Below are 72089 nucleotides of genomic sequence, written 5' to 3'. Positions count from 1 at the left end.
CAACTCTAAACTGTTCATTTTTCTACTGCCATCTCCAATTTCAAGCTTATAGTTCTACTCTTAAATAATGACATAACAGAGACACTTTTACTCAATGACCATTTTGCAATGCTACCTGTGTTCCAGACTTTCAGACTTAACGTGAATTGGATACTTCGGACTACCCTTGGGGCTTCTGCCTAGTAAACAAGATTTCTAATCAGGTCCCAAACTCTTTCCCAGAACATAAAGAGCAGAACTTCTTGGATACTTGGTCTAGGTCTCATGGTAGTATCTTCTCTCACTACTTGAGGCCATATCCCCATCCCATCAGGGCCTCTCTGATGTTAGCAATAGATTTTCTAATTGAATCATTCCAAAAGCATGTTCCCTGTATATAACAAAGACCATCAGCCTCAATTCCATCAATATGCTGTATGTTTATCATTATGCAAAAAAAAATAGATATAGGAAGGTTGAGAAGTATATGAAAAACTCTGAAAGTAAAGCATCAAACATTATCACTTAAATAAAAGCAACTTAGCATTTGGGTTTCAGCAGTTCAACAGCATTCACATGACTATAAATACATTTTTTTAAATTTTTCATTTCTTTTTCTCTCCTTTCTAATAATTGTATAATATATACTTAACTTTGGCCCTCAGAAACTCATCTTTGCAGTAATAAATTATTTTTCAATTCATAAAGTAAAAACTTTAATACTTTGGAAAATTCTGAGTTTGTTTCTTTAGCATTATATAAGGAGTATTTTCATGGTCCTGGCTTATTTGTAAAATTATTAAAATTTTTAATATTTTGGAAAATTTCGAGTTTGTTTTTTTCAAATTATATAAGTAATATTTTCATGGTCCTGGTTTATTTGTAAAGTTAATAATCCTATATACTGTTAAGAGGGACACTGAGTATCATGGAAAATTAAGAAACATACTTCAAATGTTCCATGTTCAGAAATTCAGAATGTGTGCTCATTGGAATAGTATTTTAACAACAAAAGTGTATTTTATGTTTTAAAATTTTCTATAATTTTTTGCACACATAGGTTCAGATATTTAAAGGAAAATAGGGCATATTCAAAAAGTAAAATTTTCATATTCAGACACTCTTATTAAACCAATCAACAGATTAACTTTATATTAAATGGCTGGAGATGTACAAAGCAGGTAACAAACATAGATTATTTTATTGTGGTTAATGTATATTTTTTAAAATTAGTATATCTTAATGATTAATTTATTGTTTTTTTTTACATGCCTTTTATGTTTCCTAATTCAAGAGATGTGATGTAAAGGTAGTCCTAACCACCTTAACAGTAAGAATTGTTTCTTATTTGCATTTTTGGACTTGGAAGAAGTGAAAAATAAAAAATGAAAGATCAAATATCTGCAAATGAGCTCATTCTTCTGGAATTAACAGAAGACCCAAAGCTAAATATTTTCATTTTTCTATTTCTATTTTTCATCTACATACTGAGCATTACTGGAAACTTATCACCCTCACTCTGATAGACTTGCCCCTAAAAACACCCATATATTTCTTCCTTAGGAATTTCTATTTCCTAGAAATCTCATTCATAACAGTTTCTATTCTTAGATACCTTGCCAGCATCATAACAGGAGATATTGTTTGGTGCAATAGAATTTTTCCTTTTGACTGCCATGTCCTATGACCATTATGTGGCTATCTGCAAGCCTCTGCACTACACAACAAAAATGAACATCAGCATCTGCACCCTGCTTGTCCTTGGTTCTTGGCTGGCTGGCTTTCTCATCATCTTTCCACCTGTGATCATGGGACTACAACTGGATTTCTATGACTCCCACATCATTGACTACTTCATCTGTGACTCCTCTCCTATGCACAGACACATCCTTCTAGCACAGACACATCCTTCCTAGAGCTTTTGGCGTTTATCCTGGCCATATTAACTCTCATTTCAATGTTAACATTAATGATAGTTCACTATGTGTACACCATTAAGAAAACTTTGAGGATCCCCTCTGCTGAGCAAAGGAAAAAGGCCTTTTCCACTTGCTCCTCACACATGATTTTTGTCTCCATTTTTTATGGAACCTGTATTTTTATATATGTCAAAACTTCAGCCAAAGAAGGAAAAGCATTGGCCAAGGGCATAGCTGTGTTCAATACCTCTGTTGCCCCAATGCTAAATCCTTTATTTACACCCTGAGAAATCAGCAGGTAAAACAATCCTTTAAGATCTTAATTAAGAAATGTTTTTCAATTTAGTTTCAACATACTTTATATATAATCAGAGATATGATAAATTATGATATAATGGTATATTAAGAATTGTAATGAAAAATAAATAAATAAATAAATATTTTTTTAAAAAAAAGAAATGTTTTTTTCAAATAAAATTTAATGGTAAAGAAATCCATTGCCTGAATATAAATAGAACCTCATATCTAATGCAGTATTTTTTAAAACTTTTATCTAGATTTGGTATCAGGGTGATATTAGCTTCACTTTTATTTTATATTTTACTAATTTGGGGTCTGATTTAATTATTTCTTCTTTTCTATTGGTTTTGAATTAGTATTTTTTATTTTAATTTCTCATATTTAATTTAATTTAATTATTATTATTAATATTTAATTTAATTTAATTTCTCATTCCTCATCCAATTGTTTTTTAATTTAAAACTTTTATCTAGATTTGGTATCAGGGTGATATTAGCTTCACTTTTATTTTATATTTTATTAATTCAGGGTCTGATTTAATTATTTCCTCTTTTCTATTGGTTTTGAATTAGTATTTTTTATTTTAATTTCTCATATTTAATTTAATTTAATTATTATTATTAATATTTAATTTAATTTAATTTCTCATTCCTCATCCAAATTGTATTATTCAATCTCCACACCTTAAAATGGTTTGTTTTTTATTTTGTTATCAATTTAAGATTTCACTTATTATGATAGGATAAGGTATTACCTCTACTTTTTTGTATTTTATAAGACTTGATTTGTGACCCAAAATATGTTCTATTTTGGACAAGTTTCCACATACAGCTAAGAAAATGTGAATTCATTTGTAGGGGGATGAAATAGTCTATAGATGTCTATTAGATCCATTTTTTAATAGTGTTGTTAATAGGTTTTTGTCTGAATAACCTATATATTAATTTGAGAGAAACAGTGACATTACCTAATATTATTGTATTTAGTATATCTGAGACTTTAAGTATTATTTCTTTTATGTAATTAGGTATTGGGCAGAAGTATTTACAATTGTTATATGCTTCTTGTTGGATAGTTTTCTTAACCAATATAAAGTGACCTTTCTTGTCTCTTCTAACTTTGTCTTGATGTCTGATTTTACAGCTATGATGGTAGTTACTCCTGCTTGCTTTCATTTTCCATTTCATGGCATATCTTTTTCTACTCCTCCAATTTCAACCTATGGCTACCTTTTCCTGTGATGTGAATTTATTATGGACACCTGATAATTGAGACTTGTTTTAATCCAATCTGCCAGTCTGTCTTTTAATTGAAGAGTTAAGACCATTGACATTCAATGTTTTAATAAAAATTATCATCATTTCCTGCCATTTTTAATTATTTATGAAAAAGTTAAACACTTTATGAAATTGCATGTCATACTTTCACAAGGGCTATACTAAACTTCTCTGTGTCATTGAATTTTAGTAAATGTGGTGTGGAGTGTACATCCTCCCATCTTTCTTTTATGACATATTGTTCTAAATAACTATTTTCAATGTTTTTTTTTACCTATAGATAACAACCATATATATATATATATATATGTGTGTGTGTGTGTGTGTGTGTACATATATATATGGCTATTTCATATATATATATATTATATATGTTATAGATATATAGAGACAACAAAGATTTTATTAAAACATCAAATTGGTCATTGCTAATTTAATCCAACATATATAATACCAACACAAAATTATAATTCTAGTATTATTTTGTCTATGAATTTCATATTGTAGCAAATGCTTCATAAATAAATGAAATAAGACATTCTATAAGATTATAATATTCGAGCAAAAACACAAAAGAGAAAATGAGAAATGTGAACAAAGCTTGTAAAATGTTAAATTAAATGATAAATGATAACCTTATACTATCATACATAAATTATATATATATATATATATATATATAGACATACATACATACATAGAGGGTAGTTGTAGACATTAAAAATAAATGAAGCAAAATTTTATAATCTTATTCAAAATTTATGTGAAAATGATTATTCTAAAAGTCAAAAAAAGGAAATAATTGGAAATCAATCTAAACCTTTCCAAAGTGAAATTATAAGAAAATACATTTATATATAAATGCTGCTGTATTGAAAACCAGAAATTGGGTTGCTCTAGACATCAGAATTTAATGTATCTCTTTGTAGTTTCTTTAGTTTATCCTAACTGAAGTTTATTGAACCTCTTGAATATGCAAATCCATGTCTTTTGTCAAATTGGGGAAACCTAACCATTATTACTCCAAATATTTTGTTATCCTTTCATTTCATCCTCTCTCTTCCCAAAAATGTATATTTATACACTATAAGTACTATAGACTCAGATACTTTTAATCTTTTTTTTTCTGTATCTCCTCTAACTATATAATATCATTTTTCCAATATTCAGGATTTTTCCTGCTTTCTCTTGGGCACTACTCTTGGGCACTAAAATCTGCTGGTGAGGTCCTTTAAAATTCTTTACTTTAGGGCTGAGATTGTGGCTCAGCGGTAGAGTGCTCACCTTGCACATGTGGAACCCTGGGTTCAATCCTCAACACCATATAAAAATAAAATAAAGATATGTGTCCACCTAAAACTAAAAAGTAAATATTAAAAATAAATAAATAATAAAATGAAGGCATTGTATCCAACTACAACTAAAAAATAAATATTTTTAAAAATTCTTTATTTTAGCTATTATGCTTTGCAAATTTAAATTTCTCCTTAACTTGCTGTCATATTCTTTGTCACTTTGTTGATATTTTTTATTTATTCAACATTCTTGTGGTTTTTTTATTTGTCCATAGTTACATTCAGCTCTTTAATAACAATGGATATGAAATCACCATCTAGTATGTCCAATGTCTGCACCTTCTGAGGATCTTTTCCTGACAATTTCTTTCTTGTATCTTCCTACTGCCAAACCCCAGTGACTAGTCCATACTTTCTTATTTTTGTGCAAGTCTTGTCACTCTTTTTATTAATTTTTAATTTTTTAAACTGGACATTTTGAATAATATAATGTGGCTAATCTGGGAATCAAATTCTTTTTCCTTGCCAATTCTACAGCTGTTGTTTGTTGAGGACTGTAGTCATACTGATTTAGAGACTTTACTAAAGTAATTTTTTTATGAGACTTTTTCCATTATTGTGCATAATCACAATGGTCTCTATTTTCCTATGTCAGTACTCAGACAGTGACTCATAAGAATGTTTTTAAACATCTGAAGCAAAAAAAAAAAAAAATTCATAGAACTCTTCTGGTCTTGTGACCTGAGTCAAAGATGGGGGACTCCTTAATGCTAAGTCAGGCTTCTTTCAATTCTGCCTTAACCTTCAACTACTGCTTTCATGGAGCTCACACAGTTGTCAGCTTTTCCAATGAATTCCTGACCCTAGGAAGGTGTATTTCACTCTGGCTTCCATGATTTATGAGATGGCCCTTGGGATCTATTTTTGCCCAAGAAAATTGTATAAACTTGAATCAACATATGTCAGAGAAGAGCTAAAAGGGTTAATTTATCATCATGGCACAAGAAGAAAGATTTCACTGAATTTCCCCCCAAAATAACATTTTTGTTTGATTTTTTTCTGTGAATGTAGAACAAAAAATCACTTTTTAAAAATTGACTTAAGGCTAAACACTATTTTCCAATGACAGATGTAGGATTTTTATTTTATGGTCACTAACTTTTCAAAATTTCTATTTGTTTTGACAACTTGTTTCATCTTTCTCAAGCACAATAAAGCCAAACTGTTATCATCATTACCGTTTTTATAACTATTATTTTAAAAAACTGCATTTCGTGTATTAACTAATTAACCAAAAACATATGAGAGAGAATTATTAAAACTGAGGTTAAAACATACTTTTATAGTAACTGGACACAAATTAATCCTATCCTTCCCTAACACATTCTGATATAAGCTTTCACTTCTGATGGACAGCTGTTTTACCATTTCCTGTTGAATATGTCTAGTGATGAACTTTATGCAGAATAAGAGCACCAAAAATGTATTTGGTGCTCTTATGTATGTATTATAAATTGACATTAATGTTTCTTTTTACCTGTAGATGTATCAGAATTCTGAGCATGGCCATGCCAGATAAAATATCAATTGGAAAATTTATTCTTCTGGACTTACAAATGACTCAAGAGTTATGAGTTATAAAATTCTCTTTTATCATAATGCACAATACCTGCTATATTACCTATACCCAAGAAAGCTGATTATCCTGCTAATAAATAGAATTCTTGGAGAGGGGGCAAAATTTAGGTGCCCATCAGATAGCTGCATTTATCTGGCCTTAGAGATGTGTTGATATTATCTCTTCAAAATAGGTATCACCCAACAAATTTTCAAAGTTGCAATCAGAGCTAGACCCCAACCATAGGAACTTCCCATTTAGAACTCTGTATCAACCCTACCCTGGGAGTACATGGATCTAGTCTTTCTAGAAAAAAAAAGTTTCAATAGATGCTACTTCCCATTCTATCTTACCTTTCACTGGTGAGCAGGGAAGCTAAAAGCCATTTCAACCAGCTTTGGTCCCAGACCACTTCAACCTTTGGTCCCAGGACACAAAACGAAGAAATGTTAAGTAACCCCCAGCTCTTGTCATCTCCAAAGGGTGCACAATCCAATAAAACATTGAAAAAAAAAAAAGAGCAGCATGGCATATATAATGAATATATCTTTGTGTCTATAATTTTGGCCACCTCAGGGTACACAGTTCTTTCACTTTTTATTAAGAATTTTTTATTTTTTAGTTATTATCATTGCATTTGCAGATTGGGTTTATGAAAATGTAAAAACATACATTTTCATTTCTTTTTTAGTTTCATCTTTTTCTTTTTGTTATCCTTTTGCTATTTTGTTTTGTTCCCTGTTGGCTGGTGAGTTTTCTGTTTTTCTTTTTCTTTTACTTTGGTTTGGTTTAGTTTGTTCTTTGTCTCCAATAGTCAAAATCTCTTTTCTCTCTCTCTCTCTCTCTCTCTCTCTCTCTCTCTCTCTCTCTCTCTCTCTCTCTCTCTCTCTCTTCTCTCTCTCTCACTGTCTGAATTATACACAAATATACTTTTTATTGCTATTTTACTTTTTCTTCTTCTCTATACTTTCAGGTAGGTGCTCCCTTTCTTGCTTTTTCTCATTTCAACTTTTCCATATTCTAATCTCTACCCCCATTTTCTTTTCTCTTAACTAATTGTATTTTTACCATCTCTTCAAACTATTTAGTTTATTAAATTTCTGACTCACTATTCATGTAGTTTTTGTTATTTATATTGTGGAGGTTGCTGAAAACTTGTTTACATTAGTGCTCTATTTAGTTCCAAAATATTTGTTGTTCTGCCTGCTATTAATTTCTGAATCTGCCATTCCTGTTTTTGTGATTATTAGTATAGGTCATAATAGGCAAGCAGTATTTGCTCTAATGCTATATATTGTTCATATATATTGTTCATTGCAATTGTTTATCTCCCTCTTTTATATGGGACTGGGGATGTGGTTTGATGATAAGTTTACATGGTACACACTCTGCTGAGGAGGTACACTTCAACCCAGTCCAGATACAGTGCCTCTTGCTATACACACAACATAACCATGTTCAAACTTCAGCAATACTTCAATACAAAGAATAAAGGTAACAAAACCCCCAAACCAATGGCAAGACCTCAGTAAGAATGGCTAAAGGGAGACATAGGTTCAACTCACGGAATTGTGTTCCTATCAACAACAAGAAATTACAGAAAGATTTTGGAATACATGGTATTTTTCTCTTGAAGTCTCAAGAGAAAAATACCATGTAACATTTACAGGCAACTCATACCTAGCAGGAGTTTCTATCTAACCCTTTTAGAGAATATAGACTTTTGCAGTCTAAAATTCCACAACAGAAGGTATATTCCATGTACATTGATTATATAGAATACAACTGCCAGCCATAATAGAGGAACCCCACTCTTGAGAGATTTAAAAAGTGGAATCCTCAAGCTGTGAAATAATACATATTAATAAACACCAAAAAAACTATCAGGGATACTAAACTATGTATATACTGGAAATATATTCACTATTCATAGCATAATAACCCAAGGTACTTTTCCAGGAGAAAGATGTGCCCTAAAAATGCTCTCACATAAAAATGAGAAAGAAAAAACATCCTAACAAATGTACAAGTCTTCAGAACCACAAAAAGAATGAAAAAACAAGGTAATTGGTACTTTCTAAAGTTCATACTTTCTTAGTAAGTAACTCCAAACATACTGATGATATACCATATAAATAAATCAAAAGAATGATTATTTAAAAAGCCAATGAATTTCAAGAGAACTGAAAAACAACTGAGGAAATTAGTGAAGTCAATACAGGATATAATGAGAATTCAATAAAGAGATAAACACTTCAAAAATAATCAAACTAAAATCTTGAAAATAAAAGGCAGAAAAAATCAATTAAATATTCTGGTGAAGCTTTTTCAATAGAGTGGATCAAGTAGAAGACAGAATCTTAGAACTAGAAGACAATATGGCATAAAATATTCAGACTTTATTAAGAAAATAAGCAACCATGAACAGAATATACAAGAGTTCACAGAAATCATTAACAGATCAAATTTAAGAACTATTGGAATCAAACAGGGATCTGAGATACAGGATCAGGTTATGGATAAACTATTTGGTTAATACATTTTTTTAAACTTTGGAATGAGATAGATGTCTAGATGAAAGATAAATTCAGAACCCCAGATACAGAAGGTCAAAATAATTTTTCCATGACACTTTGTCTTATAAAAATGTTTAACATGTAAAAAAAGAATTTTTGAAGTCTCAAGAGAAAAATACCATGTAACATTTACAGGCAACTCATTCAGAATTTTATTTCTCCCTCCCTCATCAATGAGGGGTTGAACTATGTGTTCCAAAACATAAAAGTTATTAAATAAAATAAGTACAAACAAGTAAACTAAATAAAATAACTATAAACCAAGATTCTCATATTGAGCAAAGATATACTTCAAAATCAAAAGAAACATTTTTCATTTCTTGAAAACCTTCCAAAATAAGCATAAACTAAAAGATTACATAAATATTAAGGTAGCAATACAGAAATATTTTAAAAATACACATAAAAGAAGTTAAAAACAAACTCCAGAGCTCAAGAATATATGAATCTTCTTAGAAGAATAGCTAAGCAATAGCTAAGGAATTTATAGACTTCTCTCTGTAATAACACTAAATATAAATTATCTCAACTCTCCAATTAAAATTTATAGATTGGCATAATTGATTAAAAAACAAGATCTAAATATATGTTTTTTTCAAAAGATTCATCTTGCAGGCAAAAATAGCCACAGACTGAAGGTGAAAAGAATACCAGGTGTTCCCAAAGGCTCGTGTGTGAGACACTGAAGAAGGTTTTAGATGTGAAAAGATTGGGTTATGAGAGCCTTAACCCAATCAGTTTATTAATACCCTGATAAATGTTAACTTGGTGGTAAGGGTAGGCAGGTATGGGGAAGACAGAGGAAGTAGTACCTGGGTTATAACTTTTGATCTTCTTGAGTGAATATCTCTCTCTCTCTCTCTCTCTCTCTCTCTCTCTCTCTCTCTCTCTCTCTCTCTCTCCTTACTGGTATGCTATCCTGAGCCACTTCTCCACCACACTCTTTTGTCCTTGTGCAGCAAGGAATGGAACTAGCTGTCTGTGGCCTCTGAAAACATGAGCCCCCAAATAAACTTTTCTTCTTAAAATTCTTTTTCAGGTCTTTTGGTCACAGCAGAGGAAAATCTGTCTAAAACAGAAAGAAACATTCCATGCAAATGAATAAAAAAATAAAACAGACATCAAACCCCCAATTAATCATAAGAGACAAAGATGGTCACTTTATAAAATGAAAAAATCCAACAAAAAGATATAACGATAGTAAATATTTATGATCAAAACATTTGTGTACCTAATTACATAAACAAACATGATTTGTTTAATAACAAGTGTAATAGCTCAGATAAAAGCCAATACAATAATACTGAGAGATTTTTAATGCCCCTTTCCTACTAATAAATAGGTCAACCAATCATAAAATCAATAACGAATTATTTGCTCCTGTCAATATTATTAATTAAATTAAAGTAATAGACATCTGCAGAGTACTTCATCCAACAGCACACACATTTACTTTATTCTCAGCTGTTCAGAAAAGCTTCTACAAAATAAATCATATTTTACACCACACAGCAAGTCTTAGAAAGTACAAAAAAGAAATCAATACAATTCCTTGCATTTTACCAGATAATAGTGGAATGAAATTATAAAAAAACAAGAAAAATGACAGAAAGTATATAAAAATGAGGAAATGAGGTGATAAATTTAAAAAGCTTAAGAATAAAAAGAGAACACATGCATGACATATCAAAATATCTGGGACACTATATAAAGGTGGTTCTACAAGGAAAGCTCGGTTGCAATGACTACCTATATAAAATATATAAGAAAGATCCCAAATAAAGAAAAGAATAAATAAATCAATAACCTAATGTTGCATATCAAGGTCTTAGAAAATCAAGGGAAAAAATTTCAAGAAAAGTAGAATAAGGAAAATAATCAGTATCAAAGCTGAAATTATTAAAATAGAGAATAAAAATAAATGCAAAAAATCAGTAAAATGAAGAGTTGGTTCTTTAAAAGACAAAGAAGATTGATAAACCCTTAAACAAACTAATAACCCACATTAATAAAAGTAGAGATGTAAAAGGATATACCACCATAGACATTATGGAAATTGAGAGACTAACTAGGGTCTGTATTGTAAATGTGTACTTCAATAAATCAGAAAACTGAAAGAAATGGATAAATTTCTATATGAATATGAATTACCAAGAAGATATAAACCAAAAAGGTATAAAAAACTAAAAAAGAACAAGCTCTGTGATTGAAGAAGAAATTAAAAAGCCTTCAACAAAGAAAAGCCTATAACCAAATAGATTCTCTGGTGAATTCTATCAAGCTTTTAAAGAATAATTAATGCCATTCCTCCTAAAATTGTTTCATGAAATATAAAGAAGGATGGAACACTTCAAAATTAATTTTAGTTATCATCCTTGTACATAAGCTAGATCAGGACACCTCAAGGAAAGAAAACTACAGACTAATATTTTTATGACTATAGATGCAAAAATTCTTAATAAACAACAAACTGTATTCAACAAATCATTAAGAATATTGAATATCACAATCAAGTTAATTTCATGCCATGGAAGAAAGAATGGTTCAATATATGCAAATCAATAAATGTAATCCACCACAGAAACAGAAGTAAATAAAAAGTGTCTTGATTACCTCAATAGATTTTTGCAAAAGCCTTCAACAAAATTCAGCACTTATTCATGACAACAAAATTGAAGAAGTTAGAGATAAGAGAAAATTACCTTAACATCATAAGGCTACAAAGACAAACTCAAAGCCAACATCATATTGAACAGGGTAAAATTAAAAAACTCTTTCGCTAAAATCAGGAATAAGTCGAATGTGTCCACTGTCATCACTCTTATTCTATATAGTATGTGAAATTTCAGCCAGATCAATTAAGCAGAAAAAGGAAATGAAAAGGATATAACTAGGAAAAGAAGAGGTCAAATTTCAGGGTTTGTAGATAATATGATCTGATACTTAGAAGGTACAAAAATCTCTATTAGAAGACTTCTAGAACTAATATACAAATTTAGCAAAGTAACATATTACAAATCAACATTCCAAAATCAATAATAAATTCACTAAAAATGTAATCAGAAAATACGTCCTTTCACAATAGCTTCAAATAATAAAAATAAAATGCCTATGATTAAGTGTAAGGAACTGAAAGATCTCTACAATGATAATTATAGAATGCTGATGAAAGATATTAAAGATAGTATTGGAAGATGAAAAGACTTACTGTGTTTATTTATAGACAGGCTTACTAATGCTAAAATGGCCACATTACTGAAAGTGATCTACAGATTCAATGCAATCCCCATCAAAATATAATAACATTTTCCCAGAATTACAAAACAACTGTCCTAAAATTTATATGAAAAAATAAAAGACCTACAATAGCCAAAACAATTGTAAGAAAAAGAGCAATGTTGGAGGCATCACATTCTCTGATTTTAAATTATAATTCAGAAGTGCAGTAACAAAAGCAGCATGGTATTTGCATTAAAACAGACACATAAACCAATGAAAAAGAAAACACAAAGACAACCCCACATAAATATAGCCATCTGATCCTTGATAAAGGCACCAAAAACCTAGGCTGGAGAAAGAGAACCATTTTAACAAATGGTGCCAGGCAAACTGGATATCCATATGCAGATAAATAAAAATCAACTCAAAATGGATCAAGTACCTGAAAGTTTGCAGTTTCTAGAAGAAAATAAGGAAAACACTCCAACATGAAAGCATGGGCTATAACTTCCTCATTATCTAAAGCTCAGGAAATAATAACAATAATGAAATAATGAAATGGCATCAAGTTAAAAAGCTTCTGCATAGCTAAGAAAATATGAGCATGGGACACCTACATAAAATATGTTCCATCTACTCTCTCACAGTGGAATATCTGTAATATATAAAGAACTCAAAAAACTTAACATCAAAAACAAACAAAAAAAAAACAAACAAAAAAAGAGCAGCAATCAACAAATGGCCAAATATTTTTTTTAAATCCCTTGGTGCATTTATTTTATTAATTTTTTTAATATTTATTTTTTAGTTCTCGGCGGATACAACATCTTTGTTTGTATGTGGTGCTGAGGATAGAACCCGGGCCGCACGCATGCCAGGCAAGTGCGCTACTGCTTGAACCACATCCCCAGCCCCAGCCAAATAAATTAAGTAACAAATTTCCCCACAAAAGAAACAAATGGTAAGAAATATATGGAAAAATTGCAACAGTTTTAGCAATAAGAGAGCAATTTGAGAACATTATGTTAAGTGAGATAAGCCAAATTCAGTCAAGTGTTGTTTTGGTTTGTTTGCTTATTTTCATATAGAAAAGGTAGGGAGAAAAAAATGGAAAGAAGAGTGGAAGCTCTCATGAAAATGAAAGAGAAACAAATAGAATAAAGAGAGGAGATCAGGGTGATGGATAAGGAAAGGGAGGTAGTGGAGACTAAAATTCATCAGATTATATCATGTGTATGTACAAATGTCACAATTATTTCCTTTATTATATAGTTATAGTGGTCCAGTAAGAAATTAAGACAATTTGAAATAGTGTTTTTTTAATTAACTAGCAAACATTCATGGAGCATCACTTTACCTAAATATACATTTTATCTGTAAACTATTAAAAATATAAATAGTTCAAAAAGCTATGTCATCTAAATACTTACAATATGTTTTTAATATTTTATTTTAGACATTTGATGCATAAACAATTTATTTAAAGAATAAATATGTTTAAAGTATTTGTAAAATATAAAATGATGAAAAAATTATTTCCTTAATGATATATCAAAATCTCCATAAGATATAAACATGTATAAATCCTACTGTAATGAGTCAGTAGTATTAAAAGATACTAGGACAAGAGGAGAAATACAAAGATATCTGATTATAAAGAAACTTTGAAATATAATGCATCATTTTATCTTTTAAATAGGCGAGATGAGAAAAAAACACCTAAAATACCTCAAAACATATACTATGTACTATAAGTAATCAATGAAAACTAGAAAAAAGTAACACATTTATGAAACTAGCTTTATCAAAACCAAAAAGAAAATACATATTAAATGAACAATTAAAATGTTACTCAAAGGTAAAACTAATATTCATGTAATGACAACAACAAAATGCCACTTCACCTTATATATGAACTGGTTCAGAGATTTTTTGCTTCAGTTATCATTAAGCAATGCAAAAACTTAAAAAACTGAAGCAAAACTTGCAAGTCAAAATGAGAAGACAGGAGAGATTCAAGATGGTGGGCCAGAGGGAGGCAGCATTCTGTGTCATTCTGTGACATGGGACTCAAGTAATGAGAATATTGCTTCTCTGATAGTGATATTCCTGCGCCCATGCAGGAATCATGGTCCTGTGCCCTTCCAGGGCTCTAGGCCTCAGCATCAAAGTAGGTCTCTCAACTACTCACCCACACAGGACTATAGGGTACCTGAGCGAGACCATCAGCACCAGCACCACCTGCGCAGCCACCCACCAGAGGAGAGGAGAAATCAGGACACCACTCCCACGCAAGACCTGGCAGCTTTGTATGAGTAGAATCTCAGGCTACCATTCCAATATGGATCCCCATCTACCAATGTGGGCTCCCACAGTCGCCACCATCTTGAGAGTCAGCAGTAGCAAAGATAGTCCCATACATGCAGTAGCCTGCCTGCACATGAGAACTTCACACAGGCTCTGAAGTCAACACACAGCCACACATTGCACACTCCAAGATCCTCTTTGAGGTTATCTTCCAACAACACTATTGCTTGGCTACCCCGCAACCTGATACTCCACCTCTGAAAGCATGCGCCTCCACCTTAGGTCACCTTTATCACCAACTTCAGTTTGGGCAACTCTCGGTTTGGAACTCTGGCTCTCAGGTACCCAGATTATAACTCTCCCCTTTCCCCAGCAGCCACTTCCACTGCACAGTGACAACCTGGTTACCTTCACCATCCTGAGGGTAGAGATACCAGCTAAGAACAGATGACCCTACCTATTGGATGAGAAAGGAAGCAGGAACGATACTGATCTCCAACCAAAACAATACCTGTTTCTTCCTTCAAGATTTTTTTCCCTCTCTCTCTCTAAACCAAAGGAATGGGCAATCTATTCAATGAGCAATCTATTCAATGAAATAATATCAGGAAAGTTTCCAAACATGAAGAATTAATTGAAAAATCAAATTCAGAAGGCTTGCAGGACACTAAATGTACAAAATCACAACAGATACACACTAAGGCATATTATAATGAAAATTTCTAACATACAGAATAAGGAGAGAATATTAAAAGCCAGAAGAGAAAGTATCAGATTACATATAGAGAAAAACCAATTAGATTATGTGCAGATTTTTCAACTCAGACTCTGAAAACTAGAAGATCCTGGAAAAACATATATGAAGCTCTGAAAGAAAATGGAACCCAACAGAGAATCTTTTTTTAATTTTAAATTTTTTAAATTATTTTAATTAGTTATACATGACAGTAGAATGCATTTATGCACTTTGATATACCATATGTAGTTGAATAAAATTTCTCATTTTTCTGAGTGTACATGTTTCAGAATCATATTGGTCATGTAATCACATATATACACACAGTAATAATATTTGTTTCATTCTACTGTCTTTCCTATCCCCACATCCCCTCCTCTCCTCTCCCATCATTTTCCTCTACCTAATCTAAGCTAATGCTATTCTTCCCTAATGCCCCCACCTTATTGTGAATTAGCATCCACATATTAGAGAAAACATTCAGCCTTTGGTTTTGTGGAATTGGCTTATTTTGCTTATAATGATATTCTCCAACTCCAACCATTTTCTGGAAAATATCATAATTTTACTTTTCTTTAAAGCCAGTAATATTCCATTGAGTTTGTATACTAAATATTTTAATCCATTTATCTATTGAGGGAACCTAGGTTGCTTCCATAGTCTGGCTATTGTAAATTGTGCTGCTATAAACATTGATATGGCTGCATCACTGTAGCATGCTTATTTTAAGAATCTTATATCCAGCAAAATTAAGCTTTAGATTTAATGACAAAATAAAAACTTTCCATGTTGATGAAGTTAAAAGAATTTACAACTCAAAGTATGCACTACAAATATCCTTGGCAAAATATTCCATGAAAAGGAATTGAAAAACAATGATGAAAATCAGCAAAGGGAGGTATTACACTAAAGGAAAAACTAATCAAAGGAGAAACCAAGGCAAGTTAAATACCAAAAATAAACAAAAATGACTGGGGATACAAATCATGTCTCAAAAATAACCCTGAATGTTAATAGCCTAACATCACTAATCAAAATACACAGACTGGCATATTGCATTAAAAAAAGAATAATATGCTTGTTTGTAGGAGATTCTTAGGAAAAGACATCCACAGAATGAAGGTGAAAATTTGGAAAAAAAAAAAAAAAGCATACCACTCATGTCTGCAGAAGCAAGCTGGGTTTCCATCCTTATATCAAATAAAGTAGACTTGAAGCCAAAATTAATCAAAAGGGATAAAAAAGGATATTTCATACTGCTTAAGAGAACCATTCATCAACAAGACACGTAATAATAAATTAATATGCCCAAACAATGGAGCATCTACATTCGTCAAACAAACTCCTCTCAAGTTCAAGAGTCAAATAGACCACAGCACAATAATTTTAGGTGACTTTAACATACTTATTTCCCCAAGGGATAGCTTGTCCAAACAAAAGCTGAACAAGGAAACTATAGAATTCAATAACACATCAATAAGTTAGACTTCACTGACATATATAGAATATTTTATACTTCAAAGAATGAATATACTTTCTTCTCAGCAGCACATGGATCCTCCACTAAAATAGACCATATATTATGCCACAAAGCATGTTTTTAGCTAATGCAAAAAAGTAGATATACTACCCTTCATTCTATCAGCTCATAATGAAATGAAATTAGAAACCAATGATAAAATTAATCAAAAAAAAAAGCTCCTTTAACACCTGGAGACTACATAATATGCTACTGAATGAACAAGGATTTGCAAAAGACAACAAGAAGGAAATGAAAAAAAATGCTTGAAGGTGAAAGAGAACACAGATACAATGTATTAAATTCAAAGGAGCAGGATATAAAATCAATGCCTATAAATCAAATGCATTTCTATACATCAGTGATGAATTCTCTGAAAGAGAAATCAGAAACCATCCCATTCACAATAGTCTCCAAAAAAAAGGTACTTGGAAATCAATTTAACAAAAAGAAAAGACCTCTACAATAAAAACTAAAGAACACCATAGAAAGAAGCTGAAGAAGACCTTAGAATATGGAAAGATCCCCCAGGCTCTTGGATAGACAAAATTAATATGGTTAAAATGTCCATACTACCCAAAGTGCAATACAGATTCAATTCAAATTAAAATCCCAACATCATTCTTTATAGAAAAATCAATCATGAAACTTATTTGGAAAAATAAGAGACCCAGAATAGCCAAAAATCCTTTGCAAGAAGAGTGAAGCAGGAGGCATCACAATACCAGACCTTAAACTAAAAAGGTATAATAACAAAAACATCATGGTATTGGCACCAAAATAGACATTTAGACCCATGGTACAAAAATAGAAAACACAGAAATAAACCCACATAAATACAGTTACCTCATACTAGACAAAGGTGCCAAAAACATACATTGGAGAAAAGATAGACTCTTCAACAGATGGTGTTATAAGAACTAGAAATCCATATGCAGCAAAATGAAAATAAACTTCTATCTCTTGCCATGCAAAAAACTCAACTCATAGTGAATGAAGGACCTAAGAATTAGTCTAGAGATCCTTTTCCTAATAGAGGAATAAGTAGACCCAAATCTTCATCACTTCGAATTAGGCACAAACTGTCTTAACAAGACTTCTAAAGGGCAAGAAATTCAATCAAGAATTAATAAATAGGATGGACTCAAACTAAAAAGTTTCTTCTCAGCCAAAGAAATAATCATTGTGGTGAAGAGAGAGCCTACATTTTGGGAGCAAATTTTTTTGTAACACAGATGTCAAATAGAACACTAATCTCCAGGATATAAAGAACTCCAAAAACTTAATACATACACACACACAAAACAAACAAACAAAAAAAAAACCACACACACAAAAAAAACAAGCAACCCAATCAATAAGTGGGCTAAAGAGTTGAACAGACATTTCTCAGAAGATACAATCAATCAACAAATATATGAAAAAAATGTTCAATATTTGTAGTAATTAAAGAAATGCAAATCAAAACTTCAAAACTACTCTAATATTTCTTCTCACTCCAGTCAGAATGGCAGTTAACAGAAATACAGACAACAATAAATGTTGGAGAGGATGTGGAGGAAAAGCACACCTCTAGAGGATTTTGCTTTTTTTGTGTGGCATAACATGCTTTTTGTATTTTTTAATCTGATTTTCCTTCCAATCTTCAGAGTAATGCATGCAACACATGAAAGTGAAAATCAGAAGATATCAGAGTATTTTTCCTGGGCTTCAAGCTTCCCCAAATACACAGTTAACATTTTGCTGAATAATCTGTTTTCTCCTGGGACATAGGTCTCATGATTAACCAATTAAGATATGATTGCCCAAATTTATCATGTACACAGATTCATTAGAGCCCCATTATTTACCCACAAGATGATTAAGAATTTATTTGCTTCAAATTTTTTTTCTGAAATTAAGTGAAACAAAATACATTTAAGGTACTATTTTTACTTTATTCCTAGGGAAATTTTATGGATTTGGCCTTCTGAGAAATATCAAAATGGTTTATAAAAAATAACTCTAGAATTTTTTTTCATTTATAACAGCAGAACTTTCATCTTAAGTTATGATATTAAGATGATGCTTGGAGTTTATCAGGGCTCCAGATGTTAAATGATGTTGAGGAAAGATAAAAAGTAAATATTTTCCTGGGTGTTTTGAGATGAAATATAAAGGACTTTGCGAGGGAATTTGCAGTTCCATAGGAGAAGAAGCAAAACATGTATTTCTCCATGCAGCATTGAACAATTGCATGACTTTTAAACAAATTGAGAATACCATTTTGAACTCAACACTTACTTTTAACCATCAATATTTGCTAATAGGCAAGTAATTTCAACTTATTTTATATTATATTTCAACTTCTATTCATTATATCCTATTGGTCACTATGGTGCATTTTTGTATCTCTCTCAGATCTATCTTTCTATCTATCTATCTTTCTATTTATCTATCTATCTATAATATTTGCACATATATTTAGTAGTTAACTTGATAACTAACTGATATATAAAAACATATTTAGTGATAATGTTTAGCAACTAACTGAAATATGTAAAACATAGCACACCTTCTTTAATATTTGTGCATTTATAATTTTTTGTCAAAATACTAATAAAGGCAGTAGTCACTAATTCTCAATAATTACGTTTAGAGCTTTTCCTAGAAAGTTGACTTGATCAAGAATTCCATGATCAAATAAGAATTTTTGTTCCTGGAGAAGATGATGTAAGAAAGGCACAGTACCCCATATATATTAGGTAAATAATTAAGGTAAATAATGAAGGTAAATAATGAAGCATTTGAAGACTATGTGTATAATAAGTTCATTTTTCAATAATTAATGCAGTAGAGACAGAATAAAATAGAGCAGAGTGATATTAAAATTAAAGATACATTATTGGACTATAAAAGTGAGAAATATACACACACAATCACAACAACAAAAGTCCCCAGTGCTTCATATCAAAATACTATATCACTTTAAAAACTATATGCAGATGTCATGCTTCTCTTCTGATCAATATTTTATTGTTTTCCAGGTCAATGTTAACAGTAAAATCTGCCTCAAACCAACCATAGGAAATGAAAAATAGAACATCAGTAACAGACTTCATCCTCCTGGGTCTAACAGATGATCCAGAGCTCCAGGTTGTGATTTTCTTCTTTATATTTCTCACCTATGTGCTGAGTGTTACTGGAAATCTAACTATCATCACCCTTACCCTGCTGGATTCCCACCTGAAGACCCCCATGTATTTCTTCCTCAGGAATTTCTCCTTCCTAGAAATTTCATTTACTTCTGTCTGTAACCCTAGGTTTTTGATCAGCATCCTAACTGGGAAGAAGTCGATTTCCTACAATGCTTGTGCTGCTCAACTCTTTTTCTTTATCTTCCTTGGATCAACAGAGTTTTTCCTCCTGGCCTCTATGTCCTATGATCGCTATGTGGCTATCTGCAAGCCTCTGCATTACACTACCATCATGAGTAACAAGATTTGTTACCAGCTCATCATCATCTCTTGGCTGGCTGGTTTCTTGGTCATTTTTCCATCACTGACCATGGGCTTGCAGTTAGATTTCTGTGATTCCAATGTCATTGACCACTTCACCTGTGACTCTGCTCCTTTGCTGCAAATCTCTTGCACAGATACCAGTACTCTAGAGCTCTTGAGTTTTGTTTTAGCTTTGTTCACTCTCCTGACCACATTGGCACTAATAATTCTCTCCTACGCTTACATCCTCAGAACAATTCTAAGAATTCCCTCATCTCAACAAAGAACAAAGGCCTTCTCAACCTGTTCCTCACACATGATTGTTGTCTCCATCTCATATGGAAGCTGCATCTTCATATATGTGAAAACATCAGCAAAGGAAGGTGTTGCTTTAACAAAAGGGGTGGCTATTCTCTACACCTCTGTTGCTCCTATGCTGAATCCATTTATTTACACTCTAAGGAACCAGCAGGTGAAACAAGCAATTAAAGACATTGTGAGGAAGATATTTGCCTCAAAATCATCAATCTGAACATGATTAATAACTGAAGCAGGTGCATAATTTGGACTTCAAAGTCAAAACATTGCTATTTAATTATTCTCTGCCTTCTTATCTCTTCTCAGGAAAGCAACTTTTTATGCCAATCGGTATTAATTTAACATACTCTGTATCAAATACTTTGTGAATTCATACACATTATTATTATGGAATGATTTGAACATTTTCATATAATACAATTCAAAGACAGAACTAAAGTCATTTTATATATTAATTTATATATTTCATGTATATACATGTAAATGATTAATCACTGCACATATTTCTGAACAGAAGAAGAAATTGAGTTTCTTTAGCTATAATTCATATGTGTGTTTATATAAATATATGTATAAGCATGTATGTTCTTAAAAATTTATGTACATGTACGTGTGTCTGTTTTTGTATATGTATACCTTCTTTTTGCTTTTTTTCTCTTTTAGTAGTGCTAGAGATCTAGAACACCCTGCTTTAAATGGTTGTTGTGGTGGTTTTATTTAATAATATAAAGAGAAAATTTAGACATACAGGTTACAGGAAGAATTGTTTTATAAACAAAGAGTACAGGTTAAACAAGATGAAAAAAAGAGGATTACTTTTGTACTAAACATTTGACATTTAATTCACAACTTACTTGAAATCTTATGATTTAAATATTGAGCGATATTTGTGATCATGATAGAAAAATAAGTAATAGATACAACCATTTTTGAGGGCTTTTGCCTCTAAATAAATTCATTATATTGTTATTTAAATTATTTTACTTACTATTTATGCTGGCTTTTGCAAGAAAAATTAATATAATTATGACATCATGCTGAGTGTGATAGTGCCTGCCTATCTAGAGGCAGTAGTTCACAAGTTCAAAGCCAGCCTCAGCAATTTAGCATGGTCCTAAGCTACTTAGAGAGAACCTGTCTCAAAATTTAAAATTAAAAAGGCCTGGGAGTTTGACTCAGTGAGTCAGCAATCCTGGGTTAAATCCCTGTGCAAAAAAAAAAAAAAAGAAAGAAAAGAAAAAAGAAAAAAATACAATTTTATGAAAGTAGAAATTTTTTAATTAGAGTTATTACTTAAGGAAAAATAGGATTAAGAAGTCACGTTTTTATAAAATGTTTCTACCAAAAAAAGAAAAATAAAAGGCCACATTGAGCTTGGGAATGACAATCTCTGGAAAATTTTACCTAAGTTAGGCCATGATTTAGAAATCTATATCCATGTGGTATGCTAGCTTATATTTTGTATTTTATCAGTTCTTCCACTCTAATTTTGGTAAGCTTTGATCATCGAATTATGTGAGATAATGTTGTTTTCCAAATAAGCACTAAAAGTAAAAATTGATTAAGAAAAAAGGTTTAGGAGATTAAATGTATAAGAAAGACTTGCAAGAACTTGGAAAATTCTGTTTAGCTCAGGAGTTAAAAGAAAGTAATTCATTATGCCACGTATTATTTCTAATAATTTATTTTCTTCCTGCTTTTATCATAAGTTCATTTGTTCATATTTTGTTTGCTTCTTCTATTAAGCAGATAGTTATCTGTCACATAATAAGTAGCAGAAAACACTGCAGACCTAAATTCACTATTTAAAAAAAATAGCTCATTACATTTTATTTTTAAATTTATTTTAGCAGCTTTATTGACATATGGTTTATGTAACAATAGCTGCGCATATATAAGGCACAAAATATGATTTGTTTTGACATTTATACATCCTTAAAATCGTCACAACATTGAAGACATTCAAAGTAATATATATGACCTCCAAAAATTTGTTCCTGTCTCTACCTTTTTATATTTTTTAATTTGGGAAGAACACTTAACAACAACACCTACCCTCTTCACAAAATATTTGTGCAAAATACAGTATTGTTAACCATAGACCCATTGTTATATCGTAGATACCTAAAACTTATCCATCCTATATAATTGAAATTTTATATTCATGGAATAGCAACTGCCCATTTCCCCAACTCCACACACCTGAAAGCTTCCATTACTTTCTGCTTCTGAGTTTGACTATTTTCAGTCCTTCAAAAATGTGAGCCTTGTTTTTTTGTCTTTCTATGACTGGCTTTTTTCTTATTACAATGTCTTCCAAGTTCATATGTGTTTTTGCATATGGCAAAATTTCATTATTATTTAGGGCTGAATAATTAATGTATGTAAATAACATATTTTCTTTGTCCACTGGTCTATAGATGGATATTTAAAGAATTGTTTTCATATCATGGATATTGTAAATAATGATGTAATATGTACAAGTATTCAAAAATTTCCAGATGACCCTGGTTTCGATTCTTTTGGATTCATACCTAAAAATTGGATTTTTTTCTCACACGGTAGCTTTATTGTAATTGTTTTGAGGAACAATTGTACTGTTCTCTGAAATGGCTGTATCATTTAACATCCCCATGAACAATGTAAATGAGTCTCAGTTTCTCCTCCTTTGGCCAAAACTTGTTACATTTAGTATGGGGGTTTGTTTTTTTCCTTTTGTTCATATAATAGCCCTCCTAACAGGTGTGATGCCTCACTGTGGTTTTAATTTATACTCCTCTAATAATTAGTGATGTTGAGAACCTTGTACACTTGTATATTTTCTTTTGGAAAATAACTATTCAGGTCTTTTTCCCACTTTTTTTTTCATTTGCTTTAGTTTGTCAACTGTCACATCTACAGAGTTTCTTATATTTTAGTTGTTAATCCCTTACCATGTTTATAAGTATTTTTTTCCATTCTATGGAATGCCTTTTCATTCTGTTTTGTTTTGTGTGTGTGTGTGTGTGTGTGTTTGTTGTTGTTTGTTCTTTATGAGTGTAGAAGCATGTCAATTTGATGTGCTCTCACTTGTCTGTTAATGTTTTTATCACCTGAGCTTTTGGTGTCATTGCCAAGACCAATGTCATGACGCTTTCCATATATATTTCTTCCTGGAGTTTTACTGTCTCGGATGTTTGTGTGAGTGCGTGTGTGAGTATGTGTGTGTGTGCATGTTGTCTCAGATCTTATGTTTAGTCTTTAGTTCTTTTTTAGGTTGTGTATAATGTAAGATAAGGCTCCAGTTTCATTCTTTTGCATGTGAATACATAGTTTTTGCAGTTCTATTTATTTACTGTCATTTCCTATTGTGAATATATAGCACTTTCTAAAAGATCAATGTTCTGTACACACATGAGATTATTACTGAGCTCCCTTTTCTATTCAATTAGTTTACTTGTCTGTCTTTATACAAATGCCATGATGTTTAATTGTTGCAGCTTTGTAACATACTTAGAAATCATCAAATATAGTTATAGTTAAAGCTTTGTCCCAGGGTTTCATAAACTGACTTCCAGACCACTCACATATAATGGAATCAAGCCTTTATTGAAGCACACCGGTGGCAGCTGACCAGAACATAAAGCTGTTCCCCTGATCAGCCCTGAACATTTGCAAGGGCGCTCCTTATAAGCCTGAAAACCGCAAAAGAGATGTTCAGGGGGTCTAGCCAATGCAAGCAACCCAGGTTACAGAAGCAGGACAGTGCAGTCAAGCGGAGGGAAGCCTAACCAATCACAGTCCAGTCACCCCAGTTACAGAAACAGAGCCCCGTTACCCTAGTTACAGAAACAATGCCCCAATAGGTAGTTCCGTGTTCTCAAAGGTTTCTATAGCAAAAGGAAAAGAACATCTTGCCCCAGTCATGACTCTTCTACTTGGCATGGTTGTTTTACAGGATGAAGTCATAAAACAAAATGGAGTCATATTTGCTCCTACTATCACAATGTTATGCCTCCAACGCCATTCTTTTTCTCAGAATCGATTTGGTTATTCAAAGTCTTTGGTTATCACATTCCAATTTTAGCCTTTTTTCTCTTTCAGTAAAAAACTAGTCTTGTAATCATGATACATATCACATTGAATGTGTCGATAAATTAGTGTAAAGAACAATTTAACAATATTAAATCTTCCAATCCATAAATATGGGATTCTTTTATTTATTTGTTTCCCTTAAGTTGTTCTTCAGTGTTTTATACTTTTCAGCATAAAATTCTTTTCCCTATTTAGTTAAGTTAATTTTAAATGTTTTATTCTCTGTTATACTATTATGAATTAAATTGTTTTCTTACAAACTTTTCAAATAGTTTGTTGTTATCGCAGAGATGCAGCTGAGTTTTGTATTGGTTTGATATTTTGAAACATTCCTACTTCATTGGTTCAAACAGTTTTTTTTTTTTTGTGTGTGTGTGTGTGTATGTGTATATATTCTTCAGTGTATTCTTCATAGAACACTATGCCATATACAAAAAAGATATTTTGACATTTTTCCATTTGAATGTGTTTCATTTTTATTATTACTTTATTCCTCTAGCTATCATTTTCAGTCTAACATTGAATACAAGCAGTGAATATGGGAAAACTTGTCTTGAATTTGATCTTTAAGGATCATGTTTTCCATTACTGAATATGATGTTAGTGGTGGGATTGTTATTAACTATCTTGTTGTGTTGAGACTAATTCCTTCTGAACCTAGTTTGTTGAGAGATTTTTTTAAAAAATCATAAAATAGTGATTTATTCCTGGGGAGCAAGGATGACTCAACATGGGCAAATAAATTAATTAAATAATCCACAGTAGCAGAATGAAGAATAAAATCATGTGATCATCTCAATAGAGAAAAATATTTAGCAAGTGCAATATCTTTGCATCATAAAACACAATTCCTTAATTGATTCCTTATAGATAGGCAAGAGATTCACCACCATCAATTTCAATTGCCAATTAGATGGTGTTGATTGACATTCCTTTGGATAGATATCATAAACTATCACTTGGATCCAGGAGGGTCAGTTATATGTTTCATAGGCTTATTGTGCTGCTTAATTGTATGAGTGCTAGAATTATGTTGCCAGGGTTTGTACTCTGGCTTTGTCATTTACAAGCTTCACATTTTGAAAAAAAAAAACACCATTACCTTCTCTAGAATTCAGATTTGTTCATTTGTTATAAAGGAGGAAAAATAATTGTACTCAATTGATAGATTTTTTAAAATAATTTTATATAGATTAACATCTAAAATACTGCAAGTAAACAAGTAAGTATTGGCAGTGTTAATCATTATTAATGCAATGAGTCCATCCCAGTGCAACACTGGTGTCAGCAGGCTGTGGAACTGAATGGCCATAGATTGAAACATCTAAAAGTAAGCCAGTTTATGCTGCCCATCACAACTTCGAATTTGGGACAAACTGTGCTTGGATCGCCCTCTAGTGCTGACACAATGAACACATCAATAGTAAATGTGCAGCAAACCCAAACTTAGGACACTATCTAGAGCTGAAAGAGCAGAAATGACTATAGACTCAGAGAAACTAAGCAGGCCACTTAAAATTCCTAGAAATAAAGGGATAAACAAAGATAACTTATGAAGATTGGAATAAACACACAATGCTTCAATGATATTGTACACCAAAAAGCATCAAGAAAGAACTTTCATGGAACTACTAACTGTTCAAACAGGTACACAAAGATGACCGGATAGTAACCCACATGGATGTGAACTCTTGAATAAAGAATATAAAAGAATAATTTTAAGGAACTTGATAAGCTACAAGAAAATAAAGGGAAACAATAAACACTAACAAAGAATTAGCAGAGAAATTGAAGTAATCTCAAATGAAAAAATTTACCAGAAATTCTTGCACCTCAAAAAAATATACTAAGTGAAATTTAAAAATATAAAAGAAGGAATTATAGCAATATTTATTAAACAAAAAAGAGAATTAATGAGCTCAAAGTTTTTAGAAAATGCACAGTTTTAGAAGAAAGAATACAAAACAAAAGGAATAGAGAAAGCCTTTGGGGATTTGGGAACACCATTAAAAGAGCACATAATTGTGTTATTGGGGTTCAATAGGGACTTGAGAATATCTAGGGATAGAAAGCTTATTCAAAGAGGTATAACAGTAAATTCCCCAAACCTAGAGAAGAATAGATATATTCAAGTTTAAGAAAACTCAGTGATCACCAGTCAGATTTAACTTGACCAAGTCTATTCCAATACATGCTTTAATGAGTTATTAAAGTGAAAGATAAAGAGAAGATTCTCAAGGTGGCATAAGAAAAGAAACTGATAACACATAAGAATTTCTCAATTCACCTGACAGCTGACTTTTTAAAAATCTTACAGGGTAAGAGGAAGGGGCATGAGATTTTTAGAACAATGAAGGGGAAAAAAATTATCAGCAAAAAATACTGTACCCATCAAAGCTATTCTTTGAAATGAAAAAGAGGTAAAGGTATTTTTAGCTAAAAGCTGAGAGAATTTGTCCCCACCAGAAGTGAATGCCCAGATATGCTAGAGGGAGTTATTTAAAATAAAAGAAAGTGATGTTGAAGAGTAAGAAGAAAAGATGGGAAGATGTAAGACTCAAAGAGTAAAATTAGCCCTACAGACAAATTCACAATGCATTAATGTTGTAAGGTGGTATGTAAATCTTGTATATCTTTAGTATGAATATGATAAACCAAACATTCCTAAACCCAAAAACTACATTGGTATGTTTACATGGAAGATGTGAGGTATTAAAAATTGAAAATGTGGGGAGGAGTGGAGAGTGAATGTAATGTTCTTATTAGTATAGTTTCTTTTTCTTCTTTTTCTTTTATAATCATGTTATGCTGTAAACATTTAAAGATAACTTGTTATAATCAAAGATATCTTTGTAACCTTCAGATTAAACACAAAAATATCCTGACAACCAAAAATAATAAGCAAGAAATGAAAACAAAATCACAAATGCAGTAAATCACTTAATCACAAAAGAAGATTGTAAGAAAAGGGAAAGAGAAGAAATACTATAAAACCAGACAAGAAGTTTCAAAATTGCTGTAGTAATCTTGGCCGATTGATAAGTTATTTAAATGCAAATATGTTAAAATCTCCAAATAAAAGATACAAAGTAGCTAAATGAATAACAAAAAACATGACCTAACTATAAGCTGCTTACAACAATCTCAACTCACCTCTAAGACCCAATTAAACTGAAAGTGAGGGTATGTGATAGGATGTCCCATGAAAATAGAATAAAAAGCAGGAGTAGCCATAGTCACATCACAAAACCCTAGACTCTAAATAAAAAAAAAACATAGGGCCAGGAGTGTAACTCAGTGCTAAAGTGCTTGTCTATAATGTGTGAGGCCCTGAGTTAAATCCCCAGCACTGGCAACAAGAACCAAGAAAATAAAAAATAATTTTTAAAAGAGGCAAATGAAATGATTAAATTGTGATAAAGTGTCAATTCCACGAGAGGAAAGAGTAGATATATATGCATTCAATTTTGAAGTACACAAATATATAAAGATAATATTAATAGATTTAAAAGGAGAGATAGGCTCCCAAACAATAATAGTATGGGACTTGAACACTCCATTTTCAGTAATGGAAGAATTTTCAGGCAGAAAATCAACAAAAAAATGACAGAGTTAAAGTGTATGTAACAGACAACTACAAACTCTATGCAACAAGCGAAGAATACATATTCTTCTAAAAACATAGAGTAATCTTCAAGATAAATCATATGATAGCCTACAAATCAAATCTCAGTCTTTTAAAATTGAGATTATACCATGATACAATATATTTACAAATCAATAAAAAAAACTTTGGAAATTACATAAATCCAGGGAAATTAATCAAACTCAGTCATGAACAAACAATAGATAATGACGGAAATAAAGAATGAAGTTGAAAAATGCTTGAAACAATTGAAATTGTAAACATAGCATACCAAAAACCAATGGTATACAACAGAAGCACTACTAAAAAGTAAGCTCATAACAATCAATACTTTCTCCAAAAACTGTAAGGCCTTAAATACAGAATTTGTCTGTGCATATCAAGGAACTAGAAAAATAAGAACAAAATTCAAAATTAGTAAAAGGAAAGAAATAATGATCTAAGTCAAAATGAGTGAAATAGAGAATTTAAAAAAACAACACAAAAGACCTTATGTTTGGTCCTTCAAAAGATAAATAAAATTGATAATCCCCCAGTAGGACTAACAAAAAGAAACTATTCAAACAAAATTAGAGAGGAAAATGACATTATTAAAATGGCACTGAAGAAATGCTGAGAAACCTTAAAGATTATTATGAACAAGTATACCAATAAAACTGATAACCTAGAAAAAAGGAAAAAAGTACCTGGAAACATACACCTTGCCAAGATTTAATCATAAAGAAATAGAAAAACGGAACAGACCAAGATTGAATATTGAGGTTGAAACAGTAAAGAAAATCTCCCTTCACAGAACAATCCAGGACTAGATGGCTTCTCTATGAAGTTCTACCAATTATATAAGAAATATTAATTCCATTGTTTAAGTGGCTCCATAAAAATGAAGAGGATGAAATTCTTGCAAATTTATTCTATGATGCTAGCATTATTTCCCTTATACCAAATGGAGACAAGGGAACAACAACAACAACAACAAAACTACAGCCCAATGTCCTTAAAGAACATAGATGCAACAATTCTCAACACAAACTAGCAAACTAAATCCCATGACACATTAAAAAGATTATTCACCATTCTTTTTTAAAAAGTATTTTTTTTAGTTATAGGTGGACACATTATTTTTCTTTTATATTTATGTGGTGCTGAGGATCAAACCCAGTGTCTCATGCATGCTAGGAGAGTGCTCTACCTCTGAACCACAACCCCAACCCCTATTATTCACCATTTTAAGTGGGAATCCTGCCAGGGATGCAAGGATGGTTCAAAATATGCAAATCAATAAACAAGATATACAGCATCAACAAAATGAAGGACAAAAGCACATGATCACCTGAATAGATGTAGAAGAGGCATTTGATAACAAACTCAACAACCCTTTATGATGAAAACAGAATACAGTAAGAGTAAAACTAATGTATCTAACATAATAAAGGCTATATATAATAAGTCAACAGTTGCAACCACACTGAATGGAGAAAAGCTGGAAGCTTTCTCCCTAAGATCTGGAACAAGAATTTCATTTCACCACTTTCATTCTAGCAAGAACGATCAGGCAAAAGAAAGAAATGAAAGGCATCTAAGTTGGTAAATGAAATCATATTGTCAGTGTTTGTAAGGCAATATGTTCTTATGTACAGAAAATACACAAAACTCCACTAAAAAGCTATTGGAACTAAAATTAATTCAGCAAAGTTGAATGATACAAAACCAACATACAAAACTCACTAGTATTTCTGTGCACTAATAGCCTATTATTTGAATTAGAATTCAAGAGAGATTATTCAGCTATAAAAGTAATGATATCATGTACCACAAGATGCATATAACTAGAGAACAATATGCAAAATAAAATAAGTCACATGCAGATGGACAAATATTATGTATTCTTTCTCATATGTGAATGTTAAAAAATTAAGTTGATCAGATTGTATAATAATGATTACTAGAACAGGGAATGAGGAAGATAATGGGGTAAGAAAAGTGGTACCCAAGTACACAGAAAATATTCTATAGAACAGGGATACTGCAGTTTACAATAACTTATTTTAATTTTATGAATAACTAGAAGAAATAAGCTAGAAGTCTCCAAACACAAAGTAATAGGTAAAAGAACCATCAAGGCTTGCCCTCTGAGAAAACGCCCATTTATTGAGGAACAGCTCTGCATATTTATAGAGCGGGTGGTTTGACAGTTGGCATGGGGTGCTTTTTGATTGGTGGGTAAGGAGCAGGGGAGCCAGCAGGGCTCACCATTGGAGGGCTCTTCTTGGGAGATGGGGAAGTTACTCTTTGTAGCCGGGGCGACTCCCAACAATAGGGAGAAGCATTGTTTGCATATGGAACAAATAATGTCCACCTTATACATGTTCTCCTATTTTCAAATATAAATTCTGATTTAAAAAATGATTGTTTTTATAATATCTCTGTATACATAGTAATTTTTGTCATTTAGAATTTTCATATGTACCAGATACTTTATCAAATATTTTATCATGGTGGATTCAATAAAATATTTTATTAACAGACATAATTATATTCTTAGTATAATGGGCAGTTGAGTCAGACTTGTGCTGGCACTCCACCCCATCCTGAGGCCATTAAGACGAGCACCTTCCCTGTAACTTGTTCCTAATCGCTATCTTAGTCTCAAGAAAGATGTTTTGGCTGCTGCCTATTTTAGTTGCTTTGCCAAAGCTAATTACACAGAAGATTCATTAAATGATATTTGAACCTCAACACTAAGGACACTTAATGATTAACTCAAGTAATCCCAATGTGCTTCTCTGAGACAGAGAAGAAAATATAAATATCATTATTTCAGGAGCAAAAATATTAACTGCTATTAACTGCCTGCTCTTAAGGATCAGAAAACCACTCTTCTCAACCCAAAGAAAATTATTTTTTTCTCCCTCTCAGATTTTCTTACCAGCATGAGGGAGAACAAAGAAAATGATTCTAATATTCAAAGTAAGAAAGAGTTTCTAAAGATATACACATACTCTTTTAAAATGGGAAACTAGAAAAATGCAAGACTCTCCAAAACATGCCTACAGAGCAATTTAAATGATTGCCAGGACAAAACACATCTTCCTTAACGCAACACAGTTAAACCCACTAGGAGCTGCCAGCCAAAATAATAAAAAATTATCAAGAGTAAGTAATCTAAGGCAGACACGAGAACTATTTTCTCTTTTGAGAGATAAGGGAAATAAATATTTGTTGGTGTATTTTCTTGTAATTTTATCAAGATTTGCTTCAACTCTTTAATATGGAATATTGTAATGACCATGTTTTCAAATTATTAAACAAAGTCTTAACTACACTATTGTCTTGGTCAGGCATAATTAAGCATCTATCTGTAGTCACCAATCCAGCAATTTGTAGTTATCCACGCTGTGTAATTTAAAAGACACTCTGAGGTGTGCCTTCCAAATCCTTGGAAAATATATCACAAAGAATATTACATTGATGAAAATTTCAACATTTTCTAAATTGGATATATTATTTTAGTATGAAAAATTTAAGTAGAAATAATACAATATCTCCTATTATTTTAATGAAATTTTCCCCTTAATAGCAAAGTGAGACAAATTACTCTCTATTGTAAGAACTTTCACTTGCTCATTATTCACTGCACAGCATTATCAAAGCATGCTGAGCCTTGCCATGTACACCACATGGGATTTTCTAAGGCAAATAGCCATAGAAAGGAAGAATTCATTTTTCCAGACTCATGGGACTCATGTTGTTTGCAGGAATTTTTAAAAAACAAACTGACTTAAAAAAAAAACAAATCCTAAAACAAATTGCTATCTCCTGGGGAAATATACTTTCATTCAATGACAGGAAAATACACAAAGCCCAAGAGACCATGTTTTCAGATGGTGCATATGTTAAATGCTAGCATTATAAATAAAGATGCTGGCTGACTAGGGGCATTTATTGCTTCATTAACAGAAGCACAGTCTGTTCCTCTATATGAAGACTACAAATAATGATCAGAGATTACATCAACAAAAGAAAGCCTGTAATGCAGGTAAAAGAACTCTATTAATACTTTAGTCGTCCTTCATTTGAGTCTAAATGATAATGCAAATATATAAATTAAGTGATGGTTTATGGCATAAAGAACAGCACTGATGGGGTGTGTAGATGACAATGTCAGTGATTAACACTAATCTTTCACTGCCTGCGTGATTCTCAAATTTTAATATGCATATGAAACTCTTAATAATTGTACTGCAATTATTCTAGCTTCTAATTTCTCCACTAGCATCTAACCTCGCTCCCTGACTTCCTAGTGAAAATTTATTATCTGTCTAATTCTCTCAAATTTCTATATTTGTGAAAATATCTTTGATAATTCTAATTCAAAAGGTGAAAGTAATGCATTACAGAAAACAATGGTGAGAGATTTAGTACAAATTAAATGAGTTTCATGATGTGGAACCTAGCCTGGTGCCTTATAAATGGTAGATGCTATATGGGATTGATTTATTTGAACTAACTTGCTTTGTGTTTGCCAACAGTCAGGTGCAATCAATCCCTGATGGAATTAATAAGAGGGAGGGGGATGAAAGGATCCAAAGCACTTTATTCCTTGGAAAGACTAGGACCAAGACAATGTCAGAATGGAGCACTCTGTGCAGTAAATACATCATCATTATACCTAACAAGTCTGGCAAAAGGAATTGGGAGTTTGAAAGAGACGTATGGAGAATGGATGTTATAAAACAAACATTGCTTTAGTCATAGGTTTCCCTATCCTGCATTGGTGGAATGATTTCTGAGAGGATGAAACCAAAAAACTTAGGGGAATTAAAAGGGTTCATTTTTTATGCAAAAGGAGAAAATATATTTACACCTAATCAAAAATATGTGAAGAGAAATGAAAATGATATTGTGTTTCTGAGGAGAAAAATATATGAAATTTAGAGTTTGGGTGAAGGACTATATGAAAGGCTTTAAAAGCACAAAAGGAAAAACTATCTTGTTCAATAATTAAGGAGACCATTTTTGACTTTAAGATCTCTCACTTATTTATCTTCCATACTGGAATTTTATAGCAACAGAACAGCTCTCCATTTCCCCTTCCTCTGCTCCTGGCAACCACCCCTCTAACTCTCTTTCTTTGAATCTGAGTGTGTTAGATACTTCATGTAAGAGGAATCACACAATATTTGCCTTCTGTAACTCATTTCACTTTGATTATTTCTTCCTGGTTATTTATGTTGTTACGTATTGGAGGATTTCCTTCTTTTTAAAGTTGGATAATATTCCATTTTGTGTATTTGCGTATGTGTGTGTGTGTGTGTGTGTGTGTGTGTGAGTGTGTGTGCTCACATGCTCATCACATTTTCTTTTAGTCCGTTTATCTATTGATGAACATCTTAATTGTTTCTGTATCTTTGCTATTTTTAGCTGCAAAGAACACAGGATTGCAGACTTTTCTTTGGGATATTTATTTCTATTCTTTTGGAAATATGACAAAAAGTGGAAATGCTAGATCAGACAGTCATTCAATTGCCTGTTTTTTGAGGAAACTTCTTAACATTTTCTATAGTAACTATACAAGGTTACATTTCCACCAAAAGTATGCAGATCCCAATTTCCCCACATCTTCATGAAAACATATGTTTATTGTTGTTAATAGATGGATGTAAGGTGACATCTCATTGTAGTTTACACCTTAATATTAGTTGTTAGATAGCTGAGTAGTCAGAAGTACATTTTTACTGTAAGACTCCGAACACCTGAGATTTCCAGTGTAACAAAAATTGTAAGCTGTGATCACACCTCCCAGAGGATAGCGAAATCACCAGAAAAGAGAAGTTTTTAAAAAATTGAACTTTTCTTACCCACTCAGCCTTTACTTCATCCTATACCTGGTTCCCACTCTTTGCAGAAGAGAGAACTACTGCTATTCCTTACCTCAAAAGGGCTGGATCCTAAGAGATTTATAATTCCATACCATTTAGGTGAATTTATGGATGAGAAGAATGGAGAGAAGAGGAGGAAACCTGGGCAGGCAAAGAAAAGTCAAATAACAGATCCTCAGACTGTAACTATTCCTGGGCATAGGAATCTGATAGCACTATTTTTCCCTTTACAAAAGGTAGGTTTATTTATTTATCTCTGTGGCAATCCTCACCTTTTCTCTAGAAACACTACCGCTGAAGATGATTATGTAAAATACAAAGAACTCAATAGCTAAATGAACATTTTAATATGGATATAAACGTAAGTAGAATTAATACTATAAATATGAAAAGATGTTTAAACTAATAACATATCAGCATATGTAATTGGAGTATCAGTATGAGAGAAACACATTTTTGGATATAGATACAAAAATAAATTTTAAAAAAATACCTGGGTTATACACACAAGATTTATCAATAATTCTAATCTTCTAGACATCACAAAGTAAGTCTTTTAGATATAAGTAACATCTGAAACATTCTCTACTTTTTGAAAGATTAAAATAGAAGTTAAAATATATAAAGGTACATCAAACGATTTCTTCAAAAATTATTAAACATGTGTTATGTATCATGCACTCTTTTTGTAGTTACAAAGGCTATAACAGAGAAAGAACAAATTTCCTGTTCTTAGAGTTTATTTTCTCTCAATCCTAAACATCTGATAACCTTAAGAATATTTGGATATTCCTGAGCTTCTTGAAGGTACCACTTTATATTATGCATGTGGATCATGGCTGATTTTAGAAAGACAATACAAAGTCTCTCTTAGGAGATTAAATCTTTAGACATGTAGTAGGTGGTTTCATATATATATGAAATTGTTCCACATTTTGAGATATATATATATATCTCAAAATGTGGAACAATATATATATATATATATATCTCAAAATGTGGAACAATTTCAGTTCCAAAAAATGATATATGGGAAGCAATTATGTTAAAAAGAGCAAACCTTAACTAACTGCCTAACAAGGAGGAAGAGGTTAGGAAATAAGTTATTGGAAATAAGAAAGCAAACAGCAGCTGCTGACAGGGAATTAGTTATTAAGGGTAAAGGAAGAAGTAGATCAAGGCTGGGAAAAACTCTGTAGAGTGTAGAACTGGGCCTATTCAGGCCTCTATTTTAAGAAATATTCAAAATACAAGAGTAGTTTGAAGTGTATATGTAAATATGGACTCTGAATCAAATGACCAGATAAGTATTAGGGAGTATACAGCCAGGATATAGACAATCCTAATGTTTCATCCCTAAGTTTACTATATAAGCCAAATATAAGGAAATTTAATAGCATATAAAATATTGTTTGTACTTTAGAGAAATTTACAGAAATGTACAGGAGATGGCTAGGAAAGAGGCTCAGTAGTAGAGTACAGGCTTGGCATGAGTGGGTACTAGGTTTGATCCCTAGCACCACATTAAAAAAAAAACTAAAAATAAACAAAAAAAGGTATTGTGTCCATCTACAAATAAATATATTTTTAAAAATACAGGAGAAATATAATTACAGTGCAAAGCATAATACAATGTGATATATTCCATGACTGAATAAACAGCAGATCCTTAGGAGCACAATTTCATGTCCTTTGAGTTCATGAATAAAGATTTTTTGAAAGAACTGATACCTACAGGGATCCATGAGGGACTAATAGGCATTAATCAAAAGGATAGCCTGTGCAGAGGAGAAAGCATGGAGAAAATATGAAGAATTTCAAGTAGTCAGTGTTAGTGGAACTCAAGCCCTAAGGAAGACAGGTAAGAAAATGAGAAGTGCTGAAGTGAGAAAATCAAAGAAGCTACTTTCCATAAAGAGCCTTGCAGGTTAAGCAAAAAATAATTCTTTCTATATCAAAAAGTAGTTAACACTGGTAGAAGATAAAGCAAATCTTTTAGTGCATATGGTTATTGAGATGTGGAGACACAAATTGTAATGTTTAGAGCATCTTCAGGCTTGGTATCTATGGAGGGTCCTGGAAACAATACAGTGCAGACACCCAGGAATGACCTATATGCTATATTCTATAGATCTCATCTTTGGAGAACATCATATAAATGAAAAAGCAAATTAATTCGTGAAATTACTCATGGAAAGCATAGTAAAAGAAGAAATAACAAACAGAATATAAGAAGTGAGATGTCTGAAAGTAGAATATTGGGGAGCACCAATATTTCACATATGAATAGAGAAAAGTGAAGAGTAAAAAGAGACACTAAAAATAGCAATATAAAGCTAGAAGGAAAATGAGAATAAAAGCATGGGACCCATTTAAAGAATGACTAATCTTTGCTTTTTTGATGCTGTGGCAATTTTAGGCAAGATAAAAACTAAAATGTGCCATTAGCTTCAACAAAAATGAAGTCTTTGGAGAGTTAGGAAATCTATAGGGAATTGCAGGTGAAAGTCCCAACACAGCTAGTTAAGATCTCAATGGGATGAAGAAGAACTGAGGAGAAACTTGTATGTTGTTAAATGAATTTAAAACATCATGCAAATAACACACAGCCTAGACGGCTATATTCTATGATATTAAATATATATTAACATCTGAAACTTTGAGAGGAAGAGGGACAACAGTGAAGTAACTGAACATGAATGTATGCATAAGAAATCACTCTTTTTTTAATACCTTGGACATAACACTTTCTTACACTATAAGTAAAATAGTTCTACATCCAACCATCCATAGGTACTACAATTTCCACTATAAGGAATCCTGTTGTTGTCTTTATCACTTGTTTGTTTTTCAAGAAAAATGTATCTTACCTTTATAACAATCCCAAGATAGAACAAGAGAATCCATGCTCTTAGTTACATGGATAGGCCGGGTATCCAGGGTTCTATTGGACAAAGAATATTAGCTACCCAGGAGTAAAATATTTTTCTTAACCATCTGGAAATCCAGTCCATCTAATGATTTGTATGTGACCAATAAAGTACATTTGTAAATTCTAAAGGGAGCAAATTATCAAAGAAAAAGTTGGATTGTTCTACAAAAGCATGAACCCTTAAGGAAATTTCCACTATTCATACACACAAAATTCAGGATTGCTATTGAAATAATAAAAATATTAATTATGATGTAAAAGGAGAGGAAAAATATAGGCTGATTTGCTTGGCTTCTATATGCACACCTTTTGTTGTAGAATTTGAATATGTTTCTGTTTATGAAATCTTGGTTTTTATATAAGGATTAGGTAAATATCAATGTACAATGATGAGGAACCACACAGCAATAACCACTTTCATCCTGCTGGGACTGACAGATGACCCAAAACTGAAAGTTCTGCTGTTTATCTTCCTGTTGCTCACCTACATGTTGAGTGTAACAGGGAACCTGACTATTATCATCCTCACCCTGGTGGATCCCCATCTTAAGACACCTATGTACTTCTTCCTCAGAAACTTTTCCTTCCTAGAAGTTTCATTTACTACTGTCTGTATCCCTCGATTCCTGTACAGTTTATCAACTGGAGATAATACTGTTACCTACAATGCTTGTGTAAGTCAAGTATTTTTTGTTTTTCTCTTTGGAGCAACAGAATTTTTTCTCCTGGCAGCCATGTCTTATGATCGCTATGTGGCCATCTGTAAACCCCTTCATTACATGACCATCATGAACAACAGAGTGTGCCCCTTATTAGTCCTCTCCTGCTGGGTATCTGGCTTGATGATTATTGTCCCACCACTTAGCATAGGTCTCCAGCTTGAATTCTGTGATTCTAATGCCATTGATCATTTCAGCTGTGATGCAAGTCCCCTCCTAAAGATCTCCTGCTCAGACACATGGATATTAGAACAGATGGTTATCATTGTGGCTGTATTTGCCCTCATTATCACCTTAGTTTTCGTAGTTCTGTCCTACACATACATCATCAGGAACATTCTGAGACTCCCCTCTGTTCAGCAAAGGAAAAAGGCCTTTTCCACCTGTTCATCTCACATGATTGTGCTTTCCATCACCTATGGCAGCTGCATCTTCATCTACATCAAGCCATCAGCAAAAGAAGAGGTGTCCATAAATAAAGGAATTTCAGTTCTCAACACTTCTATAGCACCCTTGCTGAACCCTTTCATTTACACCTTGAGAAACAAGCAAGTAAAACATGCTTTTAATGACTCCATAAAGAAGATTATGTTTCTCTCAAAGAAGTAAAAGTTTTGATGAATAAGTAGAGTAAAACATTCTGTAATTCTTTTTGTACTGCTTCTAAGTTACTTCATCATTGCCTTTCTACATTTCAATCAGATTAGCCTTCTCAATGACATTTAATATTTCATCTTGATCTCATCTTTATTAAAGTCTTTATTATTTCAAATCAAATTCATGCATTGTGGTTTCCATCACTGTGAAACTGAAATATACAATTTCCAACATCTAAAGGGCATCTAAGTTGGTAAAGAGGAAATCATATTGTCATTGTTTGTAAGGCAATATGTTCTCATGTACAGAAAATCTACAAAACTCCATTAAAAACTATTGGAGCTAAAATTAATTCAGCAAAATTGAATGATACAAAACCAATGTACAAAACTCATTAGTATTTCTGTGCACTAATAGCCTATCATGTGAATTAGAATTCAAGAGAGATTATTCAACCATAAAAGTAATGATATCATATGCCAAAAGATGGATATAACTAAAGAAAAATAGGCAAAATAAAACAAGTCACATGCAGATAGACAAATATTATGTATTCTTTCTCATATGTGAATGTTAAAAAATTAAGTTGATCAGATTGTATAATAATGATTACTAGAACTGGGAATGAAGAATATAATGGCATATGAAAAGTGGTATCCAAGTACACAGTAAATATATGTGGTACCCAAGTACACAGAAAATATTCTATAGAATAGGGATACTGTAGTTAACAATAACTTATTTTATATTTTATGAATAACTAGAAGAAATGAGCCGGAAGTCTCCAAACACAAAGTAATAGGGAGAACCATTGTTTGTATATAGAACAAATAATGTCCACCTTATACATGTTCTCCTGTTTTCAGATGTAAATTCTGATTTTAAAAATCTCTGTATACATAGTAATTTTTGTCAATTAGAATTTTCACATGTACCAGATACTTTATCAAATATTTTATCATGGTGGATTCAATAAAATATTTTCAATGAAATATTTTATTAACAGGCATAATGGGCAATTGAATCATACTTGTGCTGGCCCCCCACCCCATCCTGACACCATTAAGGCAAGCACCTTCCCTCTAACTTGTTCCTAATCACTATCTGATTGCCTCAAGAAAGGTGTTTTGGCTGCTGCCTATTTTAATTGCTTTGCCAAAGCTAATTTACACAGAAGATTCAGTAAATCATATTTGAACTTCAACACTAAGGATACTTAACTTTTAATTAAAGTAATCTGAATGTGCTTCTCTGAGATAGAGAAGAAAACATAAATATCATTATTTGAGGAGTAAAAATATTAACTGCCTGCTCTTAAGGATCAGAAAACCACTCTTTTCAACCCAAAGAAAATTATTTTTTCTCCCTCTCAAATTTTCTTACCAGAATTATGCAGAGCAAAGAAAATGATTCTAATATTCAAAGTAAGAAAGAGTTTCTAAAGATATGCACATACTCTGTTAAAATGGAAAACTAGAAAAACTCAAGACTCTCCAAATCATGCCTACAGAGCAATTTAAGTGATTGCCAGGACAAAAAACATCTTCCTTAACAAAATACAGTTAAACCCACTAGGAGCTGCCAGCCAAAATAATAATAAAAAAAAATATCAAGAGTTAGTAATCTAAGGCAGACATGAGAAATACTTTCTCTTTTGAGAGATAAGGTAAAGACATGTTTGTTGGTGAATTTTCCTGTAATTTTGTGAAGCTTTGCTTCAACTCTTTAATATAGAATATTGTATTGACCATGTTTTTAAATTATTCAACAGAGTCTTAACTACACTATTGTCTTGATCAGGCATATTTAAGCATCTATCTGTAGTCACTGATCCAGCAATTTGTAGTTATCCGTGCTGTGTAATTTAAGACACTCTGAAGTGTGTCTTCCAAATCCTTGGAAAATGTACCACAAAGAATATTATATTGCTGAAAATTTCAACATTTTCTAAATTGGAAATATTATTTTAGAATAAAAATTTAAGTAGAGATAATCCAATATCTCCTATTTTTTAAATGAAATTGTCCCCTTAATAACTAAATGAGACAAATTACTTTCTATTGCAAGAACTTTCACTTGCTCATTATTCACTGCACAAGATTATTAAATCATGCTGAGCCTTGCCATACACACCACATGGGATTTTCTAAGGCACATGTCCATAGGAAGGAAGAAGTCACTTTTCCAGACTCATGGGACTCATGTTATTTGCAGGAATTTTTAAAAAGCAAACTGAGTTAAAAATATCTAAAACAAACTGCTATCCCCTGGGGAAATATGCTTTCATTCAATGATAGGGAAATACCCAAAGCCCAAGAGACCATGTTTTCAGATGGTGCATATGTTAAATGCTAGCATTATAAATAATTGATGCTGACTGACTAGGGGCAATTATTGCTCCATTAACAGAAGCACAGTCTGTTCCTCTATATGAAAACTACATGTAATGATCAGAGATTACATCAACAAAAGAAAGCCTGTAATGCAGGTAAAAGAACTCTATTAATATTTTAGTCATCCTTCATTTGTGTCTAAATTATAATGCAAATATATAAATTAAGAGATGGTTTATGGCATAAAGAACAGCACTGATGGGGTGTGAAGATGACAATTTCAGTGATTAACACTAATCTTTAATTGCCTTGGTGATTCTCAAACTTTAATATGCATATGAAACTCTTAATAATTGTACTGCAATTATTCTAGCTTCTATTTTCTCTTCTAACATTTAACCTCACTCCTTGGCTTTCTAGTGAAAATTTATTATCTGCCTAATTCCCCCAAATTTCTATATTTGTGAAAATATCCTTGATAATTCTAGTTCAAATTACAAAAGTAATGCATTACAGAAAATGAGGGTGAGAGTTTTAGTACAGGTTAATGAATTCCATGATGTGGAACCTAGCCTGGTGCCTTGTAAAAGGTAGATTCTGTATGGGATAGATTTATTTGAACTAACTTGCTTTGTGTTTGCCAACAGTCATGTGCAATCAATCCCTGAGGGAATTAATAAGAGGGAGGGGGATGAAAAGATCCAAAGCACTTCATTTCTTGGAAACACTGGCCAAGACAATGGCAGAGTGGAGCATTCTGTGCAGTAGACACATCATTATTATACCTAAGGAGACTGGCAAAAGGAACTGGGAGTTTGAGAGAGACGTATGGAGAATGGATGTTATAAAACAAACATTACCTTAGTCACAGTTTTCCCAATCCTGCATTGGTGAAATGATTTCTGAGAAGATGAAACCAAAAGTCTTAGGGGAATTAAAAGAGTTCATTTTTATGCAAAAGAAGAAGACATATTTACCCCTACTCAAATAATATGTGAAGAGAGAAATGAAAATGATATTGCGTTTCTGAGGAGAAAAATAGATGAAATTTAGAGTTTCAGTAAAGGACTATATGAAAGTCTTTAAAAGCACAAAAGGAAAAACTATCTTGTTAAATAATTAAGGAGATAATTTTTGACTTTAAGATCTCTAGACTTACTTATCTTCCATACTGGAATTTTATAGCAACAGAACAGCTCTCCATTTCCCCTTCCTCTGCTGCTGGCAATCACCCCTCTAACTCTCTTTCTTTGAATCTGAGTGTGTTAGATACTTCATGCAAGAAGAATCACACAATATTTGCCTTCTGTAACTTATTTCACTTTGATAATGTCTTCCAGATTATTCATGTTGTTACATATTGCAGGATTTCCTTCTTTATAAATTTGGATAATATTTCACTGTGTGTGTGTGTGTGCACACACATGTGCATCACATTTTCTTTTAGTCTGTTTATCTATTGATGGACATCTTGTTTCTGTATCTTTGCTATTTTTAGCTGCAAAGAACACAGGATTGCAGACTTTTCTTTGGGATATTTATTTCTATTCTTTTTGAAATATGACAAAAATGGAAATGCTAGATCAGATAGTCACTCTATTGCCCATTTTCTGAGGAAACTTCTTAACATTTTCTATAGTATCTATACAAGGTTACATTTCCACCAAAAGTATGCAGATCCCAATTTCTTCACATCCTCATGAAAACATATTTTTATTATTGCTAATAGATAGATGTAAGGTGACATCTCATTGTAGTTTACAACTTAATATTAGTTTTTAGAAAGCTGAGTAGTCAGAAGTAATTTTTACTATAAGACTCCAAACACTCCATATTTCCAGTGTAACAAAGATGGTAAGCTAAGGTCACACCCCCTGAAGGATAGCAAAGTCACCAGAAAAGAGAAGTTTTTAAAAACTTGAACTTTTCTTGCCCACTCAGCCTTTACTTCATCCCGTACCTGGTTCCTACTCTTTGCAGAAGAGAGATCTAGTGCTATTGCACAATTGTGTTCCTTACCTGGAAAGTGCTGAACCCTAAGAGATTTATAATTCCATACCATTTAGGTGAATTTATGGATAAGAATGGAGAAAAGAGGAGAAAACCTGGGCAGTCAAGAAATTCAAATAACAGTTCCTCAGACTGTAACTATTCCTGGCCATAGAAATTTGATGGAATTATTTTTCCCTTTACAAAAGGTAGGTTTATTTATTTGTTTCTGTGGCAAACATCACTTTTTCTCTAGAAACACTACTGGTGAAGATGATTATGGAAAATAGAAAGAACTGAATAGCTAAATGAACATTTTAATATGGATATAAATATAAGTAGAATTAATTATATATATTAAAAAAGATGTTTACATAATACATTCTGGTTATATCAGCCCATGTTTTTGGAGTATTAGTATGAGAGAAACACATTTTGGGATATACATAGAAAAGTAAATTTAAAAAAAAAATATCTGGGTTATACTCACAAGATTTATCAATAATTCTAATCTTCTAGACATCACAAAGTAAACCTTTTAGATATAAGTATCATCTGAAACATTCTCTATTTTTTGAAAGATTGAAATACAAGTTAAAATATATAAAGGTACATCAAACCATTTCTTCAAAAATTATTAAACATGTGTTATGTATCATGCATTCTTTTTGTAGCTACAAAGGCTATAACACAGAAAGAATAAATTTCCTGTTCTTAGAATATATTTTTCTCTCAACCCTAAAAATCTAATAACCTTGAGAATATTTGGATATTCCTGAGCTTCTTAAAGGTACCTGTTTATATTATTCATGTAGATCACAGTTGATTTTAGAAAGACAATGCAAAGTCTCTCTTAGGAGATTAAATCTTTAGACATGCAGTAGGTGGTTGTATATATATATATATATATACAGTGTGGAACAATTACAGTTCCAAAAAAATGATATATGGGAAGAAATTACGTAAAAAAAAGGGGGCTAACCTTAACTAAGTGCCTAACAAGGAAGAGATTAGGAAAGAAGTTATTGGAAATAAGAAAACAAAACAACAGCTGCAGACAGGGAATTAGTTATTAAGGGTACAGGCAGAAGTAGATCAAGGCTGGAAAAAACTCTGCAGAGTGTAGAGCTGTGCTATTCAGGCCTTTGTTTAAGAAGTATTCAAAATAAAAGAGTATTTTGAAGTGTATATGTAAATATGGACTTTGAATCAAATGACCAGATAAGCATTAAGGAGTATATAGCCAGGATATAGACAATGCTGCTTTGTTTTATCCCTAAGTTTACAATATAAGCCAAATATAAGAAAACTTAATAGCATATAAAATATTGTTTCTACTTTAGAGAAATTTACAGAAACATACAGGAGAGGGCTAGGGCAGAGGTTCAGTAGTAGAGTACAGGCTTGGCCTGTGTGGGTACTAGGTTTGATCCACAGCACCACATTAAAAAAAAAAAAACAAATTAACAAAATAAACATATTATGTCCATTTACAACTAAATATATATATATATTTAAATCCAAGAGAAATATAATTACAGTGCAAAGCATAATACAATGTGATATACTCCACAACTGAATAAACAACAGGTACTTGGAAATACCATAGGAGCACAATTTCACATGCTTTGAGTTCATGAATAAAGTTTATTTGAAAGAACTGATACCTACAGGGATCCATGAGGGACTAATAGGCATTAATCAAAAGGATAGCCTGTGCAGAGGAGAAAGCATGGAGAAAATATGAAGAGTTTCAAGTAGTCAGTGTTAGTGGAACTCAAGCCCTAAGGAAAACAGGTAAGAAAATGAGAAGTGCTGAAGTGAGAAAATCAAAGAAGCTACTTTCCATAAAGAACCTTGCAGGTTAAGCAAAAAGATAAAATTCTTTTTATATCAAAAAGTATTTAACACTGGAAGAAAATAAGGCAAATCTTTTAGAGCATATGTTAATTGAGATGTGGACACACAAATTGTAATGTTTAGAGCATCTTCAGGCTTGGTATCCATGGAGGGTCCTGGAAACAATACAGTGCAGACACCCAGGAATGACCTATATGCTATATTCTATAGATCTCATCTTTGGAGAACATCATATAAATGATAAAGCAAATTAATTCGTGAAATTATTCATGGAAAGCATAGTAAAGAAGAATAACAAACAGAACACAAGAAGTGAGATGTCTGCAAGAAGAATATTGGGGAGCACCAATATTTCACATGTGAATAGAGAAAAATGAAGAGTAAAAAGAGACACTAAAAATATCAATATAAAGCTACAAGGAAAATTAGAATGATGGCATGGGACCCATTTAAAGAATGACTAGTATCTTCTTTTTGATGCTGAGGTAATTTTAGGCAAGATAAAACTAAAATGTGCCACTAACTTCAACAAAATGAAGTCTTTGGAGTGATACGAAATCTATAGGGAATTGCAAGTGAAAGTCCCAACACAGCTAGTTAAGACCTCAATGGGATGAAGAAGAACTGAGGAGAAAATTGGTATTTTTCAAATGAATTGAAAACATCATGCAATAACACACATCCTACAAGGCTATATTCTGTGATATTAAATATATATAATAACATCAGAAGCTTTGAGAGAAACAGTCAAGTAATTGAGCATAAATGTATTCATAAGAAAGCACTCTTTTTTAATACCTTAGACATAGCATTTTCTCACATGTAAGTCAAATAGTTCTACATCCAATCATCAATAGGTACTGAAATTTCCACTATAAGGAATCCTGTTGTTGTCTTTATCACTTGTTTGTTTTTCAAGAGAAATGCATCTTACCTTTGCATCAATCCCCAGATAGTAACAAGTAAAGAGAATCCATGCTCTTAGTTACATGGATAGGCCGGGTATCCAGGGTTCTATTGGACAAAGAATATTAGCTACCCAGGAGAATCATATTTTTCTTAACCATCTGGAAATTCAGTCCATCTAACGATTTGTATGTGACAAATAAAGTACATTTGTAAATTCTAAAGGGAGCAAACTATGAAAGAAAAAGTTGGATTGTTCTAAAAAACCATGAACCCTTAAGAAAATCTCCACTGGTCAGACACATACAATTCAGGATTTCTATTGAAATAATAAAAATATTAATTATGATGTAAAAGGAGAAGAAAATATAGGCTGGTTTGCTTGGCTTCTATATGCACACCTTTTTGTTGTAGAATTTGAATGTTTCTCTTTATGAAATCTTGGTTTTTATATAAGGATTAGGTAAATATCAATGTACAATGATGAGGAACCACACAGCAATAACCACTTTCATCCTACTGGGACTGACAGATGACCCAAAACTGAAAGTTCTGCTGTTTATCTTCCTGTTGCTCACCTACATGTTGAGTGTAACAGGGAACCTGACTATTATCACCCTCACACTGGTAGATCCCCATCTTAAGACTCCTATGTACTTCTTCCTCAGAAACTTTTCCTTCCTAGAAGTTTCATTTACTACTGTCTGTATCCATCGATTCCTGTACAGTTTATCAACTGGAGACAATACTGTTACTTACAATGCTTGTGCAACTCAAATATTTTTTGTTTTTCTCTTTGGAACAACAGAATTTTTTCTCCTGGCAGCCATGTCCTATGATCGCTATGTGGCCATCTGTAAACCCCTTCATTATATGACCATCATGAACAACAGAGTGTGCACCTTATTAGTCCTCTCCTGCTGGGTTTCTGGCTTGATGATTATTGTCCCACCCCTTAGCTTAGGCCTCCAGCTTGAATTCTGTGATTCTAGTGCCATTGATCATTTCAGTTGTGATGCAAGTCCCCTCCTAAAGATCTCCTGCTCAGACACATGGATATTAGAACAGATGGTTATCATTGTGGCTGTATTCACCCTCATTATTACCTTAGTCTTTGTGGTTCTGTCCTACACATCCATCATCAAGACCATTCTGAGATTCCCCTCTGTTCAGCAAAGGAAAAAGGCCTTTTCCACCTGTTCATCTCACAGGATTGTGCTTTCCATCACCTATGGTAGCTGCATCTTCATCTACATCAATCCATCAGCAAAAGAAGAGGTGTCCATAAATAAAGGAATTTCAGTTCTCAACACTTCTATAGCACCCTTGCTGAACCCTTTCATTTACACCTTGAGAAATAAGCAAGTGAAACATGTTTTCATTGACTGCATAAAAAAGATTGTATTTCTCTCAAAGAAGTAGAAGTTTTGATGAATAAGTAAAATAAAGCATTCTGTAATTCTTTTAGTACTGCTTCTAAGTTACTTCCTCATTGCCTTTCTACATTTCATTCAGATTAGCCTTCTCAGTGACAATTAATATTTAATCCTGATCTCATCTTTATTAAACTCTTTATTATTTCAAATCAAATTCATGCATTGTGTTTTCCATCACTGTGAAACTAAAATTTATAATTTCCAAGGTGTTAAGTTTTTCTTATTTCTGAGTTAGAGAAGTGAAGGAAATAGCATTGATCTAGGGAAGGAAAGATAATATTTAAAATTATATAAATTATCTATGAGTTAAATTAAATGGCAAATAGTGCCATTCACTGTCTTCCTGTAATGCAAGTTACAAAATGAATAACACAAATGCAACAATCAAAACAGCAACAACACAAACTTCAGAGACATGGTAAAATATATTAAAACAAATAAGGCATTCAAAGAAAATTAAAATAATTAGAAAATGAGGTATCAACAGGAGTTGATTATTCATACTTGAAGAAATAGAGATTTCTTCACAATCACTGAGAAGACTTATGTGCTATTTTCTAATATAGAAGAGCAATATTACTTAAAAATATACATTTAATTTAAAGCAATATACACATAAAAACACATATTATGGATTTCAGAATAGAAGCATGAAAGTGAATTAGAACACCAAATTTTACATTTTCACAAATATGAAAACTAGTTAAATTAATACATAAAATATACAAAATAATTTTTTGAAGATATCAAGGATATAGAATAATAAAACTAGGAAAAAATAAAAATACTAATATCAATTGCAATTAAGATGAAGGGAACAAAAAGAAAATGCTCAAAAATTAGAGTTAGTGTTCAAAGCAAATTACAAATGTACATGTTTGGTTTATTAGCCCCTTTATTGATTTGGTTATTACTTTTTTACTGGTGTTAAGTATTTTGAGTTCTTTACATAACCTGGATATTAATGCTCTATCTGAAGTGAATGCAGTAAATGTTTTCTCCCATTCTGTAGGCTCTCTCTTCATGTTTTAAATTATTTTCTCTTGCACACATCCCATGTATGTGAGGGAAAGTGTTTCCCTTCAGAGGGATGCGCTGGCTGAGAAATAAAGGCTAAGAAAATAGTACTACAAAATAAACACAGGACACAGAAATACAATTTCAGAGCTGGGGCAGCAACAGTCCAAGCTGACCAGACGGGTATAGCTTCTAACAAAAAAAGGAGCCCACACCTGGTATATTTATATCAGAACATATCAAAAGAATTTGATAGAAATTTCTTCTCAAAAGCACCATTGAGGTAGGGGTCGGTAGGCCAATAAGGTCCTAACGGGTCATGCCCATCTCTGCTGCTGCACAGGACCTGTAGCAAAGCTGGATGTGAGTTCACAATATATCAGACCATCTCAAAACCAGCAAGGGTCCTGCTGAAAGTTCCCAGATGCCAGATGTTCCCAGTCAATGGCTTCAATGCTGATCTGGTCCACGCACATTTCATAGGTGGCTTCCCACACTTCCCCCATTTTCTTACTTTTAAATGCAAATGATGGGATGTTATATAGAGCTCCTGGATTCTCATTCTTAGGTTACAACAATCAATTATTAGGATACAAAAGAGAATTAGTAGCAAAAATATCATTCCAATAATATACCATGCAGAGTGTTTCAGCATATTTCCCGTATTAAAGCTTTTCAATTTCTGAAGTATTTGACCAGCTAGAAATGTAGGGTCCATAAGATTGATTTTGATTTTCTGAATATCCTGGATGTGATGATATAACTCCATAAGATGCAGGCTATTTTATTGCTATGCCAAATATCCATTATATGATTTTTAGCCTTTTCCAAATCCCATTGAGAAGCATTATATTTGCTGATAATAACACAGACATATTAATTAGCAGCATGGCATTTAAGCCCTTATTTAAACTTACGAGTGGAAACTCATTACCAATAGTTATGACAGTAGCCTCCAAGGCATTCAATTTAGTTTCAATCTTTTCATCAATATTTATCTGATTATAGAGAGATTTGAAAGTATTTTGAACAAAATTATTGAGGAAATTTGCATGTTGAGTGTTTTGAAATATAGCTACAAAAGTTGTCACATTACAGGATATGAATGATATTAAAGCAACCACTCCAAGAATTACAAGACCTAGAGCTCACTTGGCTCTGGTTAACTGAGCATGCATCTGTTGTAGAACTTGAACATCAGCATCAGCATACCATGGTTCTGAAATTTTGGTTGGTAGTAAGACAAAGGAGGTTAGTGAAGGATTAGCATTCCTCTCTCTCTCTCTGTTAAATCTAGTGATGCAATTAGATTGCATTTTTTACAGGCTACAAGACATGTATTACTTTTTAAGACTATTATAATAAATTCCAAAAATTAAAGAACAAGAAGATTGGACACAGGCTCTCAGGCCATAGTAGGAACCCTCTTTGCAATTTCTGCCTAAAAGTCAGGCATAGGGTTATCTATATAATGTAGAAATTCTGAGGCTGAAATTAAGTGCCAGAGATCTTTTTTGATACCTCCTTCACTGAAGATTAGAATATCACCAATAAAACCTCCAGGGGTCATGCCATACTTAAGTAGTAGTCTTTTATCAATTCTTAGAGACAGTCAAAAATATATCCACTACTTCTAGAAACTTTATATTGAATTGGACAGACATTTGCACATTCCATCTATTTAGGAAAGGTGCCAAATTCAATTGCAGAATGATTAAAGAAGTAAGGTAATTGTGGATATTCTGGAGAAATGACTGGCTTGTTATAAGAAAATTCCATTTTAATAACTGTCCAGACATAAAATTTTGACTCCCAGGGGCTAGGTCTCCCATATGCTGACTTTTCCTCAACAGGTACCTTTAAACAGCCAGCATGTTTATTATGGAATCAACATAGAAGCAGTTGTACACTGTAACCAGTATAATTGAATCCAGCTGCATATATTACATAGGTGTAATATGAGTATCTGTAAAACCTCCCATCATATGCGTATCATTAGTAAATAGTGGGATGGATTCTCCAGTTGACACTACTAAAGTTGGATCAGGGAAATAGACTCAAAAATCTTTCCATGGATTCTAATAACTTGCCAGCTAAATAGAGCTATCATGGCCACAAACATTGGGGTGGAGACAGTTCAGCCTATTGCATTAGATTCTTTAGCTGTTTCCATGATGGCTGTTTAGACATTTGGTCCCTCTGGGACTCTTTCATCCTTTTCCTACTTACTAAATTCCTGTTCCTGCTGGGGAGTCAGTGCTGACATCTCTGGACTGATCTTTAGTTATTTGAACCTTGGATTTAGGTCCTTCATTTCTGAAGGTATGTTCAGGTACCCAAATAGGACAAAAAGCACCTTCTGAGAAAACATAAGCATGACATCTATGCCACAATATGAATGAATTTGGTCCTCTCCACTGTCCTGTTTGTAAATCTTTCCACCAAACTAGGCCCTATGGACTTGTTTGCAGTGGAAAAAAATGTCTCTCAGCAGCAGTGCAATCTATAGAGTCACAAGCTAAAAATTTAGAACAAATAAAGCATTATTAAAGTTATTCTGTGGGGTCATAATTCCCCTCTCCCTTTTAAAGTAATTGTTGTTTAATAGATACATGAATTTGTTCTACAATAACATGACCTTGAACATTATGAGGAATGCCTGTTTTATGATCAGTACAAAATTGGTAGCAAAATTTACTGGCAAATTATCAATGATATAAGGTATAAAGAGTCCTGAAATGTCATATTTATCTTCCCAAAAGTATTGAGCACTTTCAGCAGGCACAGAGATCTGACCAATTCCTTCTTGTTGGACAGGTGCTGTCTGTAAAGCCCAATTCCTGGGCCAGAATTAACTGGAAATTACAGACACATCTGCGCCAATATCTGTAACTCCCTTGAAAATTGTGTAATTAAATTTGAGATCCAATAGAGGGCACTCTTAAGTAATTGAGCCAAGTATGCTCTGTATGGGAACCTGGAAATCTGAATTTCTTGGTGACCCAGCTGCTAAATCTTTCCCTGCAGAATGACAAGGCAAGTAAACAATTGACACTATGATGTCTTTTGGAGAAAGCTGAGTAATGGAATTTGCTTGAACAACAATTTTAATTTCCCCATTAAAATTTACATAGAAAACACAGGTAGTACCCAAATCCCTTTTCTATTCAATATTAAACCTATTGTATCTGGTGGTAGAGGTTCGTAAATTCCCATAGGAACCATTTGTGGACCCATCTCTGGTGTCAGTATGAATTTTGAGGTGGGATGGAGCTCCAAGCTTCCCGTTCCCAAGTGGAAAATGTTCTGAATGTATCACAAGACTGGGGCTGCACATAAGGAGGCTGAGCTAGAGTGAGTGATGGTTAACCCCCAGCCAAAAGCTACTCTGGAGCAAGTTGTGATGTCTCTCCCATTGTATGGTGGGGTTGGAGTTTTTCCAACCTCCTGTTTCCTTGTTGTGTAAATTAACATGGTCTCTTTATGACATTCTGGGCATGGCATTCCCATACCCAGTTCTTAACACAAACAAAGACTTGGTATATTCCTTTGTCCTTGTGACGGTTTGAAATATCTTGCCAGCTGTCCCATCTTGCCACAGTTAAAGCACTGTCTCTTAGAAATTGTCTCATTTAATAGATTTTGCAAAACTTGTTTTATTACAGCTGCCATGGCTACACCCGGGGATAGGCTAATCCCACCTTGAAAAAAAAAGGTGTATGTAATCTGATATCATTCCTTTTTTGCAGTGGGGCTGAATTAACTCTTGGAAAATTCTACTAGAATTTTCAAAAACTATCTGTTTAATTAAATTTCAGAGGCATTCAGATCTCTGATCAAAGGGCTCACAGCTTGATATAAATGTGTCACAAAATCTGAGAAATTCTTCTTGGTCCCTTACTAAATCTGACTGAAATATAGTTTTCTCTCCCTCAGTAAGTAATTCTCTCCATATCCTTCTTGCACACACACTAATGTGAATATAAGTTTGTATAAGGAGCACCTTCTCAGATATGCTGGGACTCACTAAGATGCTGGCCATAAGGAACAGCAGCCATTGAACTGCTTAGTTATGTCTGCTTGCAATTGATGAAGAGCTATAAAGGGTACTAGCAATAGGTGTTAGGTCGGTTTGAGGTGGCTAAGGGAACAAAACACCAAGCAACTCATGTGCCTGAAAGAACAACTAATCAGGCACCAACAGAACCACCTGCCAATCAGTGGAGTCTCCTGATCAATCCTGGAGGGACATGGATCTCAGCAAGATCCCCTGAACAACCCCAGGAAAACAAGGGACTCTAAAAACCTCCCTTTCCTGTCCCAAGCCCTCCCTTCCTGCCCTAAGCCCAATAAAATTCCAACCCAGCTGAGCCTGTGTGGGATTCCCTCAGACCCCCTTTGTTGGACTGGAGGGTGTTGCCTGGGAGCAAGTCTCAACAAAGCCTTGTTAAGCTGATTTTAATCTGCCTCCTTTTGATCACTGGTGCCTGACCTTAGAGTTGGCATTCTTAGCAGTGACTGGTTACAATTGATAGGGAGCACAGCTCCATGGATGTGTACAAAGAACATGCCCAGTTGCAGTTACACACCTCACTTAACATAACCAATGGACATTGACTTTCACTGGGTGTAACCAATCATCAATATACACCATCAACTTGGAACTGTATTTAAATTGCTTGTCTGGCCACATTAAAGAGTTTTCTTTCAAGGATATCAGTGAGACTAGCCACCTTGCTGTCCATCCCTGTTCTGACTCCTCCATTCCCTGACATCCATCCATTGGCTGGAGAGAATCACCAGACAAGGACAATGTCTGCTCTTTAGCTCTATGCCATTGGAGGTTTTTGGAGCTCCTGGTTGCCCTAGGATTGTGTGATTTGATTATAGTGTTTAATAAGTGTGCATTAGATGCTTGTTGGTGTGCTTCAGTACACCCAACACTTTTGCTTTAATTGTTTATATTTGATGATTGATGTGAACAGACATACATTTGCATTTAAAGATAATCTGCCTCTGAGTAATTATGAAAAATGCTGCTCCTGACAGTTTTTAAATCATAATTTAACTGTATTTCCAAGTCAGCAAATTGTCCCATCCCAGTCAACATCTCTAAAGTAATTTGAACTCCATGTCTTCTGTTAATTTCTTCCTGCTCAGACCAAAAATCCATCCAACAATATTTCCAACCAATATTCACCTCCTGAAAGAGAAACCTTAGCAAGTATAATCCAATCATATGTTGGCAGGACCTCATTACACATAGATTTTATCAGGTTTTGAGCAAAAAGCAAGTTTGGGCCATAGGTGGAACAAGCAAATGTTAATTCTTCTAATGTTTTAAAAGGAATAACTGCATGAACTCTTACATTTTGGTTTCGTTGGTCTAACTGCTCAAAAATTGGAAATAACTTAAACTCTGATATATCTTTTCCCAGGGTTCAGGTAGCTCTGAGACCTCAGAGAAGTAGAGAAATATTTGTAGCAGCTATATTTAAGACTCTGAGTCTTAGACATTCTCAAGGGGCAGGATAGATCTCTGGAAAAGGAGCATTTAAATGCTAATTACAGAGGTCTGCTGCCAATTTAATCTCTTCCTCAGACTGAGAGTTTTTGTCCTCAGAGAATACTCCAGAGTGACCCTTCCTGCATCTTCTTGTTTCTCTCTTTCTAATGAAGTGCAATCTGGGCTGTTTCCCTGCCTTTTATGCACTATTTATTAGAATCATGTTCTGAATCTGCCTCCAGGCTGCGTCCCGGTCACTCACTTGCTATGAATGAAGTATGCTTTGGTTGTGTTCTTAGATCATCTCTTTGGTTTTCATGAGCTACAAATGGGGCCTACTGCAGTTCCACCCTTGACTCTTCTCTTTGTCATTCATGTGTTAAGTTTCCTGCAAACAGAGAAGTCCTAGAAGCTTGGCAGCCCTGTTATCTGGGTTTAAAACTTTTAACCACTTTTCTAAAGCCCATGTTAAATCTCCTAAGAACCATCATCCAATATCTTGGTCTGAATATAAACAAGTCTCTATTACCATCCAAATTCTTCTCAATTGTACCTTTAGTTTTGTTAGCTGAAATATAGACAGCATGCAGCTCCCTGCCAGATTTTTCCCAAGTATAAAAACCAAGGTATTTCTCCTCACAAAACTGTGGACAAACTTCCCTAATCACCTCTAGGAACTGAAAGAGTTGAGCTCTTTTCATAGGCTTTCCCTTTTGCCTCATGATAGCCTTGAGAAAAGAAAAGTAAATTTCTCTCTGTAGAGAGTGAGTTCTTTATGTTTAACATCATGCTATAAAGAAACTTTCTCTCTTCTTTCTCTCAACCAGCAAGTTGTACACAAGCTTCCTGCAAGAGAAGGCCCATGTACTCACTTGATACCTTTCTCTTTCAGTTTCCTGAAACTATTCCTGTTCCTGTTCTGGGTGCCAATTCTCACTCATGTCCTTTGTGGGCAAAGGAAAGCATTTCCCTATAGAGGAATGAGATGGCTGAGAAATAAAAGCTAAGAAAATAGAATTATGAAATAATCACAGGTCACAGAAATATAGTTTCAGAGCCAGAGCAACAACAGGCCAAGCTGACAAGATGGGTGCAGCTTCTAACAAAGAAAGGAGCCAGCAACTGGTTTATTTATATCAGCACAGATCAAAGTGATTCAATGGAAAGTTGTTCACAAAAATGATGAACCCAGCCTAATTCCATATTAAGATTGGGAACCATCTTGTCACAAAGTCATGAAAAGTTCATTTCTATTTTACTGTAAAATACTAAGATTTCTATTTGGTCTGACCATATATTGATGTTTAAGCTTGTTTAAATTCCTGCCCATACTCTGACCTCACCCATGCCTGGCTCTCCCTGACCAGATAACAATCCTCTTTGAAACTTCAGTGGCCCCTCATAAATTCTGACTCTTCTTGACTAGGTAAAAGCCCTACCTAAAACCTCAGTGGCCCCTCATAAATTCGGGCTCTCCTTGACCAAATAACAACCCTCCCTGAAACTTCAGTGGCTCCTCATAAATTCTAATGTTCAAATCTATATTTACTCCCTACCTTAAAATGTTAAGCTATGTAGATCATTTACCATCTATCTGCACTTGTACTACTCTTGCCAAAACCCTGTTCATTGTAATTCCCAAGACACCCACCATTATAACTTTTTGTATTATAAAAACCATTTCTGATCTTTTGGGTAAGGCAGCCACTGATCGGCTCTCTTGAGTACACAATATAAGCTGAGTTTACATTGGTTTAAAATTGGAGTTGGTGGTCTTTTATTTGTAATGTAGGTTCAACAACAACAACAAAAAAAAGGATACAGGTGGGGGCATGTAGGTTGTTAAGTTCCTTGTGGGTCATACCCATCTGTGGATTTTCAGGGGACCTTTGGCAGAGCTGGGTGTGAGTTCACAATGTATTGGACCATCTCAAAAACTGTAGTAGAGGTCAGACTGGCCAGGACACTGAAGATAGCAAGAAGCAGTTTTATATGACTGCAGCCACGTTCAGAGTGTATAGCTTTCACCATAATCATTTAGTCCCCCTGAACTCCAAGTTCAGACAGTTTCAGAACTTTTTTTTTTTTCAGAACAATGTGTAGGGAGAGTTCACACAGAAACAGCTTTTTATTTCAATGTTCTGGGCAAGTTAACCCCTCAAGGTCAGTGCATGAGAAGGGGAGAGTTTCTTCTCCCCTTTCTTCCCTCCCCCTGCCAGAAGGTACCATGGAGACCAATTAATAATTAAAGAATACTAAAGAAATAAATCAAAGAAGACTTTAGAAAATGGAAAAATCTACTTGCTTTTAGATGGGCAAAATTAATATTATCAAAATGACCATACTTCCAATACTATACTATACAAATTGACCATACTTCCATACTCTACAGATTTAATGCAATTCTGATCAAAATCCCAATGACATTCTTCATAGAAAGAGAAAAAGCAATCATGAAATTCATTTGTAAAAATAAGAGACCCAGAATAGCTAAAGCAATCCTTAGCAGGAAGAGTGAAGTAGGTAGCATCACTATACCAGAGCTTAAAGTACACTACAGAGCAATAGTAACAAAACAGCATAATATTAGCACCGAAAAAGACTGGTAGAGCAATGGTACAGAATAGAGAACACAGATACTAACCCACAAAACTATAATTATCTTATATTAGACAAAGGTGCCAAGAATACACATTGGAGAAAAAATAACTTCTTCAACAAATGGTGCTGGGAAAATTGGAAATCCATATGCAACAAAATGAAATTAAACCCCCATCTCTTACCATGCACAAAACTCAACACAAAATGAATCAAGGACAGAGGAATAAAACCAGAGACCCTGTGTCTAACAGAAGAAAAAGTAGGCCCTAGTCCTTATCATGTGGGATTAGGCTTCAACTTCCTTAATGAGACTCTTGTGGCACAAGAATTAAAATCAAGAATCAATAAACAGATGGACTCAAACTAAAAACTTTCTTCTGAGCAAAAGAAACAATGTGAGAGGTGAATAGAGAGCCTACATCTTGGGAACAAATCTTACCCCTTACACAACAGATAGAGCACAATTCTCTAGGGTATATAAAGAACTCAAAAAGCTAAGCACCAAAAAACAAATAACCCAATCAATAAGTGGACCAAGGACATGAATAGACACTTCTCAGAAGATGATATATAATCATTCAATAAATATATGAAAAATGTGTTCATCATCACTAGCAATTAGAGAAATGCAAATCAAAATCACTCTAAGATTTCAACTCATTCCAGTCAGAATGGAAGCTATTATGTATACAAACAACAATAATGGTTGGCAAGGATGTGGGGGAAAAGGTACACTGCTGGTGGGACTGCCAATTGGTGCAGCCAATATGGAAACCAGTATGTAGATTTCTTGGAAAATTTAGAATGGAACCACCATTTGACCCAGCTATACCTCTCCTTGGTCTATACCCAAAGGACTTAAAAATAGCATACTACAGGGATACAGCCACACCAATGTTTATAGTAGCACAATTCACAATAGCTAAACTGTGGAACAAACATAGATGCCTTCATAGATGAATGGATAATAATAGGTGGCATATATACACAATGGAATATTACTCAGCAATAAAAGAAAATAAAATCATGGCTTTTGCAGGTAAATGGATGGAGTTGGAGAAGATAATGCTAAGTGAAGTTAGCTAATCCCCCAAAAACAAATGCTGAATGTTTTCTTTGATATAAGAGGCTGATTCATAATGGGGTAAGGAGTGGGATCATGGGAGGAATAGACAGCCTCTGGATAGGGCAAAGGGTTTGGAGGGGATGGGAGGGGTATGGGGTAATTAATGATGGTGGAATGTGATGATCATTATTATCCAAAGTACAGGTAAGAAGACACGAATTAGTGTTAATATACTTTGTATACAGAGATATGAAAAATTATGCTTTATATGTATAATAAGAATTGTAATGCATTCTGTTGTCATATATAAATAAAGAAAAAAAGTGATTTATCCTTGGGGTGTAAGGATGACTCAGCATGGGCAAATCAATTAATTAGATAATCCACATTAACAGGATGAAGAATTAAATCACATCATCATCTCAATAGATTCAGAAAAAATAACAAATTGGAATACCGTTTTATCATATTAAATACAACTCATTATTTTTGATTTCTTATAGAAAAGCAAGAGATTCACCACCATAAATTTCAATTAAAATGATAATTGGATAGTGTTGACTGACATTCTTTGAGTAGATAGCAGTCACTGAACTATCACTTGGATCCAGGAGGCTCAGTTATGTTTCATAGCCATAATGTGCTGCTTAAGAGTATGAATGCTTGGATTAGGTTGCCAGGGTGTGTACTTGGCTTTGTCATTTACAAGCTGATGCTTTGAAAAAAAATTATCCTCTCTGGATTTCAGATTTGTTCATTTGTTGTAAAGGAGAAAAACTAATTGTACTTAATTCACAGATTTTTTTTAATGATTTTGTGTATGTTAAAATCTAAAATACTGCAAGTAAAGAAGTAAGTTCTCACCAATGTTAATATTTATTATTTTAATTGTTCTATTTCATGGCAGCATTGGTCTCATCAGGCTGAGGAATCAAGTACACATCGACTGAAGCTCCTAAAAACAAGCCACTTTTTGCTGAACAACATCTAAATTTATGCTGACCAACACAACTGCAGATTTGGGACAGATAGTACATGGATCGCCATCTAGTGCTGAAACAATGAACACATCAATAGCAAACATGCAGCAAATCTGGACTTAGGACACTTTCTATTGCCGAAACAACAGAAGTGACTATAGACTCACAGGAAAAAAAAAAAAAATCAGGCCACTTAAAATTTATAGAAAGGAAAGCATAATCAAAGATAGTTTATGAAGATTGGAATAAACATCCATTTCTTCAATATTATTGTACAGCAACAAGATAAGCATCAAGAACTTTCAGGGAACTACAGTAAGGTATAGGAAGACAACCAGGTAATAACCAAAATGGATGTGAACTCTTGAATGAAGAATTTAAAAGAATAATTTTTAAAAACTTGATAAATATCAAGAAAATATTTGGAAATAATCAACTCTAATAAAGAAATAACAGAAATTGAACCAATGGACAATGAAAAAAATGACCAGAAATTCTTGCACCACAAAAATACAATAAGCAATATTTTAAAATATGAAAGAAGGCATTATAGCAATATTGATTAGACAGAAAAGTAAATTAATGAGCTGAAAGATTTTTAGAAAATGCACTGTTGGAGAAGAAAGAAGAAAAAGAGGAATAAAAAAAAGCCTTTGGGAATTTTGAGACAAAATTAAAAGAGCAAATAATTGACTTATTGGGGTTCAATAGGGACTTGAGAATTCCTAAGGGATAGAAAGCTTATTCAAAGAAGTAATAATGGAAAACTCTCCAAACATAGAGAAGAATACATATATTCAGGTATAGGAAAACTCAGTAACCACCAGAGAGATTTAACTTGACCATATTTATTCTAAGACATACTATAATAAAGTTATCAAAATGAAAGTTAAAGTGAAGGTTCTCAAACCAGCAGGAGAAAAGAAACATATAACACACAAGGGTGTCTCAATTCACCTGACAGCAGTCCCTTTAGCAGAAGTCTTATAAAGTAAGAGAAAGCAGCAGGAGACTTTTCTAACAGTGAAGGAAAAAAAGCAATTATCAGCAAAATCACTGTAGCCATCAAAGTTATTCTTTGAAATAAAAAAGATAAATATATGTTTAGCTAAATCTTGGGAGAATTTGTCCCCACCAGAACTGAATGCCAAGATATGCTAGAGGGAGTTATTTAAATAATGATGGTTGGATGTGATGATCATTATTATCCAAAATACAGGTATGAGGACACAAATTTGTGTGAATATATTATGTATACGACCAGAGATATGAAAAATCGTGCTCTATATGTGTAATAAGAATGATACTAACATTCCGCTATCGTATATAAATAAAAAATAAATATAAAATAGAAATAAAATAAAAGAAAGTGATGTTGAAGAGTAAGAAGGAAAGATGAGAAGATTTGAAACTCAAGACTAAGAGTAACCATACAGACAAATTCACAATGCCTTTAATGTTCTAAGGTGGTATGTGGATCATTTATATCTTTAATATGAAGATGATGAACAAAACAAGCCTAAATCCAATAACTACATTTATATGTTTACTTGAAAGATGTGAGGTGGGATATTAAAATTTGAAAATATGGAGAGGAGTGGAGTGTGAATGTAGTGTTTTTATTAGTATAATTTCTTTTTTCTTTATCTTCTTTTTCTTACCTTTATAATCATGGTATGCTGTAAACATTTAAAAATAACTTGTTATAATCAAAGATGTGTTTGTTACCCTCAGAGTAAACACAAAAAAATTCTGTAAGCCAAAAATAATAAGCAAGAAATCAAAACACAATCTCAAAATAAACCACTTAATCACAAAAGAAGACTGTAAGAAAAGGGAAAGGAAAAAAATGAAATACAATAAAACCAGAAAGAATTTCCAAAATGGCTATAGTAAGCCTTTGTCTATTGATAATTCATTTAAATGTAAACATGTTAAATACTTCAATTAAAGTTGCAAAGTAGCTAAAAGAATAAAAAATAGAGTCCAACTATAAGTTTATGACAAGAAGTTCAACTCACCTCTAAGACCCACATAGATTGAAAGTGAGTGTATGTAATAAGTTTTTTCATTAAAATAGAATAAAATAAAGTGAGAGTAGCCACAGTCACATCACAAAACACTATACGCTAAATTAAAAAAAAAAAAAAAGTAGACCAGAAGTGTAGCTCAATGCTAAAGTGCTTTCCTAGAATGCAGGAGGCCCTGAGTTGAATTCCCAGCACCACCAACCACAAAAAGAGAAATAAAAAAAAATACAAGGGATGTAATTAAATAGTGATGAAAGTGATGAAGAGTTAATTCCCGGATAGGAAAGAATAGTTTTAAATGCATCCAATATTGGAGCACACAAATATATATAAATGTAATATTAATAGATTTAAAGGAAGAGCTAGACTCAATAGCAATAGTAGTATGGGACTTGAACACTGCACTTTCAGTAATGGGCAGAATTATTCAGGAAGAAAATCAACAAAGAAATAGGAGAGTTAAATTGCACCTAACAGACATCTACAGAATACTCCCTCCAACAACTGAAGAATATACATTCCTGTAAAAACGTGGAATAATTTTCAAGATAGATCATATGACATGCTACAAAACAAATCTCAATGTCTTTCAAAAAATGATATGATATTAATTTATCTTTTCAAAATATCATGACACAATTAAACTAGAAATCAACAAAAGAAAATGTTGGATATTATATAAATCAATGGAAATTAAAGAAACTCAATCTGAACAACCAATAGGTAATGAAATAAATCAAGAATAAAGTTAAAAAAAAAAGGCTTGAAATAATTGGAATTGGAAACACAACATTCTAAAGCCAATGGTTTACAAAAAAAGCACTACTAATAAGAAAGTTCATAGCAATCAACACCTGCATCAAAGAAGTAAAGTCTTTTCCCTATTGCAGAGTCATGTCCCTTTAATAAACAGGTATCTTGAGGCACAAGAAAAAAAAATAGAAAAGTCTTTAAATAAAGAACCTATCTCTGCATTTCAAGACACTAGAAAAATAAGAACAAAAAAAATTCAAAATTAGTAAAAGGAAAGAAATAATGATCTAAGCCAAAATGAGTAAAATAGTGAATTTTAAAAACAATACAAAATGACAAGTTAAATAAAGAGCTGGTCCTTCAAAAAATAAATAAAATTGAAAATTCCCTAGCTAGAATAACAAAAAAAGAATATTCAAACAAATAAAATCAAAGAGAAAATGAAATTATTAAAATTGGCACTGAAGAAATATAGAGAAAGATTAAAAACTATTATGAGTGACTATATTCTCCAAAATTCATAACCTAGAAGAAAGAAAAAAGTACCTGGAAATATACACCTTGCCAAGATTTAATCATTAAGAGAGAGAAATAATGAAGAGGCCAAGAATGAATAATGAGGTTGATTCAGTAAATGAAAGTCTCCCTTCAAAGAAAAACCCAGGACTAGATGGCTTCACTACAAAGTTCTACCAAATATGTAAGAAATATTAATTCTGTTTTTTATGTGGCTCCCTAAAGTTGAAGAAGAGGCCATTCTTGCAAATTTATTCCATGAGTCTAGCGTTAATATCCCTGATACCCAAACCAGAAAAAGACATAATTAAAAAGAATACTACAGACCAATGTCCATGATGGACATAAATGCAAAAATTCACAACAAAAGCTAGCAAACTAAATGCAAGGACACATTAAAAAGATTATTCACCATTCTTAAGTGGGAATCATGCCAGGGATGCAAGGATGGTGCAAAATATGCAAGTCAATAAATAAGATATACAGCATCAACAAAATGAAGGACAAAAACATGATCACCTGAATAGATGTAGAAGAGTCATTTGATAACAAACTCAACAACCCTTTATGATAAAAACAGAACACATTAAGTATAAAACTAATGTATCTCAACATAATAAAATCTATATATGATAAGTCAACAGTTGCTATCACACTTTATGGAGAAAAGCTGGAAGCTTTCTCTCTAACATCCAGAACAAGAATAATGAGGTTTCTTTTCAAGCAAAAGAAAAAAAAAACATCTAATTTGGTAAACAGAAAATCATATTGTCATTGTTTGTAAGACGATATGTTCTTATATACAGAAAATCCCCCAAACTTTAATGAAAAGCTATTGGAACTAAAATTAATTCAGCAAAGTTGAATAATTCACAACCAATGTACAAAAATCAGTAGTGTCTCTGTGCACTAATAGTCTATGATCTGAACTAGAATTTGAGAGAGATTATTCAGCCGTTAAAGTAATGATATCATGTGCCACAAGATGGCTATACCTAGAGAACAATACATTAAGTAAAATAAGTCACATGGAGTCAAATATTATCTATTTTTTCTTAAATATGGATGATAAAAATTAAGTTCATCAGATTGTAAAATAGTGATTTCTAGAAATGGTAATGAGGAGATAATAGGGGTAAGAAAAATGGTACCCAAACACATTAAGATAAGAGCCTATAGAAAAGGGGAAGGCTGTAGTTGACAATAACTTATTTTATGTTTTATGAATAACTAAAAGAAAGAAGCTGGAAGTTTCCAAGCATAGAGTAATAAGGAGATGCATTGTTCGTATATAGAACAAATAATACCAACTTACACATGTTCTCCTGTTTTAAAATGTAAATTCTGATTAACAAAATAAAATGATTATTTTTATAATATATCTGTATAAATAATAATATTTGTCAATTAGAATTTTCACATGTAGCAGATATTTTACAGAACATTTTATCATGAAGGATTCAATAAAATATTTTATTAACATACATAGTTATATCCTTAGAAACTATAATGGTTAGCTGAATCAGGCTTGTGCTTTTTTTCCCTCCCATTAAGATGAGCAACTGCTGTCTAAATGATTTTGGTGTTGCTATCTTACTGTCTCAAAGGAAAGTGTCTCTGTTGCTGCCTATTAGTTGCTTTGCCAAGGCTAATTACATAGAAGTTTCAGTAAGTGATGTTTGAACATGGACACTAAGGATACTTGACTATTATCTCAGGTAATCCCAGTATGCCTCCTGGATACAGAGCAAAAACATAAATATCATTATTTTAGGAGTAGAAATATTAACTGCCTGTTTAGAAAATCAGAACACCACTCTTCTCAATCCAAATAAAATTTCTTTTTTTTTCTCTTTCTTAGATTTTCTTACCAGCTGAAGGAGATCAGAGAAAATATTTCCAATATTCAAAGTAAGAAAGTTTCTAATGATATAAATATACACTGAAAGTGTGAAACTATAAAAACTCAATATTCTCCGAAACATGTCTACAGATCAAATTTAGATGATGGTGCTAGCCCTGGACAAGTCACATCTTCCGTAACACAAACAATTAAATCCACTAAGGAGCTGCCAACCAAAATTATCACGGGTAAGTAATGTAAGATAGAGTGAGAACTGCTTTCTCTTTTGAGAGATAAGGAAAAGAAAAGTTTGTTGATATTTTCCTGTAATTTTATTAAGTTTTGCTTAAACTTTTTACTATGGAAAATTCTAATATACATGTTATAATCACCTAAATGTACATTAAATTATTTCAACAAAAATTATTGAACATGGGTTATGCACTAGACTCTATTTTTGTAGCCACAAAGAATATAACAGAAAAAGAACAAATTCTTGATTTTTAGAGTACATTTTGTATTGCCCCTGGAAATATAATAATCTTGAGACTATTCAGGTACTCTTGGGCTTCTTCAATGTATTTGTTCATAATATCTATGTGGATCATTATTGATTTTTTTTTTAAGAAAATACAAAGTCTCTTTGGCTGCGGTGGTGGTTCAGCGGTAGAGTGTTCACCTAGCACATGCCAGGCTCTGAGTTTGATCCTCAGCACCACATAAAAAATAAATAAATAAAATAAAGGTATTGTGTCCAACTACAACTAAAAAATAAAATATATTTAATTAAAGAAAATACAAAGTCTCTCTTAGCAGATTAAATTTTTATACATATAGTAGGCAGTTTTATAATCAATAAAAAATAAAAACCGAATGTGAAACTATTACAGTCCCAAAAAATGATAAATGGGAAGCAATTCTGTAAAATGGAGGCAAATCCTAACTAAGTACCTAAAAAGGAAGAGATCAGGAAAAAGATTATCAAAAAGAGGAAAGCAAATAGCAACTGAGGACAGTGAAATAATTAATAAGGGTAAAGGAAGGAGTAGTTCACAGGCAGTGAAAAATCCTGGAAAAGGAGAAGCTTTACAGTTTAGAACTGGGCATATTCAGGCCTATTGTTTTAAAAAGTATTCGAAATAAAAGAGTAATTGAAGCACATATGAAAATAAGAACTTAAAAGCAACTGATGAGAATAGGCATTAAGAAATATAAATTTCCCCAGTATACAGAGAACAGTGTTTTGTTTTGTACCTAAATTTTACTATATAATGCCAAATATAAAGATATTTAAGAGCATATAAAATATTATTTTTACTTTACATAAATTTATAGAAAAGAAAAGGAGAAATGTAATTACAGTGCACAGCATAATACAATGTGATATATTCCATGACTGAATAAACAACAAGTACTTGGAAATACCACAGGAGCACAATTTCATCTGCTTTAGGTTCATGAGTAAAGATTTCCTGAAAGAACTGATACCTAAGGGGATCCCTGAAGGACTAATAGGTATTATTCAAAAGATTAGCCTGTGCAGAGGAGAAAGCATGTGGAAAATATGAAGAATTTCAAGTAGTCAGTGTTAGTGGAACTCAAGCCCTAAGACAGGTAAGAAAATGAGAAGTGTTGAAGTGAGAAAAGAAGACTCAAAAGAGAGATACTAAAAATAACAATCTAAAGCTAGGAGGAAAATGAAAAAGGTGGCGTGGAACTCATTTCAAGAATGACCAAATTTTGCTTTTTAATGCTGTGGCAGTTTCAGGAAACTTAAGAACTAAAATGTGTCATTGGCTTTAACAAAAATGAACTCATTGGGGTGTTAGGAAAACTATAGGGAGTTGCCAGTGAAAGTCCCAATATAACTATTTAAAACCTCAATGGAATGAAGATGAACTGAGGAGAAATTAATGTCTTTTAAATGAATTTAAAGTATCATGAAAAAAAGACACATCCTAGAAGGCTATATTTATTGATGTTAAATAAAAATTATCTTCTGGGCTTTGAGAGAAAAGGGAGAACAATCAAATAATCGGTCAAAAGTCAATGCATAATGAAATACTTTATAATTGTAAATATCTTGGACATAACATTTATTCACACTTTGCATAAAGCAGTTATACACTCAAACATCTTTAATAAGTATTAGACTCCACTATAAGAAATCCTGTTGTGGTCATTATTCTTTATTTGTTTTCTAGGAGAAATATATCTTACCCTTAAAATAATCCCCAAGTAATAACAGTAAAGAGAATCCATGTTCCTAGTTACCTGGATATGTATTGTATACAAAGGGTTTGCTTGGACAAAGAATGATTAGGCACCCAAAAAATGACATCTTTCTGTAAGCAATATGGAAATCGAGTTCACCTAAAGATTTGTATGTGACAAATCAACTACATTTTTAAATTCTGAGGGGAACAAATGATTAAAGAAAAAGTGGATGTTTGACAATAACAAATCTCCACTGCTCATACACATAAAATACAAGAAGGCTATTGTAATAGTAAAAATATTGATTATGATATAAAAAGAGAAAATAAACATACGCTGATTTGTTTGAATTCTAAGTGCATAGTCTTATTCTATAGAATTTGAATATCTATCTCTTCATAAAATCTTGATTTTTACACAAGGATTAGGTAAATATCAAGATTCAATGAAGAGGAACCACACAACAATAACCACTTTTATCCTGCTGGGACTGACAGATGACCCAAAACTGCAAGTTCTGCTTTTTATCTTTCTGTTGCTCACCTACATGTTGAGTGTAACAGGGAACTTGACTATTATCACCCTCACATTGGTGGATCCCCATCTGAAGACACCTATGTACTTCTTCCTCAGAAACTTTTCCTTCCTAGAAGTTACATTTACTACTGTCTGTATCCCTCGATTCCTGTACAGTTTATCAACTGGAGACAATGCCGTTACCTACAATGCTTGTGCAACTCAAATATTTTTTGGTTTTCTCTTTGGAACAACAGAATTTTTTCTCCTGGCAGCCATGTCCTATGATCGCTATGTGGCCATCTGCAAACCCCTTCATTATATGACCATCATGAACAACAGAGTGTGCACCATATTAGTCCTCTCCTGCTGGGTAGCTGGCTTGATGATTATTGTCCCACCCCTTTGCTTAGGCCTCCAGCTTGAATTCTGTGATTCTAATGCCATTGATCATTTCAGCTGTGATGCAAGTCCCCTCCTAAAGATCTCCTGCTCAGACACATGGATACTAGAACAGATGGTTATCATTGTGGCTGTATTTGCCCTCATTATTACCCTAGTCTGTGTGGTTCTGTCCTACACATACATCATCAGGACCATTCTGAGATTCCCCTCTGTTCAGCAAAGGAAAAAGGCCTTTTCCACCTGCTCCTCCCACATGATTGTGGTTTCCATCACCTATGGCAGCTGCATCTTCATCTACATCAAGCCTTCAGCAAAGGAAGAGGTGGCCATAAATAAAGGAGTTTCAGTTCTCACCACTTCTGTAGCACCCTTGCTGAACCCTTTCATTTACACCTTGAGGAATAAGCAAGTAAAACATGCTTTCAATGACTCCATAAAGAAGATTGTGTTTCTCTCAAAGAAGTAGAAATTTTGATGAATAAGTAAAATAAAAAATTCGGCAACTGTTTTATTGCTGCTTCTAAATTACTTCATTGTTTCCTTTCTACATTTTGTCTGATTAGCTTTCTCAATTACATTTAGTATTTCTCAATGACATTTAAGCTAATCAGACAAAATCTTTATTAAACTCTCTATTACTTCAAATCAAATTCATTCTTTGTGTTGCCTTCATTGTGAAACTAAAATATTTAATTTCTAAGCAATTACATTTTTCTCTACTTCTGAGCTAGAGATATGGTAAAAATAATATTGCTCTAGGGAATATTGCTCTAGGAAATAAAATAATATTTTAAAATGTATAAATTATCTATGGGTAAAGTATATGGCAATAGTGGTAGTTACATTTTTCCTGTAATACAAGGTACAAAATTAATATAACAAATGAAAAATCAAAATTAAAAAATTAAAAAACAAAAACACCAAAGACATGCTAAAATATATTACCAAATATTGCATTCAGGCCCATTAAAATATTTGGAAAAGGAGATATCAGCAGGAGTTAATGATTATTCAAAATTGAAGAAATGGAGAAATCTTCAACATCACTGATAAGACTTATTTACTATCTCCTTATGTACAAGAACAACATCAATTACAAATATATATATAATCTAAAACAATATAAACATAAAATTACCTATTATGGGTTTCTAATTTGAAATAGATGCATGAAAGTGAATTGGAACACTAAATTCTACATTCCCACAAATAGGAAATCTAGTTAAATCAACACAAACAAATATGAACACTCAGAAAAATGAGAAATTATACCCCATTTGATTCAAATGTATGATATGTCAAGATCATTGTACTGTCATGTGTAACTAATAACAAAAAGAATTAGGAAATTAGAAGAAAAAAACAAATATAAAAGATTTTTAAAAGATATTAAGAATATGGGATGATAATACAAGGAAAAAAATAATGAAATACATATACTAATATAAATTGAAATTAAGATCAAGGGAATAATATAGAAAATACTCAAAAATTAAAGAGCTTAGAGTTGAAGCTCTTAAAAATGTACTTGTTGATTTCATTAGTCCATTTATTGATTGGGTAATTTTTTTGTTTTTTTTGGTGTTAAATTTTTGTGTTCCTTATATAACCTGTAAATTAATTCTCTAACTGGGGTGAATACAATAAACATTTTCTCTCATTCTGTATGCTCTCTCTTCATGTTTTTGATTATTTTCTGTTGCATACATAGCATAAGGGTGAATGAAACTTTTCCCTCCAGAGGGAAAACACAAGCATTTTGTCTACCCCACATTATCACTGTATCTGGTTCACTCCACTGTCCTGTTTTAAATGTTTCCATAAAACTAGGCCAAATGGATCTGTTGCTGTGGAAGATGTGTGTCTCTCCACAACAGTGTGACCTAAAGAATCACAGTTTTTAAAAAATTTAGAAAAACAAACATGATTAATGTTATTTTATTGGTCTTACTTCCTCTTTTTTGTTTAAGTAATTGTTGCTTAATAGAAAAATGAGTTCATTCTACTATGGCATGACCTTGATGTTATAGGGAATACTTTTTTTTAGATCAATACAAAATTTGTGGCAACATTGTTGAAAAGAAGAACTAGTATAAGCTGGGGTATTATCAGTTTTAAGTCTGTAAAGGACAGCCTAATATTGTACAAGCAGGTGGGCAATGAGAAATGACATATTGAGTATTTTCTTTTACAAGGGCAATGGCAAAGATAAATTGAGAATAAGTATCAATAGAAACATGAACATAACAATTTTTGCCTATCTGAGGGACGTGAGTTACATCCATTTGCTATAACTGATTTGATGATAAACCATGGGGACTAACCCCAGTTGGTGAAGATGGAAAATGTATAACACATTGTGGACATAGGTGAACAATTTGATGAGCTTTCTCCCTGGTAGTATGAAATGTTTTATGTAAACTAGAAACATTCTAATGAGGTAACTAATGTGAGGTTTATGTGCAATCATATAAAAAAAATTTGTTGACAGACAACAAGAAGTATCAATCTTATCAGTACCTGATACTAAAGAACCTGAAAGATTAGAATGTGCTCTGGTATGATGAATGAAACAGGATATTGATAAATTTGAATTGCCTTATGTAAAGTGTGGCACAAATGGAACAACTCCTTTGATGGTGTATTTCCAGTAGTAACTGTTTCAATATGTTTTCCAACTCCAACCATATATGCACTGTCACTACATACATTAATTATCTCATTAGTAATAATATCCAATTATTATGAACAATAATAACATTAATAGACATTAATTGGTTCATTAGTAATGGGAAATAAAATGCAAAGGAGAGCATGAAATTTTGCTCATTATACAGAAATATATGATGTCTGTTTTATCTCAGTATGAGCTTGGCTCTAGAAGCCTGCTTTTCCAGAATTGAGCCATCAGTAAAAGCTGTTATTGCTCTATTAGTTGAGCACATACAATTTTGGGAAAAATAAATGAAGTTACAAGAGCAAATTGAATAACCTTATCCTAAGGATGGTGACTTTCTACTTGACCAGAAAAGTTAGCAAAATCTATAGGCCACATATTGGAAGATTGCCAGAACCAACTATGGTTTTGAGTAGATAAAGGGGTTACAATAATAGAAGGATCTACTAATCTCTATGGTATATAAAGAACTCAAAAAGCTAAGCACTGATAAAAAACAAATAACCCAATCAACAAGTGGGTCAAGGACCTGAACAGACACTTCTCAGAAGAGGATATACAATCAATCAACAAGTATATAAAAAAATTCTCATCATCTCTAGCAATCAAATAAATGCTAATCAAAACTACTCTAAAATATATCATCTCACTCCAGTCAGAATGGCAGCTATTATGCATACAAACAACAGTAAGTGTTGGTGAGGATGTGGGGAAAAACTACACTCATACATTGCTGATGGAACTGCAAATTGGTGCAGCCAATATGGAAAACAGTATGGATATTCCTTGGAAATCTGAAAATGAAACCACCATTTGACCCAGTTATCCCTTTCCTCAGATAATACCCAAAGGACTTAAAAAGAGCATACTGCAGGGACACAGCCACATCAATGTTTATAGCAGTACAATTCACAATAGCTAAACCATGGAGCCAAACTAGATGCCCTTTAGTGGATGAGTGGATAAAAGAAATGTAACATATATACATAATGGATTTTTACCCAGCATTAAAAGAGAATAAAATCATGGCATTTGCGGGTAAGTGAAAGGAGTTGGAGAAGTTAATGCTAAGTGAAGTCAGCCAATATCCAAAAAACAAATGCTGAATGTTTTCTCTGATATAAGGAGGCTGACTCATAGTGGACTAGGGAGGGGAAGCATGGGAGGAATAGATGAATTCTAGATAGGAGAGAGAGGTGGTAGGGAAAGGGAGGGGTCAGGGGATTAGCAAGAATGGTGGAATGTGATGGACTTCATTATCCAAAGTACATATATGAAGACACAAACTGGGTTCCAACATACTTTATATACAGAGATATGAAAATTTGTGGTATATATTTGTAGTAAGAATTGAAATGTAAAAAAATGGCAAAGTACATGTATAAAGACATAAGTTGGTGTGAACATACTTTATATACAAAGATATGAAAAATTGTACTCTAAATGTATAATAAGAATCATAATGCATTCCACTGTCATGTATTAAAAAATAAAATCAATTAAATAAAAAAATAGAAGACTCTGATCTAACCAATTGTAAGGACTCAACAGTTTGGGGAGAGTGCGTTAGGTAAAAACATTCAATAACTCCCAATGACTGCCATATTGCCCCTGTAGGGGTATGAATAGTGGGAAATGTTAATAAATATATAGACTCTTCTGGATTAATTCTAGTAAGCTGGGCAGTCTAATAGACATTTCAATTTTTGTCAAGGCTGTCTTTGCTCTGCCATAAGTTGGTGAGAATCTGAAGAAGGATCTCTCTGTAAAATCTGAAACAAAAGACAGAAATCTACAGTGGTTTATTTTAAACTTGGCTGCAGTCAGTTAATATCACCCAGTAATTTCTGAAAGTCATTAAGAGTTCATGAACTATCAATTCTGATTTGTAGATTTTGTGAACAGATTGTTCTTCCTTTGATTAAGTTGCCTAAATATTGAAAAGGAGAAGCCTTTTGCACCTTTTCCAGGTGCTATGCATAAACCCATTGCAGTAAGTGAAGTTTCTAATTGAGCAAAAAATTTAAAAGCACATCTGAACTAGTGTGACCAAAAAGAATATCATCCATATAATGGATTATATATGCATCAGGGAATTGTTCTCATACTGGATCCACAGCCTGTTCTACAAAATTCGGGCATATTGTGGAGCTATTGTTCATACCTTGAAGCAACACCTTCCATCAAAACCTCTTAACTGGTTCTCTGAAAGTTATTGCTGGGATGCTAAAAACAAATCTCTTTACAGTCATCTAGATGTAATGGTATAATGAAAAAACAATCTTTTAAATCTATTACTATTAATTGATAAGAAGGTAATCTGTAGAAGAGTCCAGAATATAAAGCTCCTATTGGTTCCATAGTTCAATTAATAGCTCTGAGATCTTGTTACTATCTCCATTTGCCAGATTTTTTTCTTTATCATAAAATCTGGAGTATTCCAAGGGCTTAGAGTACCCTCAATATGACCAGCTTGAATCTGTTTTTGAACAAATTTATGGGCTACTTGGAGTTTTTCCCATGTAAGGGGCCATTGGTTCACCAATGATCATCAGACAAGTAATTTTTTTATGCTGTTTCCTGGGATGGTACACAGATCAATGCCTCTGTTAAGATTTTTGATTAGATGAATTCAATAATTTAAATTGTCTTTGTTGAGAAGACTGAGGAATAGGTAAATATATTTCCTGTTAATTTCCTTTTAATACTTTAGTGGAAATAGATCCTTGATTAAACATCTGAGATGTCACCATGGAATTAGATTTTTAACAAAACTCCTAGGCTGCTCAAAATATCTCTCTCCCATAAATGTACTGACAAAGTATTGAAGGCATAAGTTATAAAGAGTCCTGAATTGCTATCTTTATTTTCCCATTGAAGGAATTGAGCACTTTGAGCAGGCTAAGAGATCCAATGCCTTCTCGGTGAGCAAGTGCTGTGTGCAATGCCCAATCTCAGGTCCAGAATTTACTGGAGGTTATAGAGACATCTGCACCAGTATATTTAATGCCCTTGAAAATTTTGTAATTAATTTTAAGATCCAATAGAG

General features: G+C 32.8%; 4 protein-coding genes and 1 non-coding gene across 5 annotated transcripts; 4 read left to right on the top strand and 1 right to left on the bottom strand.

Annotated features, from left to right (window-relative positions):
• Positions 1–3583: 3583 nt before the first annotated feature.
• On the bottom strand, positions 3584–3686 carry LOC120888742 (U6 spliceosomal RNA). Its single transcript, XR_005732433.2, has one exon. It is a non-coding gene; the product is annotated as a U6 spliceosomal RNA (small nuclear RNA).
• A 16089-nt stretch (positions 3687–19775) lies between these two features.
• Positions 19776–20756, top strand: LOC101956841 (olfactory receptor 6C76). The gene has a single exon (XM_013366149.2). It carries the CDS (start codon positions 19815–19817, stop codon positions 20754–20756), a length of 942 nt encoding a protein of 313 aa, XP_013221603.2. The 5' UTR covers positions 19776–19814.
• A 16706-nt stretch (positions 20757–37462) lies between these two features.
• Positions 37463–38401, top strand: LOC101977262 (olfactory receptor 6C2). The gene has a single exon (XM_005342234.2). The coding sequence runs from the start codon at positions 37463–37465 to the stop codon at positions 38399–38401; it is 939 nt and encodes a 312-aa protein (XP_005342291.2).
• Positions 38402–45960: 7559 nt separating this feature from the next.
• On the top strand, positions 45961–46899 carry LOC144378367 (olfactory receptor 6C2-like). The gene has a single exon (XM_078052388.1). The coding sequence runs from the start codon at positions 45961–45963 to the stop codon at positions 46897–46899; it is 939 nt and encodes a 312-aa protein (XP_077908514.1).
• Positions 46900–65887: 18988 nt separating this feature from the next.
• LOC101976985 (olfactory receptor 6C2) lies at positions 65888–66829 on the top strand. Its single transcript, XM_005342233.2, has one exon. The coding sequence runs from the start codon at positions 65888–65890 to the stop codon at positions 66827–66829; it is 942 nt and encodes a 313-aa protein (XP_005342290.2).
• The last annotated feature ends 5260 nt before the right edge of the window (positions 66830–72089 follow it).

This window comes from Ictidomys tridecemlineatus, chromosome 6 (assembly GCF_052094955.1).
Source record: "Ictidomys tridecemlineatus isolate mIctTri1 chromosome 6, mIctTri1.hap1, whole genome shotgun sequence".
Classification (NCBI taxonomy): Eukaryota; Metazoa; Chordata; class Mammalia; order Rodentia; family Sciuridae; genus Ictidomys; species Ictidomys tridecemlineatus.
The sequence above is the reverse complement of the archived record's forward strand: the minus strand, read 5'-3'. Positions and strand labels throughout refer to the sequence as shown.

Bases quoted from the DNA above. Each gene is read 5' to 3' on its own strand.
- LOC144378367 (XM_078052388.1), top strand. From the start codon at position 45,961: ATGAGGAACCACACAGCAATAACCACTTTCATCCTACTGGGACTGACA.
- LOC101977262 (XM_005342234.2), top strand. From the start codon at position 37,463: ATGAGGAACCACACAGCAATAACCACTTTCATCCTGCTGGGACTGACA.
- LOC101976985 (XM_005342233.2), top strand. From the start codon at position 65,888: ATGAAGAGGAACCACACAACAATAACCACTTTTATCCTGCTGGGACTG.
- LOC101956841 (XM_013366149.2), top strand. From the start codon at position 19,815: ATGAAAAATAGAACATCAGTAACAGACTTCATCCTCCTGGGTCTAACA.